We start from the raw sequence: 72,089 nt of genomic DNA on the forward strand, positions 1-72,089 counted from the left end.
ACCACACAAGTAAGTCTGCTCCGCCTTCTTCTTCTTCTTCTTCTTTACAGGAAGAGTTGGTGGCTCCCCACGTTAAGAATCACCTTCCTCCTCGTCTGTTTCAGGGTTTTCAGATTTTCATCCTGTTCACGGCCAGAACACCGACCTTTAGAGCCGCCGTGCTGCGTTCCTTTCACAGCGTCACCTCAGCCAGCAACAACATGTGGAAGACCTTGCTGAGCTCGACCAACTCTGAGGACAACGGGGAGATCAAAAAGAAAGAGACCAGCAGCCTGTAGGACGGACCGGGACAACCAGACACACATCCTGCAGTTTGACAGCAGCCGGTTCTACTGGTTCTACTAGTCACATGTAGACCTAAACTAGTCTCTACTGGTCCTAAACCAGTCTAAACCAGTCTCTGCTGGTTCTAAACCAGTCTAAACCAGTCTCAAAGTGTTGTAGTTGTGATGTCAGTATGTTTAGTTTGGTTTTAACCTGATTCCAGTTCCTCTGAGAACCCTGTGATGTTGATGGTAACTTTTTGTGTTCTTCTAATAAACGTTTACTGCATTCAGAACCTTCACTGACTCATCTCCTCTGACCCGTGTTGACATGACTGAGCCTCTAGAGGGCGCCATTACTCCATCTACTCTTTTACACAACGTCCCAGCTCTCAGAATAAAAACAGAAGATAATGAATTTAACATCTTCCTCAACCTGCACTACCAGTCAAAAGTTTGGACACACCCTCTCATTTAATAGTTTTTCTTTATTTTCATGATTGTTTACATTGTAGATTCTCACTGAAGGCATCAACACTATGAATGAACACGTATGGAATCATGTAGTAAACAAGAAAGTGTGAAATAACTGAACTATGATTCATATATTAGAGTCCTCAGAGTAGTCATCCTTTGCTTGATTACTGCTTTGCATTCACTGGATAAGCTTCATGAGGTCGTCACCTGAAATGGTTTTCCAACAGTCTTGAAGGAGTTCCCAGAGATGCTGAGCACTTGTTGGCCCTTTTGCCTTCACTCTGTGGTCCATCTCATCCCAAACCATCTCTATTGGGTTTAGGTCAGGTGACTGTGGAGGCCAGGTCATCTGGTGCAGCACTCCATCACTCAAATAGCCCTTACACAACCTGGAGGTGTGTTTGGGGTTATTGTCCTGTTGAAAAATAAATGATGGTGTTCGATATAAAATAGTTATGGTTGGGAAAAAACAGAAAGAAATGTTCTTCTTTCTGTTTTACCAGATACGGGGTTATTTACTGCTTTGCTTCAGCTTGTTCACTAGATAAGATGCACCACACTCATACTTCACCTTGAAGATACCAGTTAGGGCCGGCCTCGGCTGTCCAAATAGCTCTTTAAAAAGCCTCCAGTTGATTCAAAATGCCGCAGCAAGAGCATTGACAGGAATTAGCAAGAGAGATCATATTACTCCAGTTTTAGCTTCTCTTCACTGGCTCCCTTTAAAGTCTAGAATAGAATTTAAAATCCTCCTCCTTACATACAAGGCCCTTAAAGGCCTAGCTCCATCGTATCTTAAAGACCTTATTGTACCATATCATCCCAGCAGATCACTTCGGTCTGAAAGTGCAGGCCTACTTGTGGTTCCTAGAATTTCAAAAAGTAGAATGGGAGGTAGAGCTTTCAGCTATCAGGCTCCTCTCCTATGGAACCAGCTCCCAGTTTGGGTTCGGGAGGCAGACACTCTCTCTATTTTTAAGGTCAGGCTTAAGACTTTCCTTTTTGATCAGGCTTATAGTTAGGGCTGGACTAAACCATCCCTTAGTTATGCTGCTATAGGTCTAGGCTGCTGGGGGACGATGCACCAAACACATGTCCTCCTTCTTTCTTCTCTCTCCTCTCTCGCATCCTCCACTTTCTTTTCTCTGGCACAGAGCTCTTGCCCTCTAATTTCCTATATACTACTAGTCATACAATTCTGTGCTATTACTATGTAGAATGTTTACTGCTGTGTGTGTCCCACCCCCCTTCCCCCCCCCTTCCCCCCCTTCCCCCCCCTTCCCCCCCTTCCCCCCTCTTCCCCCCCTTCCCCCCTCTTCTTGTGAGTATCTCTGGCCTGGAGTGGTGTGTTTCCTGTGGAGCTCTATACTACATCTGTTGTCGTGGTCTCATCAGCCTGCCTAGTCTTCATGGAATCCTGAAGTTATCCACTCCTACCTGAATGAACAATTCTCCAACCTGCCTATGATTCCTCTTACATTTTCAAACTGTCATGTAACATCATCAGTTTGTATCATAAGATTCCACATGTACACTTTAGTCAGATATGTGTATCTATGACAGATGTATGTTTATCTTGCTGTTCTCTTCTCTTCTCTCTTTGCTGTTCTCTTCTCTCTTTCTTCTGTCTGTACCCGGCTGGCCTTAGGCAGATGGGTCCCTCCATATGAGCTGGGTTCTGCTTGAGGTTTCTTCCTGTTAAAAGGGAGTTTTTCCTTGCCACCGTTGCCTTCAGGCTTGCTCTGGGGGTTTCAGGCCGGGTTTTTGTAAAGCGTCTTGAGACGATTTGTATTGTTATTGACGCTATATAAATAAAATTGAATTGAATTGAATTGAAGACCACTGATACACGAAAGGCCGCGCTCCTCCTATTATATTCGGATGGAGCCTGTCATGTTCGTGTTCCAAAGATAAGGCCGTGTTGTTAGCAAGTAACTTCTTTAATGAATGACTCACGTTCACACTCAACATAAATTCAATTCAGGTGTCTCTCATGCAGTCTTGCTCTACCCCATTATACGGTACGGTAAGTTGACTACACAAACAGTACTGCCGCCTAGTGGTCAAACATGTAATAACATCCCCCTTTTTCTAAGACAAAATGTATGAACATGATCTATCACTTTTGCAGTGTCAGTTATTTTAACCAGTTCTTATTCAGCTTAACCCTGCTACACATTTGCCGTATAAACAGTATATCAAAGTGCGTAGACCAAATCTAAGTCAACACTAGACCAGTTAGAACACATTCACACCATCAACCAATATACATTTTGTTCAACATGTTTAACACGTCTTGAATTTTCTTTTAATTATAAATCAGTCTATCAGGCTTTCTGGTTTCTCTTGTGGATCTTCTTAACTCAGGTTCACTTGGAGTAGGTGTGTGAGAGTCAGTGTTACAGTCCATATCAGGTGTGGGAATTGCCTGAGATTCACCACAAGTTACACTGAGCTCACTATCAGTCCCTTGAGGAATTTTTAACAGACTGCGACGATTGCGTCTGAGGATTTGTCCATCATCAGTTCTCACAGTGTAAGATAGTGGAGCAACTTCTTGCAGGACCGTTGCCTTTGTGTTCCATCCATCTGCATCCTCAGTCCTGACTGTGTTGTTGGTAGTCAGTGGAGGAAGATGCTTAGTTGTTCTGTCATAGTATGACTTTTGCATCATTTTCTGCTGTCGTAGCTTATGTTCAATCTATGAGGGATTATTTTGCTTTAATTTGTCATTTTGACAACTCGGCAAGGTTGTTCGGAGCTTCCTCTTCATCAGCAGTTCAGCTGGTGATAGACCGCACTGAAGAGGCGATGCTCTGTAGCTCAATAAAGCCAGATACAGATCCGAGTCACTGTCAGCGGATTTCTTTAGGAGTTGCTTGAGAATGTGAACTCCTTTTTCCGCGTGCCCGTTTGACTGTGCATAGTTTGGGCTTGACATCACATGCTTGAAATCATATTGCACTGCAAACTTCTGCCATTCTTTGCTGTTGAAGCAGGGGCCATTATCGCTCATTTGTCTCAACTTTGTGTCAGACACAGGAAGTGCAGCCGACACCATGTTCATGTGACAATGTATGTCCTTGTCAGTAGCACTCACACTGCTGCCTGTAGTTGCTCTGGATAGGGCATCAGCAAGGACTAGGTGTTTACCTGGAGTATATATCAGTTCAAAATCATACCTCTGCATCTTCATCATTAACCGCTGAATCCGTGGAGACATTTCATTCAGATTCTTTTTGATGATGGCGACCAGCGGTCGGTGATCAGTCTCGACTGTGAAAGATGGCAGACCGTACACATAGCCATGAAACCGCTCCAAACCATACGCCAGTCCCAAGCATTCTTTTTTGATCTGAGCGTACCGGCATTCAGATTTTGTCATCGCCCGAGATGCACAGGCTACCGGTTTCCAGTGCTCACCCTCAGCCTGGAGTAAAACGGCACCAATACCATCTTTGGAGGCATCTGTAGACAGTTTTATCCTCTTCGTGTGGTCATAAAAAGACAACACAGGTGCTGTGGTCAGTGTGTTCTTGAGTTTTTGCCACTCATGCTCATGTTTCACTGTCCATTTAAACTCACAGTCCCTGTGCAGGAGCACTCGTATGCATGATGTCTTTGCTGTCAGATTGGGAATGAATTTACCTATGAAATTGACCATCCCCATGATGCATAGCACACCTGTTTTGTCTGTGGGCCTTGGCATGTTCTGCATTGCACGTATTTTGTCTTGATCTGGTTGGACACCACATGCAGACAGCTTGTCTCCAAAGAAGAGGATCTCTTGAACGCCAAACTTACATTTACTCACATTGTTGAGTTTTAGTCCATACCTTTGTATGCGTTCCATAACTCTGTTCAGCCTCTCATTGTGCTCTTGGGCTGTGGACCCCCATATGATGATGTCATCAATGTAGACTCGAACTCCACCCAAGCCCTCGATGATCTGCTCCATCGCTCTGTGAAATATTTCAGGTGCTGACTTTATTCCAAATGGGAGTCTGAGAAAGCAGTGCCTGCCGAAGGGAGTATTAAAGGTATTTCATTTCACTGATGATCTCTTCACGTGTGGGTATTTGATAATGTTCACGCTTTATGCTCTCATTTAGGTCTTTAGGGTCCATACATATTCTCAACTCTCTACTCTTTTTCTTTGTGATGACCATTGAGTTGACCCAGTCGGTAAGTTCATTAACCTTTTCGATCATTCCTAGCATGATCATTCTGTCAAGTTCCTTCTTTAGGCCGTCTTTCAGTGGAGAAGGAACTCTGCGTGCTGCATGCACAACTGGTTGGGCATCTTCTTTTAACTGTATTTTATATGTGAAGGGCAAAACACCAAAACCCTTGAAAACATCTGAAAAGTTCTGAACTATTGTGTCCATAGAGTCATTTACTGGGTTTATGGTTGGGATGATGCGATACACTCTCTTCACAAGCTCCAGTTCTTCACAGGCTCTGTCACCCAGAAGTGATTCACGTCCCTCATTCACAACAAAGAAGAATAGGTGGTGCACTTTTCCTTTTACTGTGACACTCAACCTGCATGTGCCCAAACATTTAATTGGCGGACCATTGTAGTCTTTCAGTCCAGATTCTTTTTTATTTGTGGCTTATTTTTCATTGCTTTTATATCACACATGCTTATGAGATTTGCTTTTGCCCCAGTGTCCAATCTCATGGTGACTACAATCCCATTTATCATTAGAGGAGCTATCCATTTATCTTCTCCAGTGACATCATTTACATTGTCTGGATTATTTATTTGTTCATTTTCACAATTCACCATACCAACAAAGAACATGTCACTGAGATCAGGCTCCTCCACTAAGTTTACAGTTTTTCCTTTCTTCCCCTCCTTCCGTTTGGTGAAGCATTGTTTAGCAAAATGATTCTTGCCTTGGCAACTGGAGCATTGCTTACCAAACGCTGGACACTGTCTAGGCCTGTGCTGTGAGCTGCGGCGCTTGCAGTTTATCATCCCGTCCTCCGACTGCTGTGCAGGCCGGGTCTGTATGCGCCGTCTCCGCTGGTACGACACTGCTCCAACCGCTGCCGCGCTGTCGCCCACCTGCGCCGAGGCGACTGCAGACATCTCGCTGAACGTCTTCACGTGTTTTTGGGACAGCTCACTTGCCTGGCAGATCCTAATGGCACCTGCCAGCGTCAGCTCCGTTTCTCGTAGTAGCCTCTCTCTGACCTTTTTATCCTCAACACCACAGACGATCTGGTACCGGATCATGGAGTCCTTCAGCGTTGCGAAGTTGCAGGACTGCGCCTTCAGCCGCAAGTCCGTCAGGAAGCTATCGAAGAGCTCGTGCTGCCGCTGTGTACCAGACCGAAACAGTACCTCTCGTGCGTCTCGTTCTTCTTCGGAGAACAGTGAGCATCAAATCTACGAAGCACCACATCCAACTTTTCACCATCATCAGGACTGTCAAACACGAACGTGTTAAATACTTCGATGGCCTGTGGCCCTGCTATTGTTAGCAGCAGCGCTACCTTTCTTGCCTCCGGCGTTGTCTCAAGTCCCATAGCTGCAACATACAGGTGGAACTGCTGTTTAAAGGTGCGCCAGTTCTCGTCGACATTCCCCGTTAGTTTCAAACTTTCCGGTGGTCTCAAATCCATGTCGTCGCTTCCAGTTTACTCCTGGTACCATGTCATGTACGTGTTCCAAAGATTAGGCCGTGTTGTTAGCAAGTAGCTTCTTTAATGAATGACTCACGTTCACACTCAACATACATTCAATTCAGGTGTCTCTCATGCAGTCTTGCTCTACCCCATTATACGGTACGGTAAGTTGACTACACAAACAGTACTGCCGCCTAGTGGTCAAACATGTAATAACATCCAATCATAACAGAGCCCAGATAGAATAAAACCTGTGTGTACACTTAGTTAGGAGCTTCTCTTGTCCTACCCTTAAGGTGGTTAAGTTGAAGTCTCAGCGCTGACTCTGGACCTATTCTCTGTGTGCTAAATAAACTGTCAGTTGGAGAGAAGTTGTCGGGTGGTCTATTCAAAGTCGGACTAACCTTTCCAATAGGTAGAAAGAACCTGGGCTGAAGGAAAGGAAAATAGTCCTCCTTCGAATGATGGTCCAACTAAACATCAACCAGATGGGATAGCATGTCACTGCAGGGTGCTGTGGTAGCCATGCTGGTTCAGTTTGCCTTCAGTTTAGAATAAATAAACAGGGTTATAAACAGTGTCACCAGCAAAGCCCCCCACACCATCACACCTCCTCTTCCATGCTTCACGGTTGGAACCGTGATCATCAGCCCAAAGCACAGATTTCCACTGGTCTAATGTCCATTCCTTGTGTTTCTTGGCCCAAACAAATCTCTTCTGCTTGATTCTTTTCCTTAGTCGTTGTTCTCTAGCAGCTATTTGACCATAAAGGCCTGATTGGTGCAGTCTGAACAGTTGATGTAGAGATGTGTCTGCTACTAGAACTCTGTGCCATTGATCTGGGCTCTAATCTGAGGTGATGTTAACTTGTGATTTCTGAGGCTGGTGACTGGATGAACTTATCCTCAGCAGCAGAGGTGACTCTTGGTCTTCCTTTCCTGCTGCCGTCCTCATGTCAGTCAGTTTCATCGTAGAGCTTGATGGTTTTTGCAACAGCACTTGGGGACACGTTCAAAGTTTTGGCAGTTTTCTGGACTGACTGACCTTCAGTCTAAAACTCTAAATATGAATCATATTTCACACTTTGTTGTTTACTACATAATTCTATATGTGTTCATTCATAGTGTTGATGCCTTCAGTGAGAATCTACAATGTATATTATATTATATTACATTATATTATATTATATTATATTATATTATATTATATTATATTATGCAGCTGGAGCAAAGAATCACAGTTTAGCATCTAACCAGAAGTGCAATAGGCAGTAAGTGCATGTGGCATAAATAGTATATCAGTACTATGGTACAGGTTGTTTTTACAGCATGTGGACAATATTTATATTGCATTTGTTCGTTAAATGTGAGTAGACTATAAACAGGAACTATAACATAATTTACAATAAAGGAGATGGGCAGATAATAAATTAGATGATACAAAATACAGATAAAGTGAGAAATTAAACAGAGTATAAGACATAAGACATAAGAGACAGAAGACATGTTTATTAATCCCACGTATGGGAAATGTCCTTGTCACAGTAGCATGGAATTTGGCAAAATGTATATACAAAAAATGACGACGACTTCGACTTGGAAAAGAGTTTCCAAAAAAAACACAATGAAAAAAATATACAAAAAAATAACAATACTCTGAAAAATATGGAGAAAAACTAGAAATATAAAGACATTCTGTATATACAGTGTGGTGGTGGGATGAACTTTAATTGCTTAAACTTTGAAAAAACTATAAGATGTGAGGGCGTGGTTTGTGCAGAAAGACAGTTCTTATTGACTCAGGTTGGTGTTCAGCCTGATGGCAGCTGGGATGAAGGACCTGCGGTAGCGTTCCTTCTTGCAGCGTGGATGCAGCAGTCTGCTGCTGAAGGAGCTGCTGAGGTCTGAAACAGTCTGATGCAGTGGGTGAGAGGGGTTGTCCATGATTGATGTCAGCTTGGCTAACATCCTCCTCTCACCCACCTCCTCCATGGAGTCCAGAGAGCAGTCCAGGACAGAGCCGGCCCGTCTGACCAGCTTGTTCAGTCTCTTCCTGTCCCTCTCTGAGCTCCCACTGCTCCAGCAGACCACTGCATACAGGATGGCAGAAGCCACCAACAATTAGCAGTAACTACCTGATGTTACTAAACTAATGAAATGTTCGGTACATAAAAAATAGTCCATGTGGCAGGTGGGAGGAGTCCTTCAGAATACTGTGAGCTCGACACAGACAACGCTTCTTCTGGACGTCCTCAACGGCAGGGAGTGGAGTTCCTGTGATGCTCTGGGAAGGTTTCACTACCTGCTGTAGTCCTTTGTGCTCCACGACAGAGCAGACTATGATTGTCTTCTTTTCATCTGCTCTGATAAGTCACCTAAAGGACTCTGACCTGCAACGTGATATAATCCATCAACTTGTAAAACTTTATGATCAACAAAATATGAACGGGATGTTAATCTACAACTTCATTGTTGAGAAGAAACACATTGTTTCCTCATTGTTTCTGGTCTTTTCTTCTCCTGGTGGTGGATTCAGATAGATGTCTGCTCAGAGCATGTGTGGAGCAGCTCACCAGGATCTTCACGGACATTTTCAACCTGTCCCTCACCAAAGCAGCTGTGTCAACATGTTCTAAAGCTTCATCCATAGTACCAGAACTGAAACACTCCAACCCAACATGCCTCAACGACTACCGCCCCGTAGCACTTACACCCATCATCATGAAGTGCTTTGAGAGACTGGTCCTGGCACACCTGAAGGACTCCCTCCCTCCCTCCCACACTGGACCCACACCAGTTCACCTACCGCAGTAACAGGAGCATAGATGATGCAGTCTCCACAGCTCTGCACTCTGTACTCTCACACCTGGACAATAACCACACCTATGAACGATTGCTGTTTGCTGATTTCAGCTCAGCATTCAACACTGTCCTTCCCTCCAGGTTAATCACCAAACTTGGAGTCCTGGGCACCAACACCTCCCTCTGTAACTGGATCATGGACTTTTTTGTTGATCATAAAGTTTTACAAGTTGATGGTTTATATCAAGTTGCAGGTCAGAGTCCTTTATAGTTGACTTATCAGAGCAGATGAGAAGAAAACAATCAGAGTCTGATCAGACTCCTGGATCTAAACTCTGATCAACATGGACCGACACCTACTACTCGTCTTCACTCTGGGTGAGAAATCAGACGACTAACGACCACTAATCTCTACTCGTTGGTGTTCCTAATGAACTGACATCAACCCTAATATCTATATAATATATCATGTACACAGTGTTAGCATGCTATCACGTTAAACACTTACTACATGGTTGCTAGCATTAGCATGTTAGCATTGCCAGGCTAATTGTTGTAACATTGATGTTTCCCCACAGTTGGACTATTGTCTGCAACAAATACTGCTACTACTGCTCCACCTACTACAGCTGCTCCAGAACCTCCAGATAATCCTGCTGCTCCAGAAACACCAGACCCAGGTACAACAGCTGCTCCACAAAACACTACTATTTTAACACCTTTCAACATTACACATACATTTTCATGCACTCATCAACAGACACACTGATTCTCACACCCAAATCTCATTCATTCTTATGGGTTCTTTTGGTTTGCTTTAATAAATCAGTTGACCTTTGTATTTTACCGCGTTTCTTTGTCGTTTGTCATGGCTTATGAACCAGCTCGTGAAACTACAGCTGCTCCATTAACAGGAGACCCAGGTACAACAGCTGCTCCACAAAACACTACTATTTTAACACCTTTCAACATTACACATACATTTTCATGCACTCATCAACAGACACACTGATTCTCACACCCAAATCTCATTCATTCTTATGGGTTCTTTTGGTTTGCTTTAATAAATCAGTTGACCTTTGTATTTTACCGCGTTTCTTTGTCGTTTGTCATGGCTTATGAACCAGCTCGTGAAACTACAGCTGCTCCAGAAACACCAGACCCAGGTACAACAGCTGCTCCACAAAACACTACTATTTTAACACCTTTCAACATTACACATACATTTTCATTTACTCATCAACAGACACACTGATTCTCACACCCAAATCTCATTCATTCTTATGGGTTCTTTTGGTTTGCTTTAATAAATCAGTTGACCTTTGTATTTTACCGCGTTTCTTTGTCGTTTGTCATGGCTTATGAGCCAGGTCGTGAAACTACAGCTGCTCCATTAACAGGAGACCCAGGTACAACAGCTGCTCCACAAAACACTACTATTTTAACACCTTTCAACATTACACATACATTTTCATGCACTCATCAACAGACACACTGATTCTCACACCCAAATCTCATTCATTCTTATGGGTTCTTTTGGTTTGCTTTAATAAATCAGTTGACCTTTGTATTTTACCGCGTTTCTTTGTCGTTTGTCATGGCTTATGAACCAGCTCGTGAAACTACAGCTGCTCCAGTAACAGGAGACCCAGGTACAACAGCTGCTCCACAAAACACTACTATTTTAACACCTTTCAACATTACACATACATTTTCATGCACTCATCAACAGCCACACTGATTCTCACACCCAAATCTCATTCATTCTTATGGGTTCTTTTGGTTTGCTTTAATAAATCAGTTGACCTTTGTATTTTACCACGTTTCTTTGTCGTTTGTCATGGCTTATGAACCAGCTCGTGAAACTACAGCTGCTCCAGAAACACCAGACCCAGGTACAACAGCTGCTCCACAAAACACTACTATTTTAACACCTTTCAACATTACACATACATTTTCATGCACTCATCAACAGACACACTGATTCTCACACCCAAATCTCATTCATTCTTATGGGTTCTTTTGGTTTGCTTTAATAAATCAGTTGACCTTTGTATTTTACCACGTTTCTTTGTCGTTTGTCATGGCTTATGAGCCAGGTCGTGAAACTACAGCTGCTCCAGTAACAGGAGACCCAGGTGCTACAGCTCCAGTAACAGGAGACCCAGGTACTACAGCTCCAGTAACAGGAGACCCAGGTACTACAGCTGCTCCAGAAAATACTACCCCTACTACCACCACTACCACCACTACCAGCCCTACTACCACCCCTACTACCACCACGACCACCCCTACTGCTCCCAGTACGACTCCCCTGACGTGTATCGAAGGGGAAATCCAGGACGGTGTCTGTGTCTGTCTCGATGGCTATAGTGGACGGACATGCTCAGATGGTAAGTACAAAACTGGACCAATCACACCTTTAGACCTCCACCTGTCAATCACACTGATCAGCTGTGACTGAACTCCTAGAAAACTTCTGCAGAGATGAGAAGATCGATGGCTTCACCTTCACACAAACACCCATCAGCTGGTTCGCATACTCAGAGGAAACCTGTCCCAGTGGAGTGAATAGTAAGCTTCCACCTGTCCCTTCTTTACATCTCCATCTCAGTCCATCATCCATACTTCAGGTCTGTTTGTCGTCCACTCAGCTGGTAAACCACAGGCGTCCACCAGATGTATGAACAACACTGGATCAGTTGCTTTTGAGAAGGAACTACAGAAGCTCAACTGCAGCCAGACGCTCAGCGACATACAGCAAAGTGTGAGAGCTGCTGATCATTCTTTAGAAGATCTTGATGCCTGGATTGTCACCATCATCCAGTCTGACTTCCTGTCAGGTCCACTAATTAAAGCACTTTGGTTCCTCAGCTCGACACTGAAGCTGATTTAGAGAACCTGGCCTCCAGCGCTCAGATTCTGACGTCCAAGCCTGAAGAGCTGACGCCCGAAAGCGTGACGACAGCAGTTCAGATAGCAGACACTCTGCTGAACTCCAAGAACAGCTCAGAGGTAAAAACAAAAAAACTCAAAAGGTCTGAAAACGTGTCTGAGTCTAAACTGTTGTCTGTGTTGCAGAGTGTCAGAGTGGCTGCAGTGGCGACGGTCAGTCAGCTGCTGGACGCCAAGGTGACAGACGACAAGTCCAGCCTGAGGTAAACCAGCACACCTTTCTATCGATCTGTTTGTCTTAGAGCCTCAGGCCGGCCTCAAGCACAGGGCCCAGCTCCAGGTTTCTTCTTGTTAAAGGTTTCCTTGCACCGTCGTCTTAGTGCAGCTCTGGAGGTTTCTGGTTCTGGAAAAAGCATCAGTATGCTAGTATACTGATGCTAGCATGCTCAGTATACTAGCATCAGTATGCTAGCATCAGTATACTAGCATCAGTGTGCTAGCATCAGTGTGCTAGCATCAGTGTGCTAGCATCAGCGTGCTAGCATCAGCGTGCTAGCATCAGCGTGCTAGCATCAGCGTGCTAGCATCAGTAAACTAGCATCAGTATGCTAGCATCAGTATGCTAGCATCAGTATGCTAGCATCAGTATGCTAGCAGAGGCAACGCTAACAGGCAGATAAGTGGGTTTAATCAAAAGTCTGACTGGTTGAGTGTTTGACCGTCATGTTTCCTTTGGTCAGCCTGACAAGGACTCTGGACGAGCTCTCGGTGAATCTCAACTCGTCTCAGCTGGTCCAACCAAACCTGGTGGTGCAGTCGGCCCAGGTTCCTGCTGGTGGTACCCAGGGAGTCCAGTTCACCTCGCTGTCAGGTTAGCAGGACTGTTGATGAGTTCATGAACGGTAATGAAGGAGCAGTTTGTGATTTCCTCTTATCGTGCTGCATTCAGGGAAATCTGGAAGTTTTGTGCCTGAGAGAATCAAGCTGGACACCAACACGTCAGGGATCAAGGTGGAAGAGGGATTCATAGCTGATGCCCTGATTTACGTACGGTTCCCTGAAGGTGAGTTTCCTGCTCAGTGACTGTAGTTTTTATTTCATTGTTTTGATGAACTGATTGTTGGATTGTTCTCACTTCCTGTCCGTCCTCTCGTCTCAGGGGAAGGTGTCCGTCAGCATCAGTCCAGCGTCTCTCTGGGTTTCGTCCTCTACCAGAACGACAACTTCTTCCAGTCAAAACTCTACAAGAGGGACAAGTCCACCATCAGGGTCCTGTCGGGCAGTGTCAAGGGTCAGGAGCGCGACGTGGTTCCGCAACACGTGGAGATGAGGTTCAGACCGACGGTGAGTTCAGATCCAACAATGAACTGTCTGAGTTTTACTGTAACTGGTTCTACTGGTCTGCCCCAGACCTAAACCAGTCTTAACTGGTCCTAACGGATGTTTGCTGGTGGCCTAATGGTGTAAAGTGACTCAGTCATGGCACCAGTGAGACTTGGTTTGGTTTTAACCTGAGAACAGAGTTGTTGCCTTTCATTGTGAAGGTGTGGATCTCGACAGGAAGATGAATGATTAACTAACCTCTGGTCCCCTCGCTGCAGCCGATCAAAGGGAAGACTCTGCACGAGTTCTCCTGTGTTTACTGGGACTACAACCGCCAGGACTGGAGCACCTTCGGCTGCTGGAAAGGAAGTGCTTCAGACGGAGCGATGACATGTATCTGCAACCACACCACCAACTTCGCTGCTCTCTGGGTGAGTATCTGTAAAACTGAACTAAAACGGTTGCCAGACGTCTGATGGTGTTTGTGTTTCAGTCGTTCAAAGAGGAGTATGACTACGCCGAAGCCCTGGAAGCCATCTCCATCGTGGGACTTTCTTTTTCCATCCTGGGTCTGGTTGTGACAATCATTCACCACCTCACAGAAAGGTTTGACTCCACTGGTTCTGTGTTGGGACTCATCTGAACATCTTAACCTGAGTGTGGTTTGCTCTGCAGCTTTCAGAGGAAGTCTGATGGTCGTCAGAACAACCTGAACTCAAAGCTGGTCCTGCTGAGTATCTGTGTCTGCCTGCTGGCCTTCATCATCACCTTCCTCTCCGGGGTGCAGAACTCGCCAAGCGACGCCAAGGTTGAGCCCGACTTTCAGACCAACTTCATCTTGAAATCGGACGAGTACGTGGAGCCAGACCGGGGCTCGTGCACGGCGGTGACGGCTCTACTGCACTTCTTCCTGTTGGCCACCTTCATGTGGAACAGCATCTATGGCACTCAGCTGGTGCTGCTGATCCAGACGATGCGCCGCAGTCTGCCATCGTACTGGACGCCAATGAGCCTGGTGGTGGGATTCGGTACGACACCCTGGACGGCTTCATATTTAATATTTGTAAAAAATCATTTTATTTACTTCCTGTTTCCTGTCAGGAGTCCCAGCTGTCTTCATGGCGGTCACCCTGGGAGCAACCTACAGGATGGACAACCCTCTGGGATACAGACAGGAGGAATTGTGGGTCTTTACTGGTCTAAGCCAGTCTTAACCAGTCCTAAACCAATCTTAACCAGTCCTTACTGGTCCTAAGTTACCAGTCTTTACTGGTCCTAAACCAGTCTTTACTAGTCTTCCAACCACCACTGACTCATGTACTCGTGTTGTGATCATGTGACCTTTCTGTTTGCAGCTGCTGGCTCGCAGCTCTGGACAAAAACAAACACTTTGACTTCGGGAAGCCATTGTTCTGGGGCTTCGTGGTCCCGGTCGGCGTGATCCTGGTCTACAACACGGTGCTGCTGGTCCTGGTCTCACTGACCACCTGCAGAGTGGACCCCAACCTCACCAGGTAACACCATCAGCTCCGCCCACCGATTCTTCACATGTGAGCATGTATGAACCTTTGTGACCTCTCAGCACCAGGCGCCAGTCTCTGAAGAACAACTTCCTGGTCAGTTTCTCTCTGGCGGTGATGCTTGGTCTGTCCTGGACACTGGGTTACCTGGTGCTGTTGACCACAGACCCCACCACCCACCTGGTCTTCAGCATCCTCTTCTGCCTCTGCACGACCACACAAGTAAGTCTGCTCCGCCTTCTTCTTCTTCTTCTTCTTCTTCTTCTTTACAGGAAGAGTTGGTGGCTCCCCACGTTAAGAATCACCTTCCTCCTCGTCTGTTTCAGGGTTTTCAGATTTTCATCCTGTTCACGGCCAGAACGCCGACTTTTAGAGCCGCCGTGCTGTGTTCCTTTCACAGCGTCTCCTCAGCCAGCAGCTCGTTCAACAACAAGTGAAAGACCTTGCTCGACCAGCTCCGAGGACAACGGGGAGATCAAAAAGAAAGAGACCAGCAGCCTGTAGAACGGACCGGGACAACCAGACACACATCCTGCAGTTTGACAGCAGCCGGTTCTACTGGTTCTACGAGTCACATGTAGACCTAAACCAGTCTCAAAGTGTTGTAGTTGTGATGTCAGTGATGTTTAGTTTGGTTTTAACCTGATTCCAGTTCCTCTGAGAACCCTGTGATGTTGATGGTAACTTTTTGTGTTCTTCTAATAAACGTTTACTGCATTCAGAACCTTCACTGACTCATCTCCTCTGACCCGTGTTGACATGACTGAGCCTCTAGAGGGCGCCATTACTCCATCTACTCTTTTACACAACGTCCCAGCTCTCAGAATAAAAACAGAAGATAATGAATTTAACATCTTCCTCAACCTACACTACCAGTCAAAAGTTTGGACACACCCTCTCATTTAATAGTTTTTCTTTATTTTCATGATTGTTTACGTTGTAGATTCTCACTGAAGGCATCAACACTATGAATGAACACGTATGGAATCATGTAGTAAACAAGAAAGTGTGAAATAACTGAACTATGATTCATATATTAGAGTCCTCAGAGTAGTCATCCTTTGCTTGATTACTGCTTTGCATTCACTGGATAAGCTTCATGAGGTCGTCACCTGAAATGGTTTTCCAACAGTCTTGAAGGAGTTCCCAGAGATGCTGAGCACTTGTTGGCCCTTTTGCCTTCACTCTGTGGTCCATCTCATCCCAAACCATCTCTATTGGGTTTAGGTCAGGTGACTGTGGAGGCCAGGTCATCTGGTCCATCACTCCATCACTCAAATAGCCCTTACACAGCCTGGAGGTGTGTTTGGGGTTACTGTCCTGTTGAAAAATAAATGATGGTGTTAGATATAAAATAGTTATGGTCGGGAAAAAACAGAAAGAAATGTTCTTCTTTCTGTTTTACCAGATACGGGGTTATTTACTGCTTTGCTTCAGCTTGTTCACTAGATAAGATGCACCACACTCATACTTCACCTTGAAGATACCAGTTAGGGCCGGCCTCGGCTACACATAGAAGACCACTGATACACAAAAGGCCGCGCTCCTCCTATTATATTCGGATGGAGCCTGTCATGTTCGTGTTCCAAAGATAAGGCCGTGTTGTTAGCAAGTAACTTCTTTAATGAATGACTCACGTTCACACTCAACATACATTCAATTCAGGTGTCTCTCATGCAGTCTTGCTCTACCCCATTATATGGTACGGTAAGTTGACTACACAAACAGTACTGCCGCCTAGTGGTCAAAGATGTAATAACATCCCCCTTTTTCTAAGACAAAATGTATGAACATGATCTATCACTTTTGCAGTGTCAGTTATTTTAACCAGTTCTCATTCAGCTTAACCCTGCTACACATTTGCCGTATAAACAGTATATCAAAGTGCGTAGACCAAATCTAAGTCAACACTAGACCAGTTAGAACACATTCACACCATCAACCAATATACATTTTGTTCAACATGTTTAACACGTATTGAATTTTCTTTTAATTATAAATCAGTCTCTCAGGCTTTCTGGTTTCTCTTGTGGATCTTCTTAACTCAGGTTCACTTGGAGTAGGTGTGTGAGAGTCAGTGTTACAGTCCATATCAGGTGTGGGAATTGCCTGAGATTCACCACAAGTTACACTGAGCTCACTATCAGTCCCTTGAGGAATTTTTAACAGACTGCGACGATTGCGTCTGAGGATTTGTCCATCATCAGTTCTCACAGTGTAAGATAGTGGAGCAACTTCTTGCAGGACCGTTGCCTTTGTGTTCCATCCATCTGCATCCTCAGTCCTGACTGTGTTGTTGGTAGTCAGTGGAGGAAGATGCTTAGTTGTTCTGTCATAGTATGACTTTTGCATCATTTTCTGCTGTCGTAGCTTATGTTCAATCTTTGAGGGATTATTTTGCTTTAATTTGTCATTTTGACAACTCGGCAAGGTTGTTCGGAGCTTCCTCTTCATCAGCAGTTCAGCTGGTGATAGACCGCACTGAAGAGGCGATGCTCTGTAGCTCAATAAAGCCAGATACGGATCCGAGTCACTGTCAGCGGATTTCTTTAGGAGTTGCTTGAGAATGTGAACTCCTTTTTCCGCGTGCCCGTTTGACTGTGCATAGTGTGGGCTTGACGTCACATGCTTGAAATCATATTGCACTGCAAACTTCTGCCATTCTTTGCTGTTGAAGCAGGGGCCATTATCGCTCACCACTGTGTGTGGAATGCCATGCCTGGCGAAGATAGATTTTGCATGTGTTATGACACAGGTTGATGACGAGTTTGCCAGCAGCGCCATCTCAGGGAAGTTTGAGTCGTAATCCATTACCACTAGATAGTCTTTACCTCTGAGATGAAACAAGTCCATTCCGACTTTATGCCACGGTCCTGTTGGCACCTCAGCCACCACCATAGGCTCTTTACTTTGCTTGCTCCTGTGTTTCTGGCATGTTTCACATTTACTTGTGAGTGTTTCAATGTCTTTGTTAATTCCAGGCCAGAAAACCGACTCTCTCGCCCTCCTTTTGCACTTTTCGATGCCGAGATGGCCTTCATGTATCCTGTGCAACATGTCCATTCTCAAAGCCTGTGGAACCACAATCCTGTCCTTTTTTAACAGCAGACCATCCACAGTACTAAGCTCACCTCTGACATGGTAAAAATGTGGACATGAACCAACTGGCCATCCCTCATCCATGTTCCTCATGACATGCTGTAGCTCCACATCCTTTGCCGTAGCCTCAGCAATTTGTCTCGACTTTGTGTCAGACACAGGAAGTGCAGCCGACACCATCTTCATGTGACAATGTATGTCCTCGTCAGTAGCACTCACACTGCTGCCTGTAGTTGCTCTGGATAGGGCATCAGCAAGGACTAGGTGTTTACCTGGAGTATATATCAGTTCAAAATCATACCTCTGCATCTTCATCATTAACCGCTGAATCCGTGGAGACATTTCATTCAGATTCTTTTTGATGATGGCGACCAGCGGTCGGTGATCAGTCTCGACTGTGAAAGATGGCAGACCGTACACATAGCCATGAAACCGCTCCAAACCATACGCCAGTCCCAAGCATTCTTTTTTGATCTGAGCGTACCGGCATTCAGATTTTGTCATCGCCCAAGATAGATAGATAGATAGGTTTTATTTGTCACATGCACAGTTATACATAGTACAATGCACAGTGAAATGTACTGTTGTACCTGCAGCCAGTAGTAAGAAAATATATAAGTACTACAGTAAACAGTAGTTACTACAGTAAACAGTAGTTGCACACAAGGTAAGCGATATAAGTGTAATGTACACCGATAGAGAAATAGAATATAAAAAAAATTAAATTAAATTAAAAAAATGAGAATAAAAATAAAAATATCGACTGAATAAAAATATAGACTGGTAAACTTGGGAGGTGGGGGGGTAGTTGTATATGTACATAATTTACAGTATTAAATATTAAATATTAAGCAGCTACATGAATAAAGTGCAGTGATATTTAAGTCCAGTTAAGGCTCAGAGTTGAGCAGGCGGATGGCATGGGGATAGAAACTCTTCTTCAGCCTCTCAGTCTTTGTCCTCAGGCAACGGAAACGCCGGCCTGATGGCAGTAGAGAGAAGAGAGAGTGTCCGGGGTGACTGGGCTGTTTCAGGATCTTTGTGGCCCTTAACCTGCAACGTTTGGTGTAAATGTCCTGCAGGTTGGGGAGGGGGGTTCTGATGGTCCGCTCCGCTGAACGGACCACCCTCTTGAGGGCCAGGAATTCCTGCCTGGTACAGTTTCCCATCCAGGTGGTGATGCTCCCACACAAGATGCTCTCTATGGTGCAGGTGCAAAAGTTTCTGAGCACCTTGAGAGGGAGCTTAAAGTCTCTGAGACGTCTGAGGAGGTAGAGACGCTGTCTGGCCTTCTTCACCATGATGTTCAGATGGTGGGTCCATGACAGGTCCTGTGAGATGGTCACTCCCAGGTATCTGAAGGTGTCCACTCTTTCCACCTCAGAGCCACATATAGTGAGTGGATGGAAGTCCCTCTGCTGTTTCCTGCTGAAGTCCACAATCAGTTCCTTTGTTTTGCTGACGTTCAGCAGGAGGTGGTTCTCCCTGCACCAGTCCTCCAGGTGGGACACCTCCCTCCTGTAGGCTGTCTCGTCGTTGTGGGAGATTAGTCCTACAACAGCGGTGTCGTCAGCAAACTTAATGATGATGTTGGAGTCTGAAGTGGCCTCGCAGTCGTGTGTGTACAGCGAGTACAGCAAAGGGCTGAGCACACAGCCCTGGGGGGGTCCAGTGTTGAGAGTCAGGGGGGCTGAAGTGTGGTGACCCACTCGGACCACCTGTGGTCTGCCGGTCAGGAAGCTATAGATCCACCTGCACAAGGAGGAGTCCAGTCCCAGGTCATGCAGCTTAGCAGCCAGTCTGGAGGGGACTATGGTATTGAATGCTGAGCTGTAGTCAACAAACAGCACTCTCACATAGTTTCCCTTCCCAGTGTCCACGTGGGAGAGGGTCTTGTGGAGGAGGAGGTTTATGGCGTCATCTGTAGATCTGTCCGGCCGGTATGCAAACTGTAGTGGATCCAGGGTGGTGGGCAGTGTGGAGGTGATGAATGTCTTGATCAGTTTCTCAAAACATTTCATCACCACAGATGTGAGGGCTATGGGCCTGAAGTCATTGGAGCTGCTGGGGTGTGGTTTCTTTGGGACAGGGGCTATTATGGATTTCTTGAAGCAGGTTGGGATCACACACTGTCTGAGTGAGAGGTTAAATATCACTGTAAACAGAGGTGCCAGCTGATCAGCGCAGGTTTTGAGGACACGCCCACTAATCCCGTCTGGTCCAGCCGCTTTCCTGGTGTTCACACTTTTAAACACCCTCCTCACGTCGCGCTCCGTCACAGTGAGTGTGTCCTCCCCTCCGGCTGGGAGCGCAGCAGGCAGTCGGTTTCCCGACTCAAAGCGCGCAAAAAAGTTGTTCAGTTCGTCAGCCAGAGAGGCGTCGGCACTCACCGGGGGGGCGGGTGCTGCTTTGTAGTCCGTGATTGTATGTAGTCCCTGCCACAGTCCCCTGGAATCAGACTGTCCCATCAGTTTCTCCAGTCTTTGGCCGTAGCGATGTTTAGCCTCTTTCACCGCTCTGCGAGCACTGTAAGAGGCCGACTTGTATTCCTCCATGTTCCCAGAGGCGAGTCCGGAGTTGTAGGCAGCGGTGCGGGAACGCAGAGCGTCGCGGACAGATCGATCCACCCACGGCTTCTGGTTGGGAAAAGTCCTGATGGTTCTCCTCGGCGTGGTGTCATCCACAACTTTCCCGATAAATCCCACAACCGCTTCCGTAAACTCCTCGATGTCTCCACCCGCACTGCTGTGAAACATGTCCCAGTCGGCTGAATCCAGCGCACCCTGCAGAGCGGCCTCCGATTGATCTGTCCAGCGCGTCACTTCTCTCACAGCAGGGGGTTCCTGCTTCAGCCTTTGTTTGTATTTGGGCATGAGAAGGACAGCGGCGTGATCCGATTTTCCAAAGGGGGGGAGAGGTTTTGCTTTGTAGCCTTCTTTGAATGGAGAGTAGCAGTGGTCTAGAGTCCTTACTCCTCTGGTGGGACAGTCGATGTGTTGAATGAACTCCGGCATCACCTTCTTCAAGTTAGCACTGTTAAAGTCCCCGGTTACAATGAGGGCCGCTTCACGATGGTTAGTCTGAAGGGTGGAAATCGCCTCATGTAGCTCGGACAGTGCAGCGTCCGTGGCCGCCTGGGGTGGAATACAGACGCCGCTGATGATGACCGAAGTAAACTCACGGGGCAGGTAGTGGGGACGGCATTTAATGGTTAGGAGCTCCAGATTAGGCGAGCATGAGCGTTTGAGAGGGACAACGTTCCTACTGTCACACCAGTTGTTGTTAACCATAAGACATACTCCACCTCCCTTTGATTTCCCAGACTCACTCGTTCTGTCCATGCGGTGAACTGTAAGGAACTCCGCAGGTTGAATGGCGAAGTCCGGTACGAGAGGAGTCAGCCATGTCTCGGTGAGGCAGATGATGTTGCAGTCCCGTATGTCCCTCTGGAACTGTATCCTGGCCCTGAGTTCGTCCAGCTTGTTCTCCAGTGACTGGACATTGGCTAGTAAGATACTAGGCAGTGGCGTGTGGTGTGCTCTTCTCCTCAGCCTTTCTCTTACGCCAGCTCTTTTCCCCCGAGGCCGTCTGCGTGACCTGGGGCTCCCGCGTCCTCCTTTGTTTGTGTCGGCTCCCTGGCGCAGGATGTCCTGGGGCCACACCGGGTCGGAAGAAAATGGTTGTATAAAAAAGTTTGAGTAATGTAATCCAATATTTATGAGTGCCTGTCTGTCATAAGTGATATGACACAGGGTAGGTGAGCTAAATAAGTTAAAAATAAAAGCAAAAAGCACTATATACAAAGAAAGTGTCGGAGCAGGTACGACGGCCGCTGACCTCACCGGCGCCATCTTGGATCTACCTAGATGCACAGGCTACCGGTTTCCAGTGCTCACCCTCAGCCTGGAGTAAAACGGCACCAATACCATCTTTGGAGGCATCTGTAGACAGTTTCATCCTCTTCGTGTGGTCATAAAAAGACAACACAGGTGCTGTGGTCAGTGTGTTCTTGAGTTTTTGCCACTCATGCTCATGTTTCACTGTCCATTTAAACTCACAGTCCCTGTGCAGGAGCACTCGTATGCATGATGTCTTTGCTGTCAGATTGGGAATGAATTTACCTATGAAATTGACCATCCCCATGATGCATAGCACACCTGTTTTGTCTGTGGGCCTTGGCATGTTCTGCATTGCACGTATTTTGTCTTGATCTGGTTGGACACCACATGCAGACAGCTTGTCTCCAAAGAAGAGGATCTCTTGAACGCCAAACTTACATTTACTCACATTGTTGAGTTTTAGTCCATACCTTTGTATGCGTTCCATAACTCTGTTCAGCCTCTCATTGTGCTCTTGGGCTGTGGACCCCCATATGATGATGTCATCAATGTAGACTCGAACTCCACCCAAGCCCTCGATGATCTGCTCCATCGCTCTGTGAAATATTTCAGGTGCTGACTTTATTCCAAATGGGAGTCTGAGAAAGCAGTGCCTGCCGAAGGGAGTATTAAAGGTATTTCATTTCACTGATGATCTCTTCACGTGTGGGTATTTGATAATGTTCACGCTTTATGCTCTCATTTAGGTCTTTAGGGTCCATACATATTCTCAACTCTCTACTCTTTTTCTTTGTGATGACCATTGAGTTGACCCAGTCGGTAAGTTCATTAACCTTTTCGATCATTCCTAGCATGATCATTCTGTCAAGTTCCTTCTTTAGGCCGTCTTTCAGTGGAGAAGGAACTCTGCGTGCTGCATGCACAACTGGTTGGGCATCTTCTTTTAACTGTATTTTATATGTGAAGGGCAAAACACCAAAACCCTTGAAAACATCTGAAAAGTTCTGAACTATTGTGTCCATAGAGTCATTTACTGGGTTTATGGTTGGGATGATGCGATACACTCTCTTCACAAGCTCCAGTTCTTCACAGGCTCTGTCACCCAGAAGTGATTCACGTCCCTCATTCACAACAAAGAAGAATAGGTGGTGCACTTTTCCTTTTACTGTGACACTCAACCTGCATGTGCCCAAACATTTAATTGGCGGACCATTGTAGTCTTTCAGTCCAGATTCTTTTTTATTTGTGGCTTATTTTTCATTGCTTTTATATCACACATGCTTATGAGATTTGCTTTTGCCCCAGTGTCCAATCTCATGGTGACTACAATCCCATTTATCATTAGAGGAGCTATCCATTTATCTTCTCCAGTGACATCATTTACATTGTCTGGATTATTTATTTGTTCATTTTCACAATTCACCATACCAACAAAGAACATGTCACTGAGATCAGGCTCCTCCACTAAGTTTACAGTTTTTCCTTTCTTCCCCTCCTTCCGTTTGGTGAAGCATTGTTTAGCAAAATGATTCTTGCCTTGGCAACTGGAGCATTGCTTACCAAACGCTGGACACTGTCTAGGCCTGTGCTGTGAGCTGCGGCGCTTGCAGTTTATCATCCCGTCCTCCGACTGCTGTGCAGGCCGGGTCTGTATGCGCCGTCTCCGCTGGTACGACACTGCTCCAACCGCTGCCGCGCTGTCGCCCACCTGCGCCGAGGCGACTGCAGACATCTCGCTGAACGTCTTCACGTGTTTTTGGGACAGCTCACTTGCCTGGCAGATCCTAATGGCACCTGCCAGCGTCAGCTCCGTTTCTCGTAGTAGCCTCTCTCTGACCTTTTTATCCTCAACACCACAGACGATCTGGTACCGGATCATGGAGTCCTTCAGCGTTGCGAAGTTGCAGGACTGCGCCTTCAGCCGCAAGTCCGTCAGGAAGCTATCGAAGAGCTCGTGCTGCCGCTGTGTACCAGACCGAAACAGTACCTCTCGTGCGTCTCGTTCTTCTTCGGAGAACAGTGAGCATCAAATCTACGAAGCACCACATCCAACTTTTCACCATCATCAGGACTGTCAAACACGAACGTGTTAAATACTTCGATGGCCTGTGGCCCTGCTATTGTTAGCAGCAGCGCTACCTTTCTTGCCTCCGGCGTTGTCTCAAGTCCCATAGCTGCAACATACAGGTGGAACTGCTGTTTAAAGGTGCGCCAGTTCTCGTCGACATTCCCCGTTAGTTTCAAACTTTCCGGTGGTCTCAAATCCATGTCGTCGCTTCCAGTTTACTCCTGGTACCATGTCATGTACGTGTTCCAAAGATTAGGCCGTGTTGTTAGCAAGTAGCTTCTTTAATGAATGACTCACGTTCACACTCAACATACATTCAATTCAGGTGTCTCTCATGCAGTCTTGCTCTACCCCATTATACGGTACGGTAAGTTGACTACACAAACAGTACTGCCGCCTAGTGGTCAAACATGTAATAACATCCAATCATAACAGAGCCCAGATAGAATAAAACCTGTGTGTACACTTAGTTAGGAGCTTCTCTTGTCCTACCCTTAAGGTGGTTAAGTTGAAGTCTCAGCGCTGACTCTGGACCTATTCTCTGTGTGCTAAATAAACTGTCAGTTGGAGAGAAGTTGTCGGGTGGTCTATTCAAAGTCGGACTAACCTTTCCAATAGGTAGAAAGAACCTGGGCTGAAGGAAAGGAAAATAGTCCTCCTTCGAATGATGGTCCAACTAAACATCAACCAGATGGGATAGCATGTCACTGCAGGGTGCTGTGGTAGCCATGCTGGTTCAGTTTGCCTTCAGTTTAGAATAAATAAACAGGGTTATAAACAGTGTCACCAGCAAAGCCCCCCACACCATCACACCTCCTCTTCCATGCTTCACGGTTGGAACCGTGATCATCAGCCCAAAGCACAGATTTCCACTGGTCTAATGTCCATTCCTTGTGTTTCTTGGCCCAAACAAATCTCTTCTGCTTGATTCTTTTCCTTAGTCGTTGTTCTCTAGCAGCTATTTGACCATAAAGGCCTGATTGGTGCAGTCTGAACAGTTGATGTAGAGATGTGTCTGCTACTAGAACTCTGTGCCATTGATCTGGGCTCTAATCTGAGGTGATGTTAACTTGTGATTTCTGAGGCTGGTGACTGGATGAACTTATCCTCAGCAGCAGAGGTGACTCTTGGTCTTCCTTTCCTGCTGCCGTCCTCATGTCAGTCAGTTTCATCGTAGAGCTTGATGGTTTTTGCAACAGCACTTGGGGACACGTTCAAAGTTTTGGCAGTTTTCTGGACTGACTGACCTTCAGTCTAAAACTCTAAATATGAATCATATTTCACACTTTGTTGTTTACTACATAATTCTATATGTGTTCATTCATAGTGTTGATGCCTTCAGTGAGAATCTACAATGTATATTATATTATATTACATTATATTATATTATATTATATTATATTATATTATATTATATTATGCAGCTGGAGCAAAGAATCACAGTTTAGCATCTAACCAGAAGTGCAATAGGCAGTAAGTGCATGTGGCATAAATAGTATATCAGTACTATGGTACAGGTTGTTTTTACAGCATGTGGACAATATTTATATTGCATTTGTTCGTTAAATGTGAGTAGACTATAAACAGGAACTATAACATAATTTACAATAAAGGAGATGGGCAGATAATAAATTAGATGATACAAAATACAGATAAAGTGAGAAATTAAACAGAGTATAAGACATAAGACATAAGAGACAGAAGACATGTTTATTAATCCCACGTATGGGAAATGTCCTTGTCACAGTAGCATGGAATTTGGCAAAATGTATATACAAAAAATGACGACGACTTCGACTTGGAAAAGAGTTTCCAAAAAAAACACAATGAAAAAAATATACAAAAAAATAACAATACTCTGAAAAATATGGAGAAAAACTAGAAATATAAAGACATTCTGTATATACAGTGTGGTGGTGGGATGAACTTTAATTGCTTAAACTTTGAAAAAACTATAAGATGTGAGGGCGTGGTTTGTGCAGAAAGACAGTTCTTATTGACTCAGGTTGGTGTTCAGCCTGATGGCAGCTGGGATGAAGGACCTGCGGTAGCGTTCCTTCTTGCAGCGTGGATGCAGCAGTCTGCTGCTGAAGGAGCTGCTGAGGTCTGAAACAGTCTGATGCAGTGGGTGAGAGGGGTTGTCCATGATTGATGTCAGCTTGGCTAACATCCTCCTCTCACCCACCTCCTCCATGGAGTCCAGAGAGCAGTCCAGGACAGAGCCGGCCCGTCTGACCAGCTTGTTCAGTCTCTTCCTGTCCCTCTCTGAGCTCCCACTGCTCCAGCAGACCACTGCATACAGGATGGCAGAAGCCACCAACAATTAGCAGTAACTACCTGATGTTACTAAACTAATGAAATGTTCGGTACATAAAAAATAGTCCATGTGGCAGGTGGGAGGAGTCCTTCAGAATACTGTGAGCTCGACACAGACAACGCTTCTTCTGGACGTCCTCAACGGCAGGGAGTGGAGTTCCTGTGATGCTCTGGGAAGGTTTCACTACCTGCTGTAGTCCTTTGTGCTCCACGACAGAGCAGACTATGATTGTCTTCTTTTCATCTGCTCTGATAAGTCACCTAAAGGACTCTGACCTGCAACGTGATATAATCCATCAACTTGTAAAACTTTATGATCAACAAAATATGAACGGGATGTTAATCTACAACTTCATTGTTGAGAAGAAACACATTGTTTCCTCATTGTTTCTGGTCTTTTCTTCTCCTGGTGGTGGATTCAGATAGATGTCTGCTCAGAGCATGTGTGGAGCAGCTCACCAGGATCTTCACGGACATTTTCAACCTGTCCCTCACCAAAGCATCTGTGTCAACATGTTCTAAAGCTTCATCCATAGTACCAGAACTGAAACACTCCAACCCAACATGCCTCAACGACTACCGCCCCGTAGCACTTACACCCATCATCATGAAGTGCTTTGAGAGACTGGTCCTGGCACACCTGAAGGACTCCCTCCCTCCCTCCCACACTGGACCCACACCAGTTCACCTACCGCAGTAACAGGAGCATAGATGATGCAGTCTCCACAGCTCTGCACTCTGTACTCTCACACCTGGACAATAACCACACCTATGAACGATTGCTGTTTGCTGATTTCAGCTCAGCATTCAACACTGTCCTTCCCTCCAGGTTAATCACCAAACTTGGAGTCCTGGGCACCAACACCTCCCTCTGTAACTGGATCATGGACTTTTTTGTTGATCATAAAGTTTTACAAGTTGATGGTTTATATCAAGTTGCAGGTCAGAGTCCTTTATAGTTGACTTATCAGAGCAGATGAGAAGAAAACAATCAGAGTCTGATCAGACTCCTGGATCTAAACTCTGATCAACATGGACCGACACCTACTACTCGTCTTCACTCTGGGTGAGAAATCAGACGACTAACGACCACTAATCTCTACTCGTTGGTGTTCCTAATGAACTGACATCAACCCTAATATCTATATAATATATCATGTACACAGTGTTAGCATGCTATCACGTTAAACACTTACTACATGGTTGCTAGCATTAGCATGTTAGCATTGCCAGGCTAATTGTTGTAACATTGATGTTTCCCCACAGTTGGACTATTGTCTGCAACAAATACTGCTACTACTGCTCCACCTACTACAGCTGCTCCAGAACCTCCAGATAATCCTGCTGCTCCAGAAACACCAGACCCAGGTACAACAGCTGCTCCACAAAACACTACTATTTTAACACCTTTCAACATTACACATACATTTTCATGCACTCATCAACAGACACACTGATTCTCACACCCAAATCTCATTCATTCTTATGGGTTCTTTTGGTTTGCTTTAATAAATCAGTTGACCTTTGTATTTTACCGCGTTTCTTTGTCGTTTGTCATGGCTTATGAACCAGCTCGTGAAACTACAGCTGCTCCATTAACAGGAGACCCAGGTACAACAGCTGCTCCACAAAACACTACTATTTTAACACCTTTCAACATTACACATACATTTTCATGCACTCATCAACAGCCACACTGATTCTCACACCCAAATCTCATTCATTCTTATGGGTTCTTTTGGTTTGCTTTAATAAATCAGTTGACCTTTGTATTTTACCGCGTTTCTTTGTCGTTTGTCATGGCTTATGAACCAGCTCGTGAAACTACAGCTGCTCCAGAAACACCAGACCCAGGTACAACAGCTGCTCCACAAAACACTACTATTTTAACACCTTTCAACATTACACATACATTTTCATTTACTCATCAACAGACACACTGATTCTCACACCCAAATCTCATTCATTCTTATGGGTTCTTTTGGTTTGCTTTAATAAATCAGTTGACCTTTGTATTTTACCGCGTTTCTTTGTCGTTTGTCATGGCTTATGAGCCAGGTCGTGAAACTACAGCTGCTCCATTAACAGGAGACCCAGGTACAACAGCTGCTCCACAAAACACTACTATTTTAACACCTTTCAACATTACACATACATTTTCATGCACTCATCAACAGACACACTGATTCTCACACCCAAATCTCATTCATTCTTATGGGTTCTTTTGGTTTGCTTTAATAAATCAGTTGACCTTTGTATTTTACCGCGTTTCTTTGTCGTTTGTCATGGCTTATGAACCAGCTCGTGAAACTACAGCTGCTCCAGAAACACCAGACCCAGGTACAACAGCTGCTCCACAAAACACTACTATTTTAACACCTTTCAACATTACACATACATTTTCATGCACTCATCAACAGACACACTGATTCTCACACCCAAATCTCATTCATTCTTATGGGTTCTTTTGGTTTGCTTTAATAAATCAGTTGACCTTTGTATTTTACCGCGTTTCTTTGTCGTTTGTCATGGCTTATGAACCAGCTCGTGAAACTACAGCTGCTCCAGTAACAGGAGACCCAGGTACAACAGCTGCTCCACAAAACACTACTATTTTAACACCTTTCAACATTACACATACATTTTCATGCACTCATCAACAGCCACACTGATTCTCACACCCAAATCTCATTCATTCTTATGGGTTCTTTTGGTTTGCTTTAATAAATCAGTTGACCTTTGTATTTTACCACGTTTCTTTGTCGTTTGTCATGGCTTATGAACCAGCTCGTGAAACTACAGCTGCTCCAGAAACACCAGACCCAGGTACAACAGCTGCTCCACAAAACACTACTATTTTAACACCTTTCAACATTACACATACATTTTCATGCACTCATCAACAGACACACTGATTCTCACACCCAAATCTCATTCATTCTTATGGGTTCTTTTGGTTTGCTTTAATAAATCAGTTGACCTTTGTATTTTACCACGTTTCTTTGTCGTTTGTCATGGCTTATGAGCCAGGTCGTGAAACTACAGCTGCTCCAGTAACAGGAGACCCAGGTGCTACAGCTCCAGTAACAGGAGACCCAGGTACTACAGCTCCAGTAACAGGAGACCCAGGTACTACAGCTGCTCCAGAAAATACTACCCCTACTACCACCACTACCACCACTACCAGCCCTACTACCACCCCTACTACCACCACGACCACCCCTACTGCTCCCAGTACGACTCCCCTGACGTGTATCGAAGGGGAAATCCAGGACGGTGTCTGTGTCTGTCTCGATGGCTATAGTGGACGGACATGCTCAGATGGTAAGTACAAAACTGGACCAATCACACCTTTAGACCTCCACCTGTCAATCACACTGATCAGCTGTGACTGAACTCCTAGAAAACTTCTGCAGAGATGAGAAGATCGATGGCTTCACCTTCACACAAACACCCATCAGCTGGTTCGCATACTCAGAGGAAACCTGTCCCAGTGGAGTGAATAGTAAGCTTCCACCTGTCCCTTCTTTACATCTCCATCTCAGTCCATCATCCATACTTCAGGTCTGTTTGTCGTCCACTCAGCTGGTAAACCACAGGCGTCCACCAGATGTATGAACAACACTGGATCAGTTGCTTTTGAGAAGGAACTACAGAAGCTCAACTGCAGCCAGACGCTCAGCGACATACAGCAAAGTGTGAGAGCTGCTGATCATTCTTTAGAAGATCTTGATGCCTGGATTGTCACCATCATCCAGTCTGACTTCCTGTCAGGTCCACTAATTAAAGCACTTTGGTTCCTCAGCTCGACACTGAAGCTGATTTAGAGAACCTGGCCTCCAGCGCTCAGATTCTGACGTCCAAGCCTGAAGAGCTGACGCCCGAAAGCGTGACGACAGCAGTTCAGATAGCAGACACTCTGCTGAACTCCAAGAACAGCTCAGAGGTAAAAACAAAAAAACTCAAAAGGTCTGAAAACGTGTCTGAGTCTAAACTGTTGTCTGTGTTGCAGAGCGTCAGAGTGGCTGCAGTGGCGACGGTCAGTCAGCTGCTGGACGCCAAGGTGACAGACGACAAGTCCAGCCTGAGGTAAACCAGCACACCTTTCTATCGATCTGTTTGTCTTAGAGCCTCAGGCCGGCCTCAAGCACAGGGCCCAGCTCCAGGTTTCTTCTTGTTAAAGGTTTCCTTGCACCGTCGTCTTAGTGCAGCTCTGGAGGTTTCTGGTTCTGGAAAAAGCATCAGTATGCTAGTATACTGATGCTAGCATGCTCAGTATACTAGCATCAGTATGCTAGCATCAGTATACTAGCATCAGTGTGCTAGCATCAGTGTGCTAGCATCAGTGTGCTAGCATCAGCGTGCTAGCATCAGCGTGCTAGCATCAGCGTGCTAGCATCAGTGTGCTAGCATCAGTAAGCTAGCATCAGTATGCTAGCATCAGTATGCTAGCATCAGTATGCTAGCATCAGTATGCTAGCAGAGGCAACGCTAACAGGCAGATAAGTGGGTTTAATCAAAAGTCTGACTGGTTGAGTGTTTGACCGTCATGTTTCCGTTGGTCAGCCTGACAAGGACTCTGGACGAGCTCTCGGTGAATCTCAACTCGTCTCAGCTGGTCCAACCAAACCTGGTGGTGCAGTCGGCCCAGGTTCCTGCTGGTGGTACCCAGGGAGTCCAGTTCACCTCGCTGTCAGGTTAGCAGGACTGTTGATGAGTTCATGAACGGTAATGAAGGAGCAGTTTGTGATTTCCTCTTATCGTGCTGCATTCAGGGAAATCTGGAAGTTTTGTGCCTGAGAGAATCAAGCTGGACACCAACACGTCAGGGATCAAGGTGGAAGAGGGATTCATAGCTGATGCCCTGATTTACGTACGGTTCCCTGAAGGTGAGTTTCCTGCTCAGTGACTGTAGTTTTTATTTCATTGTTTTGATGAACTGATTGTTGGATTGTTCTCACTTCCTGTCCGTCCTCTCGTCTCAGGGGAAGGTGTCCGTCAGCATCAGTCCAGCGTCTCTCTGGGTTTCGTCCTCTACCAGAACGACAACTTCTTCCAGTCAAAACTCTACAAGAGGGACAAGTCCACCATCAGGGTCCTGTCGGGCAGTGTCAAGGGTCAGGAGCGCGACGTGGTTCCGCAACACGTGGAGATGAGGTTCAGACCGACGGTGAGTTCAGATCCAACAATGAACTGTCTGAGTTTTACTGTAACTGGTTCTACTGGTCTGCCCCAGACCTAAACCAGTCTTAACTGGTCCTAACGGATGTTTGCTGGTGGCCTAATGGTGTAAAGTGACTCAGTCATGGCACCAGTGAGACTTGGTTTGGTTTTAACCTGAGAACAGAGTTGTTGCCTTTCATTGTGAAGGTGTGGATCTCGACAGGAAGATGAATGATTAACTAACCTCTGGTCCCCTCGCTGCAGCCGATCAAAGGGAAGACTCTGCACGAGTTCTCCTGTGTTTACTGGGACTACAACCGCCAGGACTGGAGCACCTTCGGCTGCTGGAAAGGAAGTGCTTCAGACGGAGCGATGACATGTATCTGCAACCACACCACCAACTTCGCTGCTCTCTGGGTGAGTATCTGTAAAACTGAACTAAAACGGTTGCCAGACGTCTGATGGTGTTTGTGTTTCAGTCGTTCAAAGAGGAGTATGACTACGCCGAAGCCCTGGAAGCCATCTCCATCGTGGGACTTTCTTTTTCCATCCTGGGTCTGGTTGTGACAATCATTCACCACCTCACAGAAAGGTTTGACTCCACTGGTTCTGTGTTGGGACTCATCTGAACATCTTAACCTGAGTGTGGTTTGCTCTGCAGCTTTCAGAGGAAGTCTGATGGTCGTCAGAACAACCTGAACTCAAAGCTGGTCCTGCTGAGTATCTGTGTCTGCCTGCTGGCCTTCATCATCACCTTCCTCTCCGGGGTGCAGAACTCGCCAAGCGACGCCAAGGTTGAGCCCGACTTTCAGACCAACTTCATCTTGAAATCGGACGAGTACGTGGAGCCAGACCGGGGCTCGTGCACGGCGGTGACGGCTCTACTGCACTTCTTCCTGTTGGCCACCTTCATGTGGAACAGCATCTATGGCACTCAGCTGGTGCTGCTGATCCAGACGATGCGCCGCAGTCTGCCATCGTACTGGACGCCAATGAGCCTGGTGGTGGGATTCGGTACGACACCCTGGACGGCTTCATATTTAATATTTGTAAAAAATCATTTTATTTACTTCCTGTTTCCTGTCAGGAGTCCCAGCTGTCTTCATGGCGGTCACCCTGGGAGCAACCTACAGGATGGACAACCCTCTGGGATACAGACAGGAGGAATTGTGGGTCTTTACTGGTCTAAGCCAGTCTTAACCAGTCCTAAACCAATCTTAACCAGTCCTTACTGGTCCTAAGTTACCAGTCTTTACTGGTCCTAAACCAGTCTTTACTAGTCTTCCAACCACCACTGACTCATGTACTCGTGTTGTGATCATGTGACCTTTCTGTTTGCAGCTGCTGGCTCGCAGCTCTGGACAAAAACAAACACTTTGACTTCGGGAAGCCATTGTTCTGGGGCTTCGTGGTCCCGGTCGGCGTGATCCTGGTCTACAACACGGTGCTGCTGGTCCTGGTCTCACTGACCACCTGCAGAGTGGACCCCAACCTCACCAGGTAACACCATCAGCTCCGCCCACCGATTCTTCACATGTGAGCATGTATGAACCTTTGTGACCTCTCAGCACCAGGCGCCAGTCTCTGAAGAACAACTTCCTGGTCAGTTTCTCTCTGGCGGTGATGCTTGGTCTGTCCTGGACACTGGGTTACCTGGTGCTGTTGACCACAGACCCCACCACCCACCTGGTCTTCAGCATCCTCTTCTGCCTCTGCACGACCACACAAGTAAGTCTGCTCCGCCTTCTTCTTCTTCTTCTTCTTCTTCTTCTTTACAGGAAGAGTTGGTGGCTCCCCACGTTAAGAATCACCTTCCTCCTCGTCTGTTTCAGGGTTTTCAGATTTTCATCCTGTTCACGGCCAGAACGCCGACTTTTAGAGCCGCCGTGCTGTGTTCCTTTCACAGCGTCTCCTCAGCCAGCAGCTCGTTCAACAACAAGTGAAAGACCTTGCTCGACCAGCTCCGAGGACAACGGGGAGATCAAAAAGAAAGAGACCAGCAGCCTGTAGAACGGACCGGGACAACCAGACACACATCCTGCAGTTTGACAGCAGCCGGTTCTACTGGTTCTACGAGTCACATGTAGACCTAAACCAGTCTCTACTGGTCCTAAACCAGTCTAAACCAGTCTCTACTGGTCCTAAACCAGTCTAAACCAGTCTCAAAGTGTTGTAGTTGTGATGTCAGTGATGTTTAGTTTGGTTTTAACCTGATTCCAGTTCCTCTGAGAACCCTGTGATGTTGATGGTAACTTTTTGTGTTCTTCTAATAAACGTTTACTGCATTCAGAACCTTCACTGACTCATCTCCTCTGACCCGTGTTGACATGACTGAGCCTCTAGAGGGCGCCATTACTCCATCTACTCTTTTACACAACGTCCCAGCTCTCAGAATAAAAACAGAAGATAATGAATTTAACATCTTCCTCAACCTACACTACCAGTCAAAAGTTTGGACACACCCTCTCATTTAATAGTTTTTCTTTATTTTCATGATTGTTTACGTTGTAGATTCTCACTGAAGGCATCAACACTATGAATGAACACGTATGGAATCATGTAGTAAACAAGAAAGTGTGAAATAACTGAACTATGATTCATATATTAGAGTCCTCAGAGTAGTCATCCTTTGCTTGATTACTGCTTTGCATTCACTGGATAAGCTTCATGAGGTCGTCACCTGAAATGGTTTTCCAACAGTCTTGAAGGAGTTCCCAGAGATGCTGAGCACTTGTTGGCCCTTTTGCCTTCACTCTGTGGTCCATCTCATCCCAAACCATCTCTATTGGGTTTAGGTCAGGTGACTGTGGAGGCCAGGTCATCTGGTCCATCACTCCATCACTCAAATAGCCCTTACACAGCCTGGAGGTGTGTTTGGGGTTACTGTCCTGTTGAAAAATAAATGATGGTGTTAGATATAAAATAGTTATGGTCGGGAAAAAACAGAAAGAAATGTTCTTCTTTCTGTTTTACCAGATACGGGGTTATTTACTGCTTTGCTTCAGCTTGTTCACTAGATAAGATGCACCACACTCATACTTCACCTTGAAGATACCAGTTAGGGCCGGCCTCGGCTACACATAGAAGACCACTGATACACAAAAGGCCGCGCTCCTCCTATTATATTCGGATGGAGCCTGTCATGTTCGTGTTCCAAAGATAAGGCCGTGTTGTTAGCAAGTAACTTCTTTAATGAATGACTCACGTTCACACTCAACATACATTCAATTCAGGTGTCTCTCATGCAGTCTTGCTCTACCCCATTATATGGTACGGTAAGTTGACTACACAAACAGTACTGCCGCCTAGTGGTCAAAGATGTAATAACATCCCCCTTTTTCTAAGACAAAATGTATGAACATGATCTATCACTTTTGCAGTGTCAGTTATTTTAACCAGTTCTCATTCAGCTTAACCCTGCTACACATTTGCCGTATAAACAGTATATCAAAGTGCGTAGACCAAATCTAAGTCAACACTAGACCAGTTAGAACACATTCACACCATCAACCAATATACATTTTGTTCAACATGTTTAACACGTATTGAATTTTCTTTTAATTATAAATCAGTCTCTCAGGCTTTCTGGTTTCTCTTGTGGATCTTCTTAACTCAGGTTCACTTGGAGTAGGTGTGTGAGAGTCAGTGTTACAGTCCATATCAGGTGTGGGAATTGCCTGAGATTCACCACAAGTTACACTGAGCTCACTATCAGTCCCTTGAGGAATTTTTAACAGACTGCGACGATTGCGTCTGAGGATTTGTCCATCATCAGTTCTCACAGTGTAAGATAGTGGAGCAACTTCTTGCAGGACCGTTGCCTTTGTGTTCCATCCATCTGCATCCTCAGTCCTGACTGTGTTGTTGGTAGTCAGTGGAGGAAGATGCTTAGTTGTTCTGTCATAGTATGACTTTTGCATCATTTTCTGCTGTCGTAGCTTATGTTCAATCTTTGAGGGATTATTTTGCTTTAATTTGTCATTTTGACAACTCGGCAAGGTTGTTCGGAGCTTCCTCTTCATCAGCAGTTCAGCTGGTGATAGACCGCACTGAAGAGGCGATGCTCTGTAGCTCAATAAAGCCAGATACGGATCCGAGTCACTGTCAGCGGATTTCTTTAGGAGTTGCTTGAGAATGTGAACTCCTTTTTCCGCGTGCCCGTTTGACTGTGCATAGTGTGGGCTTGACGTCACATGCTTGAAATCATATTGCACTGCAAACTTCTGCCATTCTTTGCTGTTGAAGCAGGGGCCATTATCGCTCACCACTGTGTGTGGAATGCCATGCCTGGCGAAGATAGATTTTGCATGTGTTATGACACAGGTTGATGACGAGTTTGCCAGCAGCGCCATCTCAGGGAAGTTTGAGTCGTAATCCATTACCACTAGATAGTCTTTACCTCTGAGATGAAACAAGTCCATTCCGACTTTATGCCACGGTCCTGTTGGCACCTCAGCCACCACCATAGGCTCTTTACTTTGCTTGCTCCTGTGTTTCTGGCATGTTTCACATTTACTTGTGAGTGTTTCAATGTCTTTGTTAATTCCAGGCCAGAAAACCGACTCTCTCGCCCTCCTTTTGCACTTTTCGATGCCGAGATGGCCTTCATGTATCCTGTGCAACATGTCCATTCTCAAAGCCTGTGGAACCACAATCCTGTCCTTTTTTAACAGCAGACCATCCACAGTACTAAGCTCACCTCTGACATGGTAAAAATGTGGACATGAACCAACTGGCCATCCCTCATCCATGTTCCTCATGACATGCTGTAGCTCCACATCCTTTGCCGTAGCCTCAGCAATTTGTCTCGACTTTGTGTCAGACACAGGAAGTGCAGCCGACACCATCTTCATGTGACAATGTATGTCCTCGTCAGTAGCACTCACACTGCTGCCTGTAGTTGCTCTGGATAGGGCATCAGCAAGGACTAGGTGTTTACCTGGAGTATATATCAGTTCAAAATCATACCTCTGCATCTTCATCATTAACCGCTGAATCCGTGGAGACATTTCATTCAGATTCTTTTTGATGATGGCGACCAGCGGTCGGTGATCAGTCTCGACTGTGAAAGATGGCAGACCGTACACATAGCCATGAAACCGCTCCAAACCATACGCCAGTCCCAAGCATTCTTTTTTGATCTGAGCGTACCGGCATTCAGATTTTGTCATCGCCCAAGATAGATAGATAGATAGGTTTTATTTGTCACATGCACAGTTATACATAGTACAATGCACAGTGAAATGTACTGTTGTACCTGCAGCCAGTAGTAAGAAAATATATAAGTACTACAGTAAACAGTAGTTACTACAGTAAACAGTAGTTGCACACAAGGTAAGCGATATAAGTGTAATGTACACCGATAGAGAAATAGAATATAAAAAAAATTAAATTAAATTAAAAAAATGAGAATAAAAATAAAAATATCGACTGAATAAAAATATAGACTGGTAAACTTGGGAGGTGGGGGGGTAGTTGTATATGTACATAATTTACAGTATTAAATATTAAATATTAAGCAGCTACATGAATAAAGTGCAGTGATATTTAAGTCCAGTTAAGGCTCAGAGTTGAGCAGGCGGATGGCATGGGGATAGAAACTCTTCTTCAGCCTCTCAGTCTTTGTCCTCAGGCAACGGAAACGCCGGCCTGATGGCAGTAGAGAGAAGAGAGAGTGTCCGGGGTGACTGGGCTGTTTCAGGATCTTTGTGGCCCTTAACCTGCAACGTTTGGTGTAAATGTCCTGCAGGTTGGGGAGGGGGGTTCTGATGGTCCGCTCCGCTGAACGGACCACCCTCTTGAGGGCCAGGAATTCCTGCCTGGTACAGTTTCCCATCCAGGTGGTGATGCTCCCACACAAGATGCTCTCTATGGTGCAGGTGCAAAAGTTTCTGAGCACCTTGAGAGGGAGCTTAAAGTCTCTGAGACGTCTGAGGAGGTAGAGACGCTGTCTGGCCTTCTTCACCATGATGTTCAGATGGTGGGTCCATGACAGGTCCTGTGAGATGGTCACTCCCAGGTATCTGAAGGTGTCCACTCTTTCCACCTCAGAGCCACATATAGTGAGTGGATGGAAGTCCCTCTGCTGTTTCCTGCTGAAGTCCACAATCAGTTCCTTTGTTTTGCTGACGTTCAGCAGGAGGTGGTTCTCCCTGCACCAGTCCTCCAGGTGGGACACCTCCCTCCTGTAGGCTGTCTCGTCGTTGTGGGAGATTAGTCCTACAACAGCGGTGTCGTCAGCAAACTTAATGATGATGTTGGAGTCTGAAGTGGCCTCGCAGTCGTGTGTGTACAGCGAGTACAGCAAAGGGCTGAGCACACAGCCCTGGGGGGGTCCAGTGTTGAGAGTCAGGGGGGCTGAAGTGTGGTGACCCACTCGGACCACCTGTGGTCTGCCGGTCAGGAAGCTATAGATCCACCTGCACAAGGAGGAGTCCAGTCCCAGGTCATGCAGCTTAGCAGCCAGTCTGGAGGGGACTATGGTATTGAATGCTGAGCTGTAGTCAACAAACAGCACTCTCACATAGTTTCCCTTCCCAGTGTCCACGTGGGAGAGGGTCTTGTGGAGGAGGAGGTTTATGGCGTCATCTGTAGATCTGTCCGGCCGGTATGCAAACTGTAGTGGATCCAGGGTGGTGGGCAGTGTGGAGGTGATGAATGTCTTGATCAGTTTCTCAAAACATTTCATCACCACAGATGTGAGGGCTATGGGCCTGAAGTCATTGGAGCTGCTGGGGTGTGGTTTCTTTGGGACAGGGGCTATTATGGATTTCTTGAAGCAGGTTGGGATCACACACTGTCTGAGTGAGAGGTTAAATATCACTGTAAACAGAGGTGCCAGCTGATCAGCGCAGGTTTTGAGGACACGCCCACTAATCCCGTCTGGTCCAGCCGCTTTCCTGGTGTTCACACTTTTAAACACCCTCCTCACGTCGCGCTCCGTCACAGTGAGTGTGTCCTCCCCTCCGGCTGGGAGCGCAGCAGGCAGTCGGTTTCCCGACTCAAAGCGCGCAAAAAAGTTGTTCAGTTCGTCAGCCAGAGAGGCGTCGGCACTCACCGGGGGGGCGGGTGCTGCTTTGTAGTCCGTGATTGTATGTAGTCCCTGCCACAGTCCCCTGGAATCAGACTGTCCCATCAGTTTCTCCAGTCTTTGGCCGTAGCGATGTTTAGCCTCTTTCACCGCTCTGCGAGCACTGTAAGAGGCCGACTTGTATTCCTCCATGTTCCCAGAGGCGAGTCCGGAGTTGTAGGCAGCGGTGCGGGAACGCAGAGCGTCGCGGACAGATCGATCCACCCACGGCTTCTGGTTGGGAAAAGTCCTGATGGTTCTCCTCGGCGTGGTGTCATCCACAACTTTCCCGATAAATCCCACAACCGCTTCCGTAAACTCCTCGATGTCTCCACCCGCACTGCTGTGAAACATGTCCCAGTCGGCTGAATCCAGCGCACCCTGCAGAGCGGCCTCCGATTGATCTGTCCAGCGCGTCACTTCTCTCACAGCAGGGGGTTCCTGCTTCAGCCTTTGTTTGTATTTGGGCATGAGAAGGACAGCGGCGTGATCCGATTTTCCAAAGGGGGGGAGAGGTTTTGCTTTGTAGCCTTCTTTGAATGGAGAGTAGCAGTGGTCTAGAGTCCTTACTCCTCTGGTGGGACAGTCGATGTGTTGAATGAACTCCGGCATCACCTTCTTCAAGTTAGCACTGTTAAAGTCCCCGGTTACAATGAGGGCCGCTTCACGATGGTTAGTCTGAAGGGTGGAAATCGCCTCATGTAGCTCGGACAGTGCAGCGTCCGTGGCCGCCTGGGGTGGAATACAGACGCCGCTGATGATGACCGAAGTAAACTCACGGGGCAGGTAGTGGGGACGGCATTTAATGGTTAGGAGCTCCAGATTAGGCGAGCATGAGCGTTTGAGAGGGACAACGTTCCTACTGTCACACCAGTTGTTGTTAACCATAAGACATACTCCACCTCCCTTTGATTTCCCAGACTCACTCGTTCTGTCCATGCGGTGAACTGTAAGGAACTCCGCAGGTTGAATGGCGAAGTCCGGTACGAGAGGAGTCAGCCATGTCTCGGTGAGGCAGATGATGTTGCAGTCCCGTATGTCCCTCTGGAACTGTATCCTGGCCCTGAGTTCGTCCAGCTTGTTCTCCAGTGACTGGACATTGGCTAGTAAGATACTAGGCAGTGGCGTGTGGTGTGCTCTTCTCCTCAGCCTTTCTCTTACGCCAGCTCTTTTCCCCCGAGGCCGTCTGCGTGACCTGGGGCTCCCGCGTCCTCCTTTGTTTGTGTCGGCTCCCTGGCGCAGGATGTCCTGGGGCCACACCGGGTCGGAAGAAAATGGTTGTATAAAAAAGTTTGAGTAATGTAATCCAATATTTATGAGTGCCTGTCTGTCATAAGTGATATGACACAGGGTAGGTGAGCTAAATAAGTTAAAAATAAAAGCAAAAAGCACTATATACAAAGAAAGTGTCGGAGCAGGTACGACGGCCGCTGACCTCACCGGCGCCATCTTGGATCTACCTAGATGCACAGGCTACCGGTTTCCAGTGCTCACCCTCAGCCTGGAGTAAAACGGCACCAATACCATCTTTGGAGGCATCTGTAGACAGTTTCATCCTCTTCGTGTGGTCATAAAAAGACAACACAGGTGCTGTGGTCAGTGTGTTCTTGAGTTTTTGCCACTCATGCTCATGTTTCACTGTCCATTTAAACTCACAGTCCCTGTGCAGGAGCACTCGTATGCATGATGTCTTTGCTGTCAGATTGGGAATGAATTTACCTATGAAATTGACCATCCCCATGATGCATAGCACACCTGTTTTGTCTGTGGGCCTTGGCATGTTCTGCATTGCACGTATTTTGTCTTGATCTGGTTGGACACCACATGCAGACAGCTTGTCTCCAAAGAAGAGGATCTCTTGAACGCCAAACTTACATTTACTCACATTGTTGAGTTTTAGTCCATACCTTTGTATGCGTTCCATAACTCTGTTCAGCCTCTCATTATGCTCTTGGGCTGTGGACCCCCATATGATGATGTCATCAATGTAGACTCGAACTCCATCCAAGCCCTCGATGATCTGCTCCATCGCTCTGTGAAATATTTCAGGTGCTGACTTTATTCCAAATGGGAGTCTGAGAAAGCAGTGCCTGCCGAAGGGAGTATTAAAGGTATTTCATTTCACTGATGATCTCTTCACGTGTGGGTATTTGATAATGTTCACGCTTTATGCTCTCATTTAGGTCTTTAGGGTCCATACATATTCTCAACTCTCTACTCTTTTTCTTTGTGATGACCATTGAGTTGACCCAGTCGGTAAGTTCATTAACCTTTTCGATCACTTCTCGCATGATCATTCTGTCAAGTTCCTTCTTTAGGCCGTCTTTCAGTGGAGAAGGAACTCTGCGTGCTGCATGCACAACTGATTGGGCACCTTCTTTTAACTGTATTTTATATGTGAAGGGCAAAACACCAAAACCCTTGAAAACATCTGAAAAGTTCTGAACTATTGTGTCCATAGAGTCATTTACTGGGTTTATGGTTGGGATGATGCGATACACTCTCTTCACAAGCCCCAGTTCTTCACAGGCTCTGTCACCCAGAAGTGATTCACGTCCCTCATTCACAACAAAGAAGAATAGGTGGTGCACTTTTCCTTTTACTGTGACACTCAACCTGCATGTGCCCAAACATTTAATTGGCGGCCCATTGTAGTCTTTCAGTCCAGATTCTTTTTTATTTGTGGCTTATTTTTCATTCAATATCACACATGCTTATGAGATTTGCTTTTGCCCCAGTGTCCAATCTCATGGTGACTACAATCCCATTTATCTTTAGAGGAGCTATCCATTTATCTTCTCTAGTGACATCATTTACATTGTCTGGATTATTTATTTGTTCATTTTCACAATTCACCATACCAACAAAGAACATGTCACTGAGATCAGGCTCCTCCACTAAGTTTACAGTTTTTCTTTTCTTCCCCTCCGTCCGTTTGGTGAAGCATTGTTTAGCAAAATGATTCTTGCCTTGGCAACTGGAGCATTGCTTACCAAATGCTGGACACTGTCTAGGCCTGTGCTGTGAGCTGCGGCGCTTGCAGTTTATCATCCCGTCCTCCGACTGCTGTGCAGGCCGGGTCTGTATGCGCCGTCTCCGCTGGTACGACACTGCTCCAACCACTGCTGCGCTGCCGCCCACCTGCGCCGAGGCGACTGCAGACATCTCGCTGAACGTCTTCACGTGTTTTTGGGACAGCTCACTTGCCTGGCAGATCCTAATGGCACCTGCCAGCGTCAGCTCCGTTTCTCGTAGTAGCCTCTCTCTGATCTTTTTATCCTCAACACCAAAGACGATCTGGTACCGGATCATGGAGTCCTTCAGCATTGCGAAGTTGCAGGACTGCGCCTTCAGCCGCAAGTCCGTCAGGAAGCTATCGAAGAGCTCGTGCTGCCGCTGTGTACCAGACCGAAACATGTACCTCTCGTGCGTCTCGTTCTTCTTCGGAGAACAGTGAGCATCAAATCTACTAAGCACCACATCCAACTTTTCACCATCATCAGGACTGTCAAACACGAACGTGTTAAATACTTTTATGGCCTGTGGCCCTGCTATTGTTAGCAGCAGCGCTACCTTTCTTGCCTCCGGCGTTGTCTCAAGTCCCATAGCTGCAACATACAGGTGGAACTGCTGTTTAAAGGTGCGCCAGTTCTCGTCGACATTCCCCGTTAGTTTCAAACTTTCCGGTGGTCTCAAATCCATGTCGTCGCTTCCAGTTTACTCCTGGTGCCATGTCATGTACGTGTTCCAAAGATAAGGCCGTGTTGTTAGCAAGTAGCTTCTTTAATGAATGACTCACGTTCACACTCAACATACATTCAATTCAGGTGTCTCTCATGCAGTCTTGCTCTACCCCATTATACGGTACGGTAAGTTGACTACACAAACAGTACTGCCGCCTAGTGGTCAAACATGTAATAACATCCAATGATAACAGAGCCCAGATAGATTAAAACCTGTGTGTACACTTAGTTAAGGGTTTCTCTTGTCCTACCCTTAAGGTGATTAAGTTGAAGTCTCAGCGCTGACTCTGGACCTATTCTCTGTGTGCTAAATAAACTGTCAGTTGGAGAGAAGTTGTCGGGTGGTCTATTCATAGTCGGACTAACCTTTCCAATAGGTAGAAAGAACCTGGGCTGAAGGAAAGGAAAATAGTCCTCCTTCGAATGATGGTCCAACTAAACACCAACCAGATGGTACAGCATGTCACTGCAGGGTGCTGTGGTAGCCATGCTGGTTCAGTTTGCCTTCAGTTTAGAATAAATAAACAGGGTTATAAACAGTGTCACCAGCAAAGCCCCCCACACCATCACACCTCCTCCTCCATGCTTCACGGTTGGAACCGTGATCATCAGCCCAAAGCACAGATTTCCACTGGTCTAATGTCCATTCCTTGTGTTTCTTGGCCCAAACAAATCTGTCTTAGTAGTGTTTCTCTAGCAGCTATTTGACCATAAAGGCCTGATTGGTGCAGTCTCCTCTGAACAGTTGATGTAAAGATGTGTCTGCTACTAGAACTCTGTGCCATTGATCTGGGCTCTAATCTGAGGAGATGTTAACTTGTGATTTCTGAGGCTGGTGACTGGATGAACTTATCCTCAGCAGCAGAGGTGACTCTTGGTCTTCCTTTCCTGCTGCCGTCCTCATGTCAGTCAGTTTCATCGTAGAGCTTGATGGTTTTTGCAACAGCACTTGGGGACACATTCAAAGTTTTGGCAGTTTTCCGGACTGACTGACCTTCACTCTAAAACTCTAAATATGAATCATATTTCACACTTTGTTGTTTACTACATAATTCTATATGTGTTCATTCATAGTGTTGATGCCTTCAGTGAGAATCTACAATGTATATTATATTATATTATATTATATTATATTATGCAGCTGGAGCAAAGAATCACAGTTTAGCATCTAACCAGAAGTGCAATAGGCAGTAAGTGCATGTGGCATAAATAGTATATAAGTACTATGGTACAGGTTGTTTTTACAGCATGTGGACAATATTTATATTGCATTTGTTCGTTAAATGTGAGTAGACTATAAACAGGAACTATAACATAATTTACAATAAAGGAGATGGGCAGATAATAAATTAGATGATACAAAATACAGATAAAGTGAGAAATTAAACAGTGCATAAACAATTAGCAGTAACTACCTGATGTTAGTAAATTAATAAAATTTTCGGTACATACAAAATAGTCCATGTGGCGGGTGGGACGAGTCCTTCAGAATACTGTAAATGGCCTTGCTTTTATATAGCGCTATTCTACCTATTGGTACTCAAAGCGCTTTACAGTCACAGACACATCTAACCATTCTCTCTCACACAAGCACACACACATTCACACACCAGTGAACGCACTGGGAGCAACTGGGGGTTCAGTGTCTTGCTCAAGGACACTTCAGCATGTGGCACATTCCGGGGATCGAACCGCTAACCCTCTGGTTCGTGGACAACCTGCTCTACCTACTAGGCCACAGCCGCCCCCAATTAAGAGCTCGACACAGACAGAGCTTCTTCTGGACGTCCTCAGTGGCAGGGAGTGGAGTTTCTGTGATGCTCTGGGAGGTTTTCACTACCTGCTGTAGTCCTTTGTGCTCCACGACAGAGCAACTCCCATACAATTCTGTGCTATTACTATGTAGAATGTTTACTGCTGTGTGTGTTCCACCACCCTTCTCCCCCACTTCCCCCCTCTTCTTGTGAGTATCTCTGGCCTGGAGTGGTGTGTTTCCTGTGGAGCTCTATACTACATATGTTGTCGTGGTCTCATCAGCCTGCCCAGTCTTCATGGAATCCTGCAGTTATCCACTCCTACCTGAATCAACAATTCTCCAACCTGCCTATGATTCCTCTTACATTTTCAAACTGTCATGTAACATCATCAGTTTGTATCATAAGATTCCACATGTACACTTTAGTCAGATATGTGTATCTATGACAGATGTACGTTTATCTTGCTGTTCTCTTCTCTCTTTGCTGTTCTCTTCTCTCTTTCTTCTGTCTGTACCCGGCTGGCCTTAGGCAGATGGGTTCCTCCATATGAGCTGGGTTCTGCTCGAGGTTTCTTCCTGTTAAAAGGGAGTTTTTCCTTGCCACCGTTGCCTTCAGGCTTGCTCTGGGGGTTTCAGGCCGGGTTTTTGTAAAGCGTCTTGAGACGATTTGTATTGTTATTGACGCTATATAAATGAAATTGAATTGAATTGAATTGAATACCAGACTGTGACACAGTTGGTAAGGAACTTCAGCTGTGACCAGGTGCTGTACCTCTGAAGGCTGTCTCATTGTTGTTGCTGATGTCATCTATGAACTTCATGACGGAGTTGGATCCATGCACAGGTCTGCAGTCGTGGGTGAAGAGGGAGTAGAGAAAAGGGCCTCAGCACACAGCCTTGTGGCTCACCTGTGTTGAGTGTGACAGTGGTGGAGCAGGTGTGGCCTGACCTCACGTGTTGTGGTCTGTTGGTCAGAAAGTCAAGTCCATGATCCAGTTACAGAGGGCGGTGTTGGTGCCCAGGGCTCCAAGTTTGGTGATTAACCTGGAGGGGAGGACAGTGTTGAATGCTGAGCTGAAGTCAGCAAACAGCAATCGTTCATAGGTGTCATTGTTGTCCAGGTGTGAGAGCACAGAGTGCAGAGCTGTGGAGACTGCATCATCTATGCTCCTGTTGCTGCGGTAGGTTAACTGGTGTGGGTCCAGTGTGGGAGGGAGGGAGGGAGTCCTTCAGGTGTGCCAGGACCAGTCTCTCAAAGCACTTCATGATGATGGGTGTGAGTGCTACGGGGCGGGAGTCGTTGAGGCACGTTGGGTTAGAGTGTTTCAGCTCTGGTACTATGGATGTAGCTTTAGAACATGTTGACACAGATGCTTTGGTGAGGGACAGGTTGAAAATGTCCGTGAAGATCCCGGTGAGCTGCTCCATACATGGTCTGAGCAGACATCTATCTGAATCCACCACCAGGAGAAGAAAAGACCAGAAACAATGAGGAAACAATGAGGCCTCCTCCATTACTGGAATTCATGTCACATCTGTTGAAACTCTGCCTGGAGGAACTACACATCAGCACTGCTAAGCTAACAGCATTGCTAAGCTAACAGCACTGCTGAGCCAGCTGAGTTCTGTCTCCACCCAGTGGACAGTAGCTGTAGCAGCAGTAGCAGCTTAGTTTCTGTTTCTTCTCAAAAATGAAGTTGTAAAGGAACTTCCTGTTTACATTTTGTTGATCATAAAGTTTTACAAGTTGATGGTTTCTGTCACGTTGCAGGTCAGAGTCCTTTATAGGTGACTTATCAGAGCAGATGAAAAGAAGACAATCAGAGTCTGATCAGACTCCTGGATCTAAACTCTGATCAACATGGACCGACACCTACTACTCGTCTTCACTCTGGGTGAGAAATCAGACGACTAACGACCACTAATCTCTACTCGTTGGTGTTCCTAATGAACTGACATCAACCCTAATATCTATATAATATATCATGTACACAGTGTTAGCATGCTATCACGTTAAACACTTACTACATGGTTGCTAGCATTAGCATGTTAGCATTGCCAGAATAATTGTTGTAACATTCATGTTTCCCCACAGTTGGACTATTGTCTACAACAAATACTGCTACTACTGCTCCAACTACTACAGCTGCGACAGGTACTACAGCTGCTCCACATACTACAGCTGCTCCAGTTACTACAGCTGCGACAGGTACTACAGCTGCTCCAGGTACTACTGCTTCTCAAGGTACTACAGCTGCTCCAGGTACTACTGCTGCTCCAGGTACTACCGCTGCTCCAGAAACTACTCCTACTACTGCTGCTCCAGGTACTACTGCTGCTCCAGAAACTTCTACCACTACTGCTGCTCCAGGTACTACTGCTTTTCCAGGTACTACTGCTGCCCTAGGTACTACTGCTGCTCCAAAAACTTCTACCACTACTGTTGCTCCAGGTACTACTGCTTTTCCAGGTACTACTGCTGTTCCACAAAATACTATTACCACCACCACTCTCAGTTCTACTACCACGGCTGTCACGCCTACTACCACCGCTGTCACTTCTGCTACCACGACTGTCGATCCTACTACCACCACTGTCGACCCTACTACCACCACTGTCATCCTTCCTACCACCCCTATTACCACCACTGCCGTCACTACCACCACTGTCGACCCTATTAATACCACTGTCGACCCTACTACCACCGCTGTCGACCCTACTACCACCACTGTCACCCTTACTACCACCCCTACTACCACCACTGTCGCCCCTACTACCACCGCTGTCATCCTTACTACCACCACTACCTCCCCTACTACCACTGTCGCCCCTACTACCACCACTGTCGCCCCTACTACCTCCACTGCCGCCCCTACTACCTCCACTGTCGCCCCTACTACCACCGCTGTCATCCTTAGTACCGACCCTACTACCACCACTACCACGCCTACTACCACCACTGTCGACCCTACTACCACCACTGTAATCCTTACTACCACCCCTACAACCACCACCACTACTGTGGTCCCTACTACCACCACTGTCGCCCCTACTACCTCCACTGCCGCCCCTACTACCTCCACTGTCGCCCCTACTACCACCGCTGTCATCCTTACTACCACCACTACCTCCCCTACTACCACTGTCGCCCCTACTACCACCACTGTCGCCCCTACTACCTCCACTGCCGCCCCTACTACCTCCACTGTCGCCCCTACTACCACCGCTGTCATCCTTACTACCACCCCTACTACCACTGTCGAGCCTACTACCACCACTGTCGCCCCTACTACCACCATAACCACCCCTACTACCACCACTGTCATCCTGACTACCACGCCTACTACCACCACAGTCGCCCCTACTAGCACCACTGTCGCCCCTACTACCACCACTGTCGACCCTATTACCACCCCTACTACCACCACTGTCGCCCCTACTACCACCACTGTCACCCTTACTACCACCCCTACTACCACCACTGTCGCCCCTACTACTACCACTGTCGCCACTTCCACCACAACCACCCCTACTACCTCCACTGCCGCCCCTACTACCACCATAACCACGCCTACTACCACCACAGTCGCCCCTACTAGCACCACTGTCGCCCCTACTACCACCACTGTCGACCCTATTACCACCCCTACTACCACCACTGTCGCCCCTACTACCACCACTGTCACCCTTACTACCACCCCTACTACCACCACTGTCGCCCCTACTACTACCACTGCCGCCACTTCCACCACAACCACCCCTACTACCTCCACTGCCGCCCCTACTACCACCACAACCACCCCTACTACCACCACTGCCGCCCCTACTACCACCATAACCACCCCTACTACCTCCACTGTCGCCCCTACTACCACCGCTGTCATCCTTACTACCACCCCTACTACCACTGTCGACCCTACTACCACCACTGTCGCCCCTACTACCACCATAACCACCCCTACTGCCACCACTGTCATCATGACTACCACGCCTACTACCACCACAGTCGCCCCTACTAGCACCACTGTCGCCCCTACTACCACCACTGTCGACCCTATTACCACCCCTACTACCACCACTGTCGCCCCTACTATCACCACTGTCACCCTTACTACCACCCCTACTACCACCACTGTCGCCCCTACTACTACCACTGCCGCCACTTCCACCACAACCACCCCTACTACCTCCACTGTCGCCCCTACTACCACCGCTGTCATCCTTACTACCACCCCTTCTACCACCACTACCACGCCTACTACCACCACTGTCGACCCTACTACCACCACTGCCGCCCCTACTACCACCACAACCACCCCTACTACCTCCACTGTCGACCCTACTACAACCACTGTAATCCTTACTACCACCCCTACAACCACCACTACTACTGTGGTCCCTACTACCACCACTGTCGCCCCTACGACCTACACTGCCGCCCCTACTATCTCCACTGTCACCCCTACTACCACCGCTGTCATCCTTACTACCACCCCTACTACCACTGTCGCCCCTCCTACCACCACTGTCGCCCCAACTACCACCATAACCACCCCTACTACCTCCACTGTCGCCCCTACTACCACCGCTGTCATCCTTACTACCACCCCTAGTACCACTGTCGACCCTACCACCACTGTCGCCCCTACTACCACCATAACCACCCCTACTACCTCCACTGTCGCCCCTACTACCACCACTGTCATCCTGACTACCACACCTACTACCACCACAGTCGCCCCTACTAGCACCACTGTCGCCCCTACTACCACCACTGTTGACCCTACTACTACCCCTACTACCCCCACTGTCGCCCCTACTACCACCACTGTCACCCTTACGACCACCCCTACTACCTCCACTGTCACCCCTACTACCACCGCTGTCATCCTTACTACCACCCCTACTACCACTGTCGCCCCTACTACCACCACTGTCGCCCCTACTACCACCACTACCGCCCCTACTACCACCATAACCACCCCTACTACCTCCACTGCCGCCCCTACTACCTCCACTGTCACCCCTACTACCACCGCTGTAATCCTTACTACCACCCCTACTACCACTGTCGCCCCTCCTACCACCACTGTCGCCCCAACTACCACCATAACCACCCCTACTACCTCCACTGTCGCCCCTACTACCACCGCTGTCATCCTTACTACCACCCCTAGTACCACTGTCGACCCTACCACCACTGTCGCCCCTACTACCACCATAACCACCCCTACTACCTCCACTGTCGCCCCTACTACCACCACTGTCATCCTGACTACCACGCCTACTACCACCACAGTCGCCCCTACTACCACCACTGTCATCCTGACTACCACGCCTACTACCACCACAGTCGCCCCTACTAGCACCACTGTCGCCCCTACTACCACCACTGTTGACCCTACTACTACCCCTACTACCCCCACTGTCGCCCCTACTACCACCACTGTCACCCTTACGACCACCCCTACTACCTCCACTGTCACCCCAACTACCACCGCTGTCATCCTTACTACCACCCCTACTACCACTGTCGCCCCTACTACCACCACTGTCGCCCCTACTACCACCACTGTCGCCCCTACTACCACCACTACCGCCCCTACTACCACCATAACCACCCCTACTACCTCCACTGCCGCCCCTACTACCTCCACTGTCACCCCTACTACCACCACTGTCACCCTTACGACCACCCCTACTACCTCCACTGTCACCCCTACTACCACCGCTGTCATCCTTACTACCACCCCTACTACCACTGTCGCCCCTACTACCACCACTGTCGCCCCTACTACCACCACTGTCGCCCCTACTACCACCACTACCGCCCCTACTACCACCATAACCACCCCTACTACCTCCACTGCCGCCCCTACTACCTCCACTGTCACCCCTACTACCACCGCTGTCATCCTTACTACCACCCCTACTACCACTGTCGACCCTACTACCACCACTGTCGCCCCTACTACCACCATAACCACCCCTACTACCTCCACGGTCGCCCCTCCTACCACCACTGTCATCCTGACGACCACGCCTACTACCACCACAGTCGCCCCTACAAGCACCACTGTCGCCCCTAATACCACCACTGTCGACCCTACTACCACCCCTACTACCACCACAGTCGCCCCTACTACCACCACTGTCATCCTGACTACCACGCCTACTACCACCACAGTCGCCCCTACTAGCACCACTGTCGCCCCTACTACCACCACTGTCGACCCTACTACCACACCTGTCGACCCTACTACGACCACTGTCACCCTTGCTACCACGCCTACTTCCACACCTGTCGACCCTACTCCTACCACCCCTAGTACCACCACTGTCGACCCTACTACCACCACTACCGCCCCTGTCACCCCTACTACCATTAGTGTCACTTCTACTATCACTCCTGTCACCCCTACTACCATCAGTGTCGCTTCTACTACCACCCCTGTCACCCCTACTACCACCCCTGTCACTTCTACTACCACCATGGTCACCCCTATTACCAACCCTGTTGCTTCTACTACCACCGCTATCACCCCTACTACCACCCCTACTACCACCACCCCTCTCACCCCTACTACCATCAGTGTCGCTTCTACTACCACCCCTGTCACTTCTGCTACCACCATGGTCACCCCTATTACCAACCCTGTTGATTCTACTACCACCACTCTCACCCCTACTACCATCAGTGTCGTTTCTACTACCACCCCTGTCACCCCTACTACCACCAGTGTCGCTTCTACTACCACCCCTCTCACCCCTACTACCATCAGTCTCGCTTCTACTACCACCCCTGTCACCCCTGCAACCATCAGTGTCGCTTCTACTACCACCACTGTCGACCCTACGACTACCCCTGCCGCCCTTACTACCACCACTGTCGGCCCTATTACCACCACTGTCGACCCTACTACTACCCCTGCCGCCCTTACTACCACCACTGTCGCCCCTACTACCACCACTGCCGCCCCTACTACCACCATAACCACCCCTACTACCTCCACTGTTGCCCCTACTACCACCGCTGTCATCCTTACTACCACCCCTACTACCACCACTACCGTTGTCCCTACTACCACCACTGTCGACCCTACTACTACCCCTGCCGCCCTTACTACCACCACTGTCGGCCCTATTACCACCACTGTCGACCCTAATACCACACCTGTCGACCCTACTACTACCACTGTCCCCCTTACTACCACGCCTACTGCCACCACTGTCGCCCCTACTACCACCACTGTCGACCCTACTACCATCAGTGTCGCTTCTACTACCACCATTGTCGCCCCTACCACCACCACTCTCACTCCTACTACCATCAGTGTCGCTTCTACGACCACCCCTGTCACCCCTACTACCACACCTGTCGCTTCTACTACCACCATGATGACCCCTATTTCCACCCCTGTTGTTTCTACTACCACCGCTATCACCCCTACTACAACGACTGCCACCCCTACTGCCACCCCTACTACCACCACTGTTGCTTCTATTACCAGTGTTGTCACCCTAACTACCACCACTACCACCCCTACTACCACCCCTACTGTCACCATTGTCGCCCCTACCACCACCCCTGTCACCCCTACTACCACCACAGTCGCTTCTACTACCACCGTTGTCGCCCCTACCACCACCACTCTCACCCCTACTACCATCAGTGACGCTTCTACTACCACCCCTGTGACCCCTACTACCATCAGTGTCTCTTCTACTACCACCCCTGTCACCCCTACTACCACCCCTGTCGCTTCTACTACCACCCCTGTCACGCCTACTATCACCACTATCGACCCTAATACCACCCCTGTCACCCCAACTACCACCACTACCACCACCACTACCACCCCTACTACCACACCTGTTACGCCTACTACCACCACTATCGACCCTACTACTACTCCTGTCACCCCTACTACCACCACTACTACCCCTACTACCACCACCACTACCACCACCACCACCCCTAATACCACCCCTGTCACCCCTACTACCAACCCTGTCGACCCTACTACCACCCCTACTACCACCACCACTACTATCCCTACTACCACCACTACCACCACCACTACTATCCCTACTACCACCCCTACTACCACCACTACTACCCCTACTACCACCACTACCACCCCTACTACCACCCCTACTACCACCCCTACTACCATCCCTCCTACCACCACCACTACTACCCCTACTACCACCACTACCACCCCTACTACCACCCCTACTACCACGACTACTACCACCCCTACTACCACCCCTACTACCACCACTACCACCCCTACTACCACCCCTGTTACCCCTACTGCTCCCAGTACCCTGGTGTGTAATAATGGCGGGGTAAACCAGGACGGTGTCTGTGTCTGTCCCGATGGCTATAGTGGACCAACATGCTTAGTAGGTAAGTACAAAACTGGACCAATCACACCTTTAGACCTCCACCTGTCAATCAAACTGATCAGCTGTGACTGAACTCCTAGAAAACTTCTGCAGAAAAGAGAAGATCGTTGACTTCAACTTCGCACAAACGCCCATCGGCTGGTTCGCATACTCAAAGGAAACCTGTACCACTGGAATAAATAGTAAGCTTCCACCTGTCCCTTCTTTACATCTCCATCTCAGTCCATCATCCATACTTCAGGTCTGTTTATCGTCCACTCAGTTGGTAAACCACAGGCCTCCACCAGATGTATGAACAACACTGGATCAGCTGCTTTTGACAAACAACTACAGAAGCTCAACTGCAGCCAGACGCTCAGCGACATACAGCAAAGTGTGAGAGCTGCTGGTCATTCTTTAGAAGATCCTGATGCCTGGATCGTCACCATCATCCAGTCTGACTTCCTGTCAGGTCCACTAATTAAAGCTCTTTGGTCCCTCAGCTCGACACTGAAACTGATTTAGAGAACCTGGCAACCAGCGCTCAGATTCTGACGTCCAACCCTGAAAACCTTACGGCCGAAAGTGCGACGACAGCAGTTCAGATTGCAGACACTCTGCTGAACTCCCCGAACAGCTCAGAGGTAGAAACACAAAAACTCAAAAGGTCTGAAAACGTGTCTGAGTCTAAACTGTTGTCTGTGTTGCAGAGCGTCAAGGTGGCTGCAGTGGCGACGGTCAGTCAGCTGATGGACGCCAAGGTGACAGACGACAAGTCCAGCCTGAGGTAAACCAGCACACCTTTCTATCGGTCTGTTTGTCTTAGAGCCTCAGGCCGGTCTCAAGCACAGGGCCCTGCTCCAGGTTTCTTCTTGTTAAAGGTTTCCTTGCACCGTCGTCTTAGTGCAGCTCTCGAGGTTTCTGGTTCTGGAAAAACCATCAGTATGCTAGCATCAGTAAACTAGCATCAGTGTGCTAGCATCAGCATGCTAGCATCAGTGTGCTAGCATTAGTGTGCTAGCATCAGTAAACTAGCATCAGTATGCTAGCAGAGGCGACGCTAACAGGCAGATAAGTGGGTTTAATCAAAAGTCTGACTGGTTGAGTGTTTGACCGTCATGTTTCCGTTGGTCAGCCTGACAAGGACTCTGGACGAGCTCTCGGTGAATCTCACCTCGTCTCAGCTGGTCCAACCAAACCTGGTGGTGCAGTCGGCCCAGGTTCCTGCTGGTGGTACCCAGGGAGTCCAGTTCACCTCGCTGTCAGGTTAGCAGGACTGGTGATGAGTTCATGAACGGTAATGAAGGAGCAGTTTGTGATTTCCTCTTATCGTGCTGCATTCAGGGAAATCTGGAAGTTTTGTGCCTGAGAGAATCAAGCTGGACACCAACACGTCAGGGATCAAGGTGGAAGAGGGATTCATAGCCGATGCCCTGATTTACATACGGTTCCCTGAAGGTGAGTTTCCTGCTCAGCGACTGTAGTTTTTATTTCATTGTTTTGATGAACTGATTGTTGGATTTTTCTCACTTCCTGTCCGTCCTCTCGTCTCAGGGACAGGTGTCCGCCAGGATCAGTCCAGCGTCTCTCTGGGTTTCGTCCTCTACCAGAACGACAACTTCTTCCAGTCAAAACTCTACAGGAGGGACAAGGCCACCGTCAGGGTTCTGTCGGGCAGTGTCAAGGATCAGGAGCGCGACGTGGTGCCGCAACGTGTGGAGATGATGTTCAGACCGACGGTGAGTTCACATCCAACAATGAACTGTCTGAGTTTTACTGTAACTGGTTCTGCTAGTCTGCCCGAGACCTAAACCAGTCTTAACTGGTCCTAACGGATGTTTGCTGGTGTCCTAATGGTGTAAAGTGAGTCAGTCATGGCACCAGTGAGACTTGGTTTGGTTTTAACCTGAGAACAGAGTTTTTGCCTTTCATTGTGAAGGTGTGGATCTCGACAGGAAGATGAATGATTAACTAACCTCTGGTCCCCTCGCTGCAGCTGATCAAAGGGAAGACTCTGCACGAGTTCTCCTGTGTTTACTGGGACTACAACCTCCAGGACTGGAGCACCTTCGGCTGCAGGAAAGGAAGTGCTTCAGACGGAGTGGTGACATGTGTCTGCAACCACACCACCAACTTCGCTGCTCTCTGGGTGAGTATCAGTAAAACTGAACTAAAACGGTTGCCCGACATCTGATGGTGTTTGTGTTTCAGTCTTTCAAAGAGGACTACGACTACGCCGAAGCCCTGGACATCATCTCCATCGTGGGACTTTCTTTTTCCATCCTGGGTCTGGTTGTGACAATCATTCACCACCTCACAGAAAGGTTTGACTCCACTGGTTCTGTGTTGGGACTCATCTGAACATCTTAACCTGAGTGTGGTTTGCTCTGCAGCTTTCAGAGGAAGTCTGATGGTCGTCAGAACAACCTGAACTCAAAGCTGGTCCAGCTGAGTATCTGTGTCTGCCTGCTGGCCTTCATCATCACCTTCCTCTCCGGGGTGCAGAACTCGGCGAGCGAGCCTGACCTTGAGAACAACACCGTGTTGGAAACGGACGAGTACGTGGAGTCAGACCGGGGCTCGTGCACGGCGGTGACGGCTCTACTGCACTTCTTCCTGTTGGCCACCTTCATGTGGAACAGCATCTACGGCACTCAGCTGGTGCTGCTGATCTGGACGATGCGCCGCAGTCTGCCACCGTACTGGACGCCGCTGAGCCTGGTGGTGGGATTCGGTACGACACCCTGGACGGCTTCATATTTAATATTTGTAAAAAATCATGTTATTTACTTCCTGTTTCCTGTCAGGAGTCCCAGCTGTCTTCATGGCGGTCACCCTGGGAACAACCTACAGGATGGACAACCCTCTGGGATACAGACAGGAGGAATTGTGGGTCTATACTGGTCCTAAACTAGTCTTAACCTGTCTTAACCAGTTCTAAACCTGTCTGAACCTGTCCTAAACCAGTCCTAACCCAGTCTTAACCAGTCCTAACTCAGTCTTGACCAGTCCTTACTGGTCCTAAGTTACCGGTCTTTACTGGTCCTAAACCAGTCTTTACTCGTCTTCCAACCATCACTGACTCATGTACTCATGTTGTGATCATGTGACCTTTCTGTTTGCAGCTGCTGGCTCGCAGCTCTGGACAAAAACAAACACTTTGACTACGGGAAGCCAATGTTCTGGGGCTTCGTGGTCCCGGTCGGCGTGATCCTGATCTACAACACGGTGCTGCTGGTCCTGGTCTCACTGACCACCTGCGGGGTGGACTACAAGCTCACCAGGTAACACCGTCAGCTCCGCCCACCGATTCTTCACATGTGAGCATGTATGAACCTTTGTGACCTCTCAGCACCAGGCGCCAGTCTCTGAAGAACAACTTCCTGATCAGTTTCTCTCTGGCGGTGATGCTTGGTCTGTCCTGGGCTCTGGGTTACCTGGTGCTGTTCACCACAGACCCCACCACCCACCTGGTCTTCAGCATCTTCTTCTGCCTCTGCACGACCACACAAGTAAGTCTGCTCCGTCTGCTCCGCCTTCTTCTTCTTCTTCTTCTTTACAGGAAGAGTTGGTGGCTCCCCACGTTAAGAATCACCTTCCTCCTCGTCTGTTTCAGGGTTTTCAGATTTTCATCCTGTTCACGGCCAGAACGCCGACCTTTAGAGCCGCCGTGCTGCGTTCCTTTCACAGCGTCACCTCAGCCAGCAACATGTGGAAGACCTTGCTGAGCTCGACCAACTCCGAGGACTACGAGGAGATCAAAAAGAAAGAGACCAGTAGCCTGTAGGACGGACCGGGACAACCAGACACACATCCTGCAGTTTGACAGCAGCCGGTTCTACTGGTTCTACTAGTCACATGTAGACCTAAACTAGTCTCTACTGGTCCTAAACCAGTCTAAACCAGTCTCTACTGGTCCTAAACCAGTCTAAACTAGTCTCTACTGGTCAAACTGTTATCAATCATGGATAACCCTGACCACCCTCTCCACCACACAATAGACAGACAACAGAGCAACTTCTCCAGAAGGCTCAGACAACTTCGTTGTCTCAAAGAACGCTACAGGAATTCTTTCCTGCCCCAAGCCATCAGTCTGTACAACTCCTCAACTGTGTGTGACAGATGACACTCTGGACTTTTGTTTTTTTTCTTGCACATTTGCACATGGTTGTTTTGGGTAAATGGCTGTAAATTTTTAATCTTACCTATATTCGGTACACCTCATTTCAATCTAATTTAACATTTCTTTTTAATATTCACCTTTAATATTCACTTATTCACTTATCTTATAATCTTGTTAATATTGTGTATACTTATTTTATTTTTATTGTTGATTTTAGCTTTTGTTATATTTATGTATGGTTGAATGCCTGTACATTGCTGCTGCAACAGAGAAATTTCCCAGTTTGGGATTAATAAAGAAACTATCTATCTATCTATCTATCTATCTAAACCAGTCTAAACCAGTCTCTACTGGTTCTACTACTCACATGTAGACCTAAACTAGTCTCTACTGGTCCTAAACCAGTCTAAACCAGTCTCTACTTGTTCTAAACCAGTCTAAACCAGTCTCTACTGGTCCTAAACCAGTCTAAACCAGTCTCAAAGTGTTGTAGTTGTGATGTCAGTGATGTTTAGTTTGGTTTTAACCTGATTCCAGTTCCTCTGAGAACCCTGTGATGTTGATGGTAACTTTTTGTGTTCTTCTAATAAACGTTTACTGCATTCAGAACCTTCACTGACTCATCTCCTCTGACCCGTGTTGACATGACTGAGCCTCTAGAGGGCGCCATTACTCCATCTACTCTTTTACACAACGTCCCAGCTCTCAGAATAAAAACAGAAGATAATGAATTTAACATCTTCCTCAACCTACACTACCAGTCAAAAGTTTGGACACACCCTCTCATTTAATAGTTTTTCTTTATTTTCATGATTGTTTACGTTGTAGATTCTCACTGAAGGCATCAACACTATGAATGAACACGTATGGAATCATGTAGTAAACAAGAAAGTGTGAAATAACTGAACTATGATTCATATATTAGAGTCCTCAGAGTAGCCACCCTTTGCTTGATTACTGCTTTGCATTCACTGGATGAGCTTCATGAGGTCGTCACCTGAAATGGTTTTCCAACAGTCTTGAAGGAGTTCCCAGAGATGCTGAGCACTTGTTGGCCCTTTTGCCTTCACTCTGTGGTCCATCTCATCCCTTAACCATCTCTATTGGGTTTAGGTCAGGTGACTGTGGAGGCCAGGTCATCTGGTGCAGCACTCCATCACTCTCCTTCTTGGTCAAATAGCCCTTACACAGCCTGGAGGTGTGTTTGGGGTCATTGTCCTGTTGAAAAATAAATGATGGTCCAACTAAACACCAACCAGATGGGATAGCATGTCACTGCAGGATGCTGTGGTAGCCATGCTGGTTCAGTTTGCCTTCAGTTTAGAATAAATAAACAGGGTTATAAACAGTGTCACCAGCAAAGCCCCCCACACCATCACACCTCCTCCTCCATGCTTCACGGTTGGAACCGTGATCATCAGCCCAAAGCACAGATTTCCACTGGTCTAATGTCCATTCCTTGTGTTTCTTGGCCCAAACAAATCTCTTCTGCTTGATGCTTTTCCTTAGTCGTTGTTCTCTAGCAGCTGTTTGACCATAAAGACCTGATTGGTGCAGTCTCCTCTGAACAGTTGATGTAGAGATGTGTCTGCTACTAGAACTCTGTGCCATTGATCTGGGCTCTAATCTGAGGAGATGTTAACTTGTGATTTCTGGGGCTGGTGACTGGATGAACTTATCCTCAGCAGCAGAGGTGACTCTTGGTCTTCCTTTCCTGCTGCCGTCCTCATGTCAGTCAGTTTCATCGTAGAGCTTGATGGTTTTTGCAACTGCACTTGGGGACACATTCAAAGTTTTGGCAGTTTTCTGGACTGACTGACCTTCACTCTAAAACTCTAAATATGAATCATATTTGGAGTTATTTCACACTTTGTTGTTTACTACATAATTCTATATGTGTTCATTCATAGTGTTGATGCCTTCAGTGAGAATCTACAATGTATATTATATTATATTATATTATATTATATTATATTATATTATGCAGCTGGAGCAAAGAATCGCAGTTTAGCATCTAACCAGAAGTGCTTTAGGCAGTAAGTGCATGTGGCATAAATAGTATATCAGTAGTATGGTACAGGTTGTTTTTACAGCATGTGGACAATATTTATATTGCATTTGTTCGTTAAATGTGAGTAGACTATAAACAGGAACTATAACATAATTTACAATAAAGGAGATGGGCAGATAATAAATTAGATGATACAAAATACAGATAAAGTGAGAAATGAAACAGTGCATAAACAATTAGCAGTAACTACCTGATGTTAGTAAATTAATAAAATGTTCGGTACATTCAAAATAGTCCATGTGGCGGGTGGGACGAGTCCTTCAGAATACTGTAAATGGCCTTGCTTTTATATAGCGCTATTCTACCTATTGGTACTCAAAGCGCTTTACAGTCACAGACACATCTAACCATTCTCTCTCACACAAGCACACACACATTCACACACCAGTGAACGCACTGGGAGCAACTGGGGGTTCAGTGTCTTGCTCAAGGACACTTCAGCATGTGGCACATTCCGGGGATCGAACCGCTAACCCTCTGGTTCGTGGACAACCTGCTCTACCTACTAGGCCACAGCCGCCCCCAATTAAGAGCTCGACACAGACAGAGCTTCTTCTGGACGTCCTCAGTGACAGGGAGTGGAGTTCCTGTGATGCTCTGGGAGGTTTTCACTACCTGCTGTAGTCCTTTGTGCTCCACGACAGAGCAACTCCCATACCAGACTGTGACACAGTTGGTAAGGAACTTCAACTGTGACCAGGTGCTGTACCTCTGAAGGCTATCTCATTGTTGTTGTTGATGTCGTCTGTGAACTTCATGATGGAGTTGGATCCATGCACAGGTCTGCAGTCGTGGGTGAAGAGGGAGTAGAGAAAAGGGCCTCAGCACACAGCCTTGTGGCTCACCTGTGTTGAGTGTGACAGTGGTGGAGCAGGTGTGGCCTGACCTCACGTGTTGTGGTCTGTTGGTCAGAAAGTCCATGATCCAGTTACAGAGGGCGGTGTTGGTGCCCAGGGCTCCAAGTTTGGTGATTAACCTGGAGGGGAGGACAGTGTTGAATGCTGAGCTGAAGTCAGCAAACAGCAATCGTTCATAGGTGTCATTGTTGTCCAGGTGTGAGAGCACAGAGTGCAGAGCTGTGGAGACTGCATCATCTGTGCTCCTGTTACTGCGGTAGGTGAACTGGTTTGGGTCCAGTGTGGGAGGGAGGGAGACCTTCAGGTGCGCCAGGACCAGTCTCTCAAAGCACTTCATGATGATGGGTGTGAGTGCTACGGGGCGGTAGTCGTTGACGAACGTTGGGTTGGAGTGTTTCAGCTCTGGTACTATGGATGTAGCTTTAGAACATGTTGACACAGCTGCTTTGGTGAGGGACAGGTTGAAAATGTCCGTGAAGATCCTGGTGAGCTGCTCCACACATGCTCTGAGCAGACATCTATCTGAATCCACCACCAGGAGAAGAAAAGACCAGAGACAATGAGGAAACAATGAGGCCTCCTCCATTACTGGAATTCATGTCACATCTGTTGAAACTCTGCCTGGAGGCACTACACATCAGCACTGCTAAGCTAACAGCATTGCTAAGCTAACAGCTTTGCTAAGCTAACAGCACTGCAGAGCCAGCTGAGTTCTGTCTCCACCCAGTGGACAGTAGCTGTAGCAGCTGTAGCAGCTTAGTTTGTGTTTCTTCTCAACAATGAAGTTGTAAAGGAACTTCCTGTTTACATTTTGTTGATCATAAAGTTTTACAAGTTGATGGTTTCTGTCACGTTGCAGGTCAGAGTCCTTTATAGGTGACTTATCAGAGCAGATGAAAAGAAGACAATCAGAGTCTGATCAGACTCCTGGATCTAAACTCTGATCAACATGGACCGACACCTACTACTCGTCTTCACTCTGGGTGAGAAATCAGACGACTAACGACCACTAATCTCTACTCGTTGGTGTTCCTAATAAACTGACATCAACCCTAATATTTATATAATATATAATTTATACAGTGTTAGCATGCTATCACGCTAAACAGTTACTACATGTTTGCTAGCATTAGCATGTTAGCATTGCCAGGCTAATTGTTGTAACATTGATGTTTCCCCACAGTTGGACTATTGTCTACAACAAATACTGCTAGTACTGCTCCAGGTACTACAGCTGCTCGAGGTACTACAGCTGCTCCAGGTACTAGCACCGCTACGACCACCACTACCACCCCTACTACCACCACTACCACCCCTACTACCACCCCTACCACCTCTACCACCCCTACTACCACGACTCGAAATTCTACCACTGCTCCAGCTACCACCACTGTCACCCCTACTACCACCACTACCACCACTCCTACTACCACCACCACTACCACCCCTACTACCACCACTGTCACCCCTACTACCACCCCTACTACCACCCCTACTACCACCACTACCACCACTCCTACTACCACCACCACTACCACCCCTACTACCACCACTGTCACCCCTACTACCACCCCTACTACCACCACTACCACCCCTACTACCACTCCTACTACCACCACCACTACCACCCCTACTACCACCACTGTCACCCCTACTACCACCCCTACTACCACCACTACCACCCCTACTACCACTCCTACTACCACCACCACTACCACCCCTACTACCACCACTGTCACCCCTACTACCACCCCAACTACCACCACTACCACCACTCCTACTACCACCACCACTACCACCCCTACTACCACCACTGTCACCCCTACTACCACCCCTACTACCACCCCTACTACCACTCCTACTACCACCACCACTACCACCCCTACTACCACCACTGTCACCCCTACCACCACCACGACCACCCCTACCACCACCACTACTACCACCCCTACTACCACCACCACCCCTACTACCACCTCTGCGAATTGTAATTTGGGGGTATGGCAGGGCGGTGTCTGTGTCTGTCCTGATGGGTATAGTGGACCAACATGCTTAGAAGGTAAGTACATAACTGGACCAATCACACCTTTAGACCTCCACCTGTCAATCAAACTGATCAGCTGTGACTGAACTCCTAGAAAACTTCTGCAGAGCCCAGAAGATCGTTGACTTCACCTTCCCACAAACGCCCATCGGCTGGTTTGCATACTCAGAGGAAACCTGTCCCAGTGGAATGAATAGTAAGATTCCACCTGTCCCTTCTTTACATCTCCATCTCAGTCCATCATCCATACTTCAGGTCTGTTTGTCGTCCACTCAGTTGGTAAACCACAGGCGTCCACCAGATGTTTGTCCAACACTGGATCAGCTGCTTTTGACAAACCAGTAGAGCTCAACTGCAGCCAGACGCTCAGCGACATAAAGCAAAGTGTGAGAGCTGCTGATCATTCTTTAGAAGATCCTGATGCCTGGATCGTCACCATCATCCAGTCTGACTTCCTGTCAGGTCCACTAATTAAAGCTCTTTGGTCCCTCAGCTCGACAGTGAAGCTGATTTACAGAACCTGGCCTCCAGCGCTCAGATTCTGACGTCCAAGCCTGAAGAGCTGACGCCCGAAAACGTGACGACAGCAGTTCAGATAGCAAACACTCTGCTGAACTCCAAGAACATCACAGAGGTAAAAACACAAAAACTCAAAAGGTCTGAAAACGTGTCTGAGTCTAAACTGTTGTCTGTGTTGCAGAGCGTCAGGGTGGCTGCAGTGGCGACGGTCAGTCAGCTGCTGGACGCCAAGCCAACAGACGACAAGTCCAGCCTGAGGTAAACCAGCACACCTTTCTATCGATCTGTTTGTCTTAGAGCCTCAGGCCGGCCTCAAGCACAGGGCCCAGCTCCAGGTTTCTTCTTGTTAAAGGTTTCCTTGCACCGTCGTCTTAGTGCAGCTCTGGAGGTTTCTGGTTCTGGAAAAAGCATAAGTATGCTAGCATCAGCATTCTAGCATCAGTATACTAGCATCAGTATGCTAGCATCAGTATGCTAGCATCAGTATGCTAGCACCAGTATGCTAGCAGAGGCGACGCTAACAGGCAGATAAGTGGGTTTAATCAAAAGTCTGACTGGTTGAGTGTTTGACCGTCATGTTTCCGTTGGTCAGCCTGACAAGGACTCTGGACGAGCTCTCAGTGAATCTCAACTCATCTCAGCTGGTCCAACCAAACCTGGTGGTGCAGTCGGCCCAGGTTCCTGCTGGTGGTACCCAGGGAGTCCAGTTCACCTCGCTGTCAGGTTAGCAGGACTGTTGATGAGTTCATGAACGGTAGTGAAGGAGCAGTTTGTGATTTCCTCTTATCGTGCTGCATTCAGGGAAATCTGGAAGTTTTGTGCCTGAGAGAATCAAGCTGGACACCAACACGTCAGGGATCAAGGTGGAAAAGGGATTCATAGCTGATGCCCTGATTTACGTACGGTTCCCTGAAGGTGAGTTTCCTGCTCAGCGACTGTAGTTTTTATTTCATTGTTTTGATGAACTGATTGTTGGATCATTCTCACTTCCTGTCCGTCCTCTCGTCTCAGGGACAAGTGTCCGTCAGCATCAGTCCAGCGTCTCTCTGGGTTTCATCCTCTACCAGAACGACAACTTCTTCCAGTCAAAACTCTACAGGAGGGACAAGGCCACCGTCAGGGTCCTGTCGGGCAGTGTCAAGGGTCAGGAGCGCGACGTGGTGCCGCAACACGTGGAGATGATGTTCAGACCGACGGTGAGTTCACATCCAACAATGAACTGTCTGAGTTTTACTGTAACTGGTTCTACTGGTCTGTCCTAGACCTAAACCAGTCTTAACTGGTCCTAACGGTGTAAAGTGACTCGGTCATGGCACCAGTGAGACTTGGTTTGGTTTTAACCTGAGAACAGAGTTGTTGCCTTTCATTGTGAAGGTGTGGACCTCGACAGGAAGATGAATGATTAACTAACCTCTGGTCCCCTCGCTGCAGCCGATCAAAGGGAAGACTCTGCACGAGTTCTCCTGTGTTTTCTGGGACTACAACCTCCAGGACTGGAGCACCGCCGGCTGCTGGAAAGGAAGTGCTTCAGACGGAGCGATGACATGTGTCTGCAACCACACCACCAACTTTGCTGCTCTCTGGGTGAGTATCTGTAAAACTGAACTAAAACGGTTGCCAGACGTCTGATGGTGTTTGTGTTTCAGTCGTTCAAAGAGGACTACGACTACGCCGAAGCCCTGGACATCATCTCCATCGTGGGACTTTCTTTTTCCATCCTGGGTCTGGTTGTGACAATCATTCACCACCTCACAGAAAGGTTTGACTCCACTGGTTCTGTGTTGGGACTCATCTGAACATCTTAACCTGAGTGTGGTTTGCTCTGCAGCTTTCAGAGGAAGTCTGATGGTCGTCAGAACAACCTGAACTCAAAGCTGGTCCAGCTGAGTTTCTGTGTCTGCCTGCTGGCCTTCATCATCACCTTCCTCTCTGGGGTGCAGAACTCGGCGAGCGAGCCCAACCTTCAGAACAACTCCCTCTTGGAATCAGACGAGTACGTGGAGTCAGACCGGGGCTCATGCACGGCGGTGACGGCTCTACTGCACTTCTTCCTGTTGGCCACCTTCATGTGGATCAGCATCTACGGCACTCAGCTGGTGCTGCTAATGCGGACAATGCGCCGCAGTCTGCCATCGTACTGGACGCCAATGAGCCTGGTGGTGGGATTCGGTACGACACCCTGGACGGCTTCATATTTAATATTTGTAAAAAATCATTTTATTTACTTCCTGTTTCCTGTCAGGAGTCCCAGCTGTCTTCATGGCGGTCACCCTGGGAACAACCTACAGGATGGACAACCCTCTGGGATACAGACAGGAGGAATTGTGGGTCTTTACTGGTCCTAAACTAGTCCTAACCAGTCCTAAACTAGTCCTAAACTAGTCCTAAACTAGTCCTAACCCAGTCCTAACCAGTCCTAAACATGTCCTAAACCAGTCCTAAACTAGTCATGAACCAGTATTGACCAGTTGTTACTCGTCCTAAGTTACCGGTCTTTGCTGGTCCTAAACCAGTCTTTACTCGTCTTCCAACCACCACTGACTCATGTACTCATGTTTTGATCATGTGACCTTTCTGTTTGCAGCTGCTGGCTCGCAGCTCTGGACAAAAATAAACACTTTGACTTCGGGAAGCCAATGTTCTGGGGCTTCGTGGTCCCAGTCGGCGTGATCCTGATCTACAACACGGTGCTGCTGGTCCTGGTCTCACTGACCACCTGCAGGGTGGACCCCAACCTCACCAGGTAACACCATCAGCTCCGCCCACCGATTCTTCACATGTGAGCATGTATGAACCTTTGTGACCTCTCAGCACCAGGCGCCAGTCTCTGAAGAACAACTTCCTGATCAGTTTCTCTCTGGCGGTGATGCTTGGTCTGTCCTGGGCTCTGGGTTACCTGGTGCTGTTCACCACAGACCCCACCACCCACCTGGTCTTCAGCATCCTCTTCTGCCTCTTCACAACCACACAAGTAAGTCTGCTCCGCCTTCTTCTTCTTCTTTACAGGAAGAGTTGGTGGCTCCCCACGTCAAGAATCACCTTCCTCCTCGTCTGTTTCAGGGTTTTCAGATTTTCATCCTGTTCACGGCCAGAACGCCGACCTTTAGAGCCGCCGTGCTGTGTTCCCGTCACAGCGTCTCCTCGGCCAGCAGCTCGTTCAACAACAAGTGGAAGACCTTGCTGAGCTCGACCAGCTCCGAGGACAACGGGGAGATCAAAAAGAAAGAGACCAGCAACCTGTAGGACGCACCGGGACAACCAGACACACATCCTGCAGTTTGACAGCAGCCGGCTCTACTGGTTCTACGAGTCACATGTAGACCTAAACCAGTCTCTACTGGTCCTAAACCAGTCTAAATCAGTCTCCTCTTGTTCTAAACCAGTCTAAACCAGTCTCTACTGGTCCTAAACCAGTCTAAACCAGTCTCTACTGGTCCTAAACCAGTCTAAACCAGTCTCAAAGTGTTGTAGTTGTGATGTCAGTGATGTTTAGTTTGGTTTTAACCTGATTCCAGTTCCTCTGAGAACCCTGTGATGTTGATGGTAACTTTTTGTGTTCTTCTAATAAACGTTTACTGCATTCAGAACCTTCACTGACTCATCTCCTCTGACCCGTGTTGACATGACTGAGCCTCTAGAGGGCGCCATTACTCCATCTACTCTTTTACACAACGTCCCAGCTCTCAGAATAAAAACAGAAGATAATGAATTTAACATCTTCCTCAACCTGCACTACCAGTCAAAAGTTTGGACACACCCTCTCATTTAATAGTTTTTCTTTATTTTCATGATTGTTTACGTTGTAGATTCTCACTGAAGGCATCAACACTATGAATGAACACGTATGGAATCCTGCAGTAAACAAGAAAGTGTGAAATAACTGAACTATGATTCATATATTAGAGTCCTCAGAGTAGTCATCCTTTGCTTGATTACTGCTTTGCATTCACTGGATGAGCTTCATGAGGTCGTCACCTGAAATGGTTTTCCAACAGTCTTGAAGGAGTTCCCAGAGATGCTGAGCACTTGTTGGCCCTTTTGCCTTCACTCTGTGGTCCATCTCATCCCTTAACCATCTCTATTGGGTTTAGGTCAGGTGACTGTGGAGGCCAGGTCATCTGGTCCATCACTCCATCACTCAAATAGCCCTTACACAGCCTGGAGGTGTGTTTGGAGTCACTGTCCTGTTGAAAAATAAATGATGGTCCAACTAAACACAAACCAGATGGGATAGCATGTCACTGCAGGGTGCTGTGGTAGCCATGCTGGTTCAGTTTGCCTTCAGTTTAGAATAAATAAACAGGGTTATAAACAGTGTCACCAGCAAAGCCCCCCACACCATCACACCTCCTCCTCCATGCTTCACGGTTGGAACCGTGATCATCAGCCCAAAGCACAGATTTCTACTGGTCTAATGTCCATTCCTTGTGTTTCTTGGCCCAAAACAAATCTCTTCTGCTTGATGCTTTTCCTTAGTCGTGGTTCTCTAGCAGCTATTTGACCATAAAGGCCTGATTGGTGCAGTCTCCTCTGAACAGTTAATGTAGAGATGTGTCTGCTACTAGAACTCTGTGCCATTGATCTGGGCTCTAATCTGAGGAGATGTTAACTTGTGATTTCTGGGGCTGGTGACTGGATGAATTTATCCTCAGCAGCAGAGGTGACTCTTGGTCTTCCTTTCCTGCTGCCGTCCTCATGTCAGTCAGTTTCATCGTAGAGCTTGATGGTTTTTGCAACAGCACTTGGGGACACATTCAAAGTTTGGGCAGTTTTCTGGACTGACTGACCTTCACTCTAAAACTCTAAATATGAATCATATTTCACACTTTGTTGTTTACTACATAATTCTATATGTGTTCATTCATAGTGTTGATGCCTTCAGTGAGAATCTACAATGTAAATTATATTATATTATATTATATTATATTATATTATATTATATTACGCATCTGGAGCAAAGAATCGCAGTTTAGCATCTAACCAGAAGTGCAATAGGCAGTAAGTACATGTGGCATAAATAGTATATAAGTACTATGGTACAGATTGTTTTTACAGCATGTGGACAATATTTATATTGCATTTGTTCGTTAAATGTGAGTAGACTATAAACAGGAACTATAACATAATTTACAATAAAGGAGATGGGCAGATAATAAATTAGATGATACAAAATACAGATAAAGTGAGAAATGAAACAGTGCATAAACAATTAGCAGTAACTACCTGATGTTAGTAAATTAATAAAATTTTCGGTACATACAAAATAGTCCATGTGGCGGGTGGGACGAGTCCTTCAGAATACTGTAAATGGCCTTGCTTTTATATAGCGCTATTCTACCTATTGGTACTCAAAGCGCTTTACAGTCACAGACACATCTAACCATTCTCTCTCACACAAGCACACACACATTCACACACCAGTGAACGCACTGGGAGCAACTGGGGGTTCAGTGTCTTGCTCAAGGACACTTCAGCATGTGGCACATTCCGGGGATCGAACCGCTAACCCTCTGGTTCGTGGACAACCCGCTCTACCTACTGAGCCACAGCCACCCCCAATAAAGAGCTCGACATAGACAGAGCTTCTTCTGGACGTCCTCAGTGACAGGGAGTGGAGTTCCTGTGATGCTCTGGGAGGTTTTCACTACCTGCTGTAGTCCTTTGTGCTACACGACAGAGCAACTCCCATACCAGACTGTGACACAGTTGTTAGGATGCTCTCAATCAGTGGTAGAAGTTCACCAGGATGGCTGAAGACAGATGGTTCTTCTTCAGCGTCCTCAGGAAGAAGAGGCGCTGGTGAGCTTTCTTGACCAGGCTGGAGGTGTTGGTGGTCCAGGACAGGTCCTCTGAGATGTGGGTCCCCAGGAACTTGAAGATGGAGACACGCTGGACAGCCATCCTGTTGATGTGACGTGTGCTTCTTCTCTCCTTCCTGAAGTCCACAATGAGCTCCTTGGTCTTGCTGGTGTTAAGGAGCAGGTTATTGTCGGCGCACCATGTGACCAGGTGCTCTACCTCTTCCCTGCAGGCTGTCTCATCGTTGTTGGTGATGTCGTCTGTGAACTTTATGATGGAGTTGGATCCATGCACAGGTCTGCAGTCGTGGGTGAAGAGGGAGTAGGGGCTCAGCACACAGCCTTGTGGCTCACCTGTGTTGAGTGTGACAGTGGTGGAGCAGGTGTGGCCTGACCTCACGTGTTGTGGTCTGTTGGTCAGAAAGTCCATGATCCAGTTACAGAGGGCGGTGTTGGTGCCCAGGGCTCCAAGTTTGGTGATTAACCTGGAGGGGAGGACAGTGTTGAATGCTGAGCTGAAGTCAGCAAACAGCAATCGTTCATAGGTGTGGTTATTGTCCAGGTGTGAGAGCACAGAGTGCAGAGCTGTGGAGACTGCATCATCTGTGCTCCTGTTACTGCGGTAGGTGAACTGGTTTGGGTCCAGTGTGGGAGGGAGGGAGTCCTCCCACACTGAAATTGAAAATGTCCGTGAAGATCCTGGTGAGCTGCTCCACACATGGTCTGAGCAGACATCTATCTGAATCCACCACCAGGAGAAGAAAAGACCAGAGACAATGAGGAAACAATGAGGCCTCCTCCATTACTGGAATTCATGTCACATCTGTTGAAACTCTGCCTGGAGGCACTACACATCAGCATTGCTAAGCTAACAGCATTGCTAAGCTAACAGCTTTGCTAAGCTAACAGCACTGCAACGCCAGCTGAGTTCTGTCTCCACCCAGTGGACAGTAGCTGTAGCAGCTTAGTTTGTGTTTCTTCTCAACAATGAAGTTGTAAAGGAACTTCCTGTTTACATTTTGTTGATCATAAAGTTTTACAAGTTGATGGTTTCTGTCACGTTGCAGGTCAGAGTCCTTTATAGGTGACTTATCAGAGCAGATGAAAAGAAGACAATCAGAGTCTTATCAGACTCCTGGATCTAAACTCTGATCAACATGGACCGACACCTACTACTCGTCTTCACTCTGGGTGAGAAATCAGACGACTAACGACCACTAATCTCTACTCGTTAGTGTTCCTAATAAACTGACATCAACCCTAATATCTATTTAATATATCATGTACACAGTGTTAGCATGCTATCACGCTAAACACTTACAACATGGTTGCTAGCATTAGCATGTTAGCATTGCCAGTCTAATTGTTGTAACATTGATGTTTCCCCACAGTTGGACTATTGTCTACAACAAATACTGCTAGTACTGCTCCACCTACTACAGCTGCTCCAGGTACTACAGCTACTCCAGGTACTACAGCTGTTCCAGGTACTACAGGTGATCCAGGCACTACTGCTGCACCAGGTACTAGAGCTGCTCCAGGTACCACTGCTCCTCCAGAAATTACTACTGCCCCTGGTACTACCACTGCTCCAGGTATTACCACTGCAACTGAAACTACTGCTGCACCAGGTACTACTCTTATTACCACTACTCCAGGTACTACCACTGCTCCAGGTACTACCGCTGCTCCAGGTACTACCACAGCTCCAAGTACTACCACTGTTCCTGAAACTACTGCTGCTCCAGGTACGACTCTTACTACCACTGCTCCAGAAACTACTGCTGCACCAGGTACTACTCCTACTACCACTGCTGCAGAACCTACTAGTGCCCCTGGTACTACAGCTGCACCAGGTACTACCACTGCTCCAGGTACTACCACTGCTCCTGAAACTACTGCTGCTCCAGGTACGACTCCTACTACCACTGCTCCAGAATATACCAGTGCTCCTGGTACTACCGCTGCACCAGGTACTACCACTGCTCCAGGTACTACTGCTGCTCCTGAAACTACTGCTGCTCCAGGTACTACTCTTACTACCACTGCTCCAGGTACTACACCGAGTACCACTGCTCCAGACACTACTGCTGCTTCAGGTACTACTCCTACTACCACTGCTCCAGGTACTACTGCTGCTCCACATACTACTCCTACTACCACGGCTCCAGGAACTACTACTGCTCCAGGAACTACTACTGCTCCAGGTACTACTGCAGCTCCAGGTACTACTGCAACTCCAGGTATTATTCCGAGTACCACTGCTCCAGAAACTACTGCTGCTACAGGTACAACCACTGCTCTAGAAACTACTGCTGCTCCAGGTACGACCACTACTCCTGAAAAAACTGATGCTCCAAGTACTACTCTTACTACCACTGCTCCAGAAACTACTACTGCTCCAGGTACTACTGCTGCTCCAGGTACTACCAGTGCTTCTGAAACTACTGCTGCTCCAGGTACTACTCTTACTACCACTGCTCCAGGTACTACTCCGAGCACCACTGCTCCAGAAACTACTGCTGCTGCAAGTACTACTCCTACTACCACTGCTCCAGAAACTACTGCTGTTCCAGGTAGTACTCTTACCACCATTGCTCCAGGTACTACTGCTGGTCCAGATACTACTCCTACTACCACTGCTCCAGGTACTACTGCTGCTCCAGATACTACTACTACTACCCCTGCTCCAGGTACTACTTCTAGTGCCGCTGCTCCAGAAACTACTGCTGCTCCAGATACTACTTCGACTACCACTGATCCAGAAACTACTACTGATCCAGGTACTACTGTTGTTCCAGGTACGACCACTGTTCCAGGTATTGCTCTTACTACTGCTGCTCCAGGTACTTCTGCTATTACTACTGCTCCAGAAAACACTACTGATCTATATACTACTGCTACTCCAGGTACTACTCCGAGTACCACTGCTCCAGAAACTACTACTGCCCCAGGTAGTACCGCTGCTCCAGTTACAATCACTGCTCCTGAAACTACTACTGCTCCAGGTACTACTCCTACTACCACTACTCCAAAAACCACTGCTGCGCCAGGTACTACTGCTGCTCCAGGTACTACTTCTACTACCACTGCTCCAGAAACTACTACTGCTCCAGGTACTACTGCTTCTCCAGGTACTACTCCTACTACCACTGCTCCAGAAACTACTACTGCTCCAGGTACTACTGCTGCTCCAGGTACTACTCTTACTACCACTGCTCCAGAAACTACTGCTGCTCCAGGGACTACTCCTGCTACCACTGCTCTAGAAACTACTACTGCCCCTGGAACTACCGCTGCTCCAGCTACTACCACTGCTCCTGAAAATACTGCTGCTCCAGGTACTACTCTTACTATCACTGCACCAGTTACGACTCCGAGTACCACAGCTCCAGAAACTACTGCTGCTGCAGGTACTACTTCTACTTCCACTGCTCCAGGTACTACTGCTGTTCCAGGTAGTACTCTTACTACCACTGCTCCAGGTACTACTGCTGCTCCAGAAACTACTACTGCTCCAGGTACTACTTCTACTACCACTGCTCCTGGAACTACTACTGCTCCAGGTACTACTTCTACTACCACTGCTCCAGAAACTACTACTGCTCCAGGTACTACTCCAACTACCACTGCTCCAGAGACAACTGCTGTGCCAGGGACTACCCCTGCTACCACTGCTCTAGAAACTAGTACTGACCCTGGTACTACTGCTGCGCCAGGTACTACCACTTCTGCAGGTATGACCACTGCTCCAGGTACTACTACTGCTACCCCAGGTACTACTCCTACTATCACTGGTCCAGGTACTGCTCCTACTACCACTGCTCCAGGTACTACTACTACTACCAGTGCTCCAGAAACTACTGCCACTCCAGGTACTACCACTGCTCCAGGTACTACCACTGCTCCTGAAACTTCTGCTACACCAGGTACCACTCTTACTACCAATGCTCTAGAACCTACTACAGGCCTTGGTACTACAGCTGCAACAGGTACTACCACTGCTCCTGAAACTACTGATGCTCCAGGTACTACTCTTACTACCACTGCTCCAGAAACTACTACTGCTTCAGGTACTACCGCTGCTCCAGGTACTACCACTGCTCCAGGTACTACCACTGCTCCTGAAACTACTGATGCTCCAGGTACTACTCTTACTACCACTGCTCCAGAAACTACTACTGCTTCAGGTACTACCGCTGCTCCAGGTACTACCACTGCTCCAGGTACTACCACTGCTCCTGAAACTACTGCTGCTCCAGGTACTACTCTTACTACCACTGCTTCAGAAACAAGTACTGCTCAAGTTACTACCAT

The 72,089-nt window shown here is 47.4% G+C and overlaps 4 protein-coding genes across 4 annotated transcripts in view; all 4 read left to right on the forward strand.

Moving 5' to 3' along the window:
- LOC311509239 (adhesion G-protein coupled receptor G7-like) overlaps positions 1-829 on the forward strand; it is a 3,733-nt gene extending 2,904 nt beyond the window's left edge. The window contains exons 9-10 of the mRNA XM_084574355.1: positions 1-9; positions 105-829. The exon at positions 1-9 is cut by the window's left edge and continues 151 nt beyond it. Coding sequence (XP_084430481.1) covers positions 1-9; positions 105-278 — 183 coding nt within the window. The 3' untranslated portion in view covers positions 279-829. The remainder of the gene's footprint in view (positions 10-104) is intronic.
- Positions 830-11,541: 10,712 nt separating this feature from the next.
- LOC311509595 (adhesion G-protein coupled receptor G7-like) lies at positions 11,542-15,353 on the forward strand (the record flags this gene model as incomplete). Its single annotated transcript, XM_084574826.1, has 14 exons — positions 11,542-11,571; positions 11,793-11,945; positions 12,053-12,193; positions 12,260-12,336; positions 12,814-12,944; positions 13,023-13,136; positions 13,233-13,417; positions 13,675-13,827; positions 13,890-14,002; positions 14,072-14,424; positions 14,498-14,579; positions 14,752-14,910; positions 14,979-15,138; positions 15,243-15,353. The coding sequence occupies 14 exons, from the start codon at positions 11,542-11,544 to the stop codon at positions 15,351-15,353; spliced, it is 1,962 nt and encodes a 653-aa protein (XP_084430952.1).
- Positions 15,354-29,532: 14,179 nt separating this feature from the next.
- LOC311509596 (adhesion G-protein coupled receptor G7-like) lies at positions 29,533-33,344 on the forward strand (the record flags this gene model as incomplete). The annotated part of the gene is made up of 14 exons (XM_084574827.1): positions 29,533-29,562; positions 29,784-29,936; positions 30,044-30,184; positions 30,251-30,327; positions 30,805-30,935; positions 31,014-31,127; positions 31,224-31,408; positions 31,666-31,818; positions 31,881-31,993; positions 32,063-32,415; positions 32,489-32,570; positions 32,743-32,901; positions 32,970-33,129; positions 33,234-33,344. 14 exons carry the CDS (start codon positions 29,533-29,535, stop codon positions 33,342-33,344), a joined length of 1,962 nt encoding a protein of 653 aa, XP_084430953.1.
- Positions 33,345-61,459: 28,115 nt separating this feature from the next.
- Positions 61,460-65,217, forward strand: LOC311509597 (adhesion G-protein coupled receptor G7-like; the record flags this gene model as incomplete). The annotated part of the gene is made up of 15 exons (XM_084574828.1): positions 61,460-61,470; positions 61,563-61,651; positions 61,732-61,841; positions 61,949-62,089; positions 62,156-62,232; positions 62,567-62,697; positions 62,776-62,873; positions 62,916-63,170; positions 63,406-63,558; positions 63,621-63,733; positions 63,803-64,143; positions 64,217-64,298; positions 64,559-64,717; positions 64,786-64,945; positions 65,035-65,217. 15 exons carry the CDS (start codon positions 61,460-61,462, stop codon positions 65,215-65,217), a joined length of 2,103 nt encoding a protein of 700 aa, XP_084430954.1.
- Between the last annotated feature and the right edge of the window lie 6,872 nt (positions 65,218-72,089).

Source organism: Chelon labrosus (genome assembly GCF_963514085.1).
Source record: "Chelon labrosus genome assembly, chromosome: 24".
Lineage (NCBI taxonomy): Eukaryota > Metazoa > Chordata > Actinopteri > Mugiliformes > Mugilidae > Chelon > Chelon labrosus.